Source organism: Apis laboriosa, unplaced genomic scaffold, assembly GCF_014066325.1.
Source record: "Apis laboriosa isolate Shangri-la unplaced genomic scaffold, ASM1406632v1 scaffold53_cov140, whole genome shotgun sequence".
Taxonomy (NCBI): domain Eukaryota; kingdom Metazoa; phylum Arthropoda; class Insecta; order Hymenoptera; family Apidae; genus Apis; species Apis laboriosa.
Genome location: NW_025223656.1, coordinates 349,275 through 403,351, shown reverse-complemented (window position 1 = coordinate 403,351; position 54,077 = coordinate 349,275). Strand labels below are relative to the sequence as shown.

At 32.8% G+C, this 54,077-nt stretch overlaps 7 protein-coding genes across 8 annotated transcripts; 3 read left to right on the top strand and 4 right to left on the bottom strand.

Moving 5' to 3' along the window:
* Positions 1–2,276: 2,276 nt before the first annotated feature.
* Positions 2,277–14,886, top strand: LOC122717592. The gene is made up of 3 exons (XM_043941814.1): positions 2,277–3,846; positions 12,721–12,884; positions 14,644–14,886. Exons 1-3 carry the CDS (start codon positions 2,277–2,279, stop codon positions 14,884–14,886), a joined length of 1,977 nt encoding a protein of 658 aa, XP_043797749.1.
* A 6,514-nt stretch (positions 14,887–21,400) lies between these two features.
* Positions 21,401–24,116, top strand: LOC122717625 (caspase Dronc). The gene is made up of 7 exons (XM_043941864.1): positions 21,401–21,513; positions 21,668–21,844; positions 21,943–22,187; positions 22,286–22,568; positions 22,644–22,903; positions 23,522–23,789; positions 23,865–24,116. Exons 2-7 carry the CDS (start codon positions 21,704–21,706, stop codon positions 23,982–23,984), a joined length of 1,317 nt encoding a protein of 438 aa, XP_043797799.1. The 5' UTR covers positions 21,401–21,513; positions 21,668–21,703; the 3' UTR covers positions 23,985–24,116.
* Positions 24,117–25,036: 920 nt separating this feature from the next.
* LOC122717627 (proteasome activator complex subunit 3) lies at positions 25,037–26,980 on the bottom strand. Its single transcript, XM_043941866.1, has 5 exons — positions 26,875–26,980; positions 26,271–26,303; positions 25,861–26,181; positions 25,624–25,760; positions 25,037–25,525 (listed from the first exon to the last, which is right to left on the bottom strand). Exons 1-5 carry the CDS (start codon positions 26,908–26,910, stop codon positions 25,303–25,305), a joined length of 750 nt encoding a protein of 249 aa, XP_043797801.1. The 5' UTR covers positions 26,911–26,980; the 3' UTR covers positions 25,037–25,302.
* Positions 26,981–27,453: 473 nt separating this feature from the next.
* Positions 27,454–29,658, bottom strand: LOC122717626 (26S proteasome non-ATPase regulatory subunit 11). Its single transcript, XM_043941865.1, has 4 exons — positions 29,084–29,658; positions 28,622–29,016; positions 28,223–28,547; positions 27,454–28,149 (listed from the first exon to the last, which is right to left on the bottom strand). Exons 1-4 carry the CDS (start codon positions 29,402–29,404, stop codon positions 27,919–27,921), a joined length of 1,272 nt encoding a protein of 423 aa, XP_043797800.1. The 5' UTR covers positions 29,405–29,658; the 3' UTR covers positions 27,454–27,918.
* A 414-nt stretch (positions 29,659–30,072) lies between these two features.
* On the top strand, positions 30,073–32,125 carry LOC122717629 (transmembrane protein 17B-like). Of its 2 annotated transcripts, none has more exons than XM_043941870.1 (4): positions 30,073–30,209; positions 30,299–30,402; positions 30,484–30,597; positions 31,978–32,125. In XM_043941870.1, exons 1-4 carry the CDS (start codon positions 30,146–30,148, stop codon positions 31,990–31,992), a joined length of 297 nt encoding a protein of 98 aa, XP_043797805.1. In that variant the 5' UTR covers positions 30,073–30,145; the 3' UTR covers positions 31,993–32,125. The 2 variants fall into 2 exon arrangements, with proteins under 2 accessions (XP_043797805.1, XP_043797804.1); XM_043941869.1 differs by lacking the exon at positions 31,978–32,125 and adding an exon at positions 30,666–31,042.
* Positions 30,851–32,411, bottom strand: LOC122717628 (glycolipid transfer protein). Its single transcript, XM_043941867.1, has 5 exons — positions 32,021–32,411; positions 31,880–31,935; positions 31,672–31,793; positions 31,388–31,538; positions 30,851–31,236 (listed from the first exon to the last, which is right to left on the bottom strand). The coding sequence occupies exons 1-5, from the start codon at positions 32,163–32,165 to the stop codon at positions 31,066–31,068; spliced, it is 645 nt and encodes a 214-aa protein (XP_043797802.1). The 5' UTR covers positions 32,166–32,411; the 3' UTR covers positions 30,851–31,065.
* Positions 32,412–33,076: 665 nt separating this feature from the next.
* LOC122717624 lies at positions 33,077–36,857 on the bottom strand. Its single transcript, XM_043941863.1, has 3 exons — positions 36,464–36,857; positions 33,997–35,528; positions 33,077–33,803 (listed from the first exon to the last, which is right to left on the bottom strand). Exons 1-3 carry the CDS (start codon positions 36,650–36,652, stop codon positions 33,590–33,592), a joined length of 1,935 nt encoding a protein of 644 aa, XP_043797798.1. The 5' UTR covers positions 36,653–36,857; the 3' UTR covers positions 33,077–33,589.
* Between the last annotated feature and the right edge of the window lie 17,220 nt (positions 36,858–54,077).

Here is a 54,077-nt window from a genome sequence, read left to right as displayed (position 1 = left end):
TAAGTCTAATAGGTAAGTATATAAGAATTAAAATCAATCGGTCTTGATAAGAGGACGATATTTGAGAAAACTGGATACGTTAAACTAGAGACGGTGAAAACGAATAGATTTTTTATCAGTAGGATAAGCAAATGCGCCGTTAGGACCCACGTAAAATATCGCACGAGAACCGATAACAGGCTGATTACTCGAAAACTGGGTGTGATACCTATTATACCGCTATTAGTTGCTCAATAAAACGGCAGATATCACCTATATTTCTTTGAAAAGAATTGTGAACAAATGCAATAAACAGAAAATGATGAATTTGATAGGTAAGATATACAATTATACTTATACAATATCCTATTTAAAGAAAAAAAAATGAAGTTTAAACAATCTTTGTTAAGATACAAATAATATCATGTTCTTCTATACCAGTTATTATGCATTGTAGAAAAAAGTATAAAAATTCCTATATTAATAACATTATTAACATTAATTATTATTTACACACATTATTCTATTACATAGATATAGATGATTAAATATATATGTATATTATGTATAGATATAAAAAAAAATTATTCGTTTTTTCCTTCTCATTTAAAGAAATCGCATAGCAAGCACTGCATACCGATTCTTCTTAACAGGCTGTATTCAGTCGTTGGGCGAAAATCTCGTTTCGTAAGTGAGAATTCTCTCCGTCTTTCCTTACTCTAATTTTCTTTCTTTCTTTCCTATAGACTTCTCGTCGCCAGTTGGAACCGTCTTTCTCTTCTTTCCTTATCACTTTTATCCGTTTATATCCTTTTCTATTCCTTCCTATTCCTGATAACACCTTTTCCAATTACTCTTTTAACCTGTTTCGTCTTGTCTTTCTTCTCATGCCTCTTTACTTTTCGTAATACATAGGTTCAATGACTCGAAATACATACCTACGAATTATCTTTAATGTCAAACGTACGTTTGTTTTATATTAGAAATCCACTAAACAGACGAGGTATTAATCTAGTCTCATACTAGAAATTCATACTAAACAGAGAGGCTTAGAGTTGATCAAAAATTCGTAATTTAGAATGCGAAAACGTTAAAATTTGGTTATATTTCTTTTAAAATCCGCTAGATGGACACTATGCGAATATTATTGAGAATACTATTCCAAATTGCTATTCTCAATAATATCCACTAACAACGAATTAACTTTCGATAATTTCACTCTCAAATGTATTCAAGATTTTCAAGAATTATTTTTCGTTAATCGATATTATTCCATGGCAATTATCATTCTCAATAACGTGCTCCACGAATAAATAAATTTCAAGAGTTTCACTCTCGAAATATACCTTTATGATATCTCCGTTCGTTGAACGGTGACGAATCTGGAATCGAGAATGATGAATCGTGAATCGTGGAGTCGAGAATCGGAAATCAGAAATTGTGAATCGGAACTCGGTTTCTCGAGGGGAGAGTGGGGAGGGAGGGATGGATGGAGGGAGAGAGAGTGTGGGGGAGAGGGGATGGGGGTGATGGTGGTGTCGAGACTGTGGAATCGGGACTCGAGATTCGGGACTCGAGGTTACGAACCTATGGGACGGGGTAGGCGAGGATGGAGGGGGAGGAAGGGGATGGTGTAGGCGTGGCAGAATCGCGAGGTTTGGCCGCGGATAGGCGTGGCAGAATGGAGTGACCGCGGAAACTCGGTAGCAGAGGGGAGCGGTTTTCCCGTTACGGACACGCGGTTCCTCGCAACGTCACTTTGTGGTGCGGCGTCGAGTTAATCGCTCGTATTGCCGCGAAATCAAAACCGTTCCGTTCATCGTAGGCGCACACGTTCGTTCGTCGTTACGGTCGGTTAACACATTAGCACGGTTACAACGGTTTTTCAATGCGATCGAAGACACGTAAGAGATTTCGTTCACCGTAATCCACCGTCTCGAAATTCATTTTTCAAATTATACGATCGTCGTATTCAAGTGGCCGATCGGTTGTGCGGTCGTTCGATCGATCGATCGAGTCCCGTACGCCGATCGGAAGTCCATCGTTTCATCGATCACCGATTTTGTCTCGAACTGGAACAGAGTATCTATATCCCAGTGGAGTAGACCCCAGCCGCGAAATCGAAGTGAAAAAAGGGACGGGAAGGAAATTCCCGTGTGAAGTATACCGATTAATTTCGACAAAAATAAAACAGTGCTCGTGAAAGGGGGGGAGGGGGAGAGGATTGGAATGAAGCGAGGAATTATCATGTGGTAATGATCGAGAGGCATTTAGGCATCGTCGTTTAGGGATCAGGTATGCATTACAACGGCCAAGGGATTTTGGAAGACTCGTATCTGCGGCAACGACAACAGCAAGAACATCATCATCATCATCATCATCATCATCATCATCAGCAACAGCAACAGCAGCAGCGGCAACAACACACCATTTACGAGATTCGACGGAAGGTTCGCGATCGAAGTTGTTCACCGAGTTGTTCGGATGAAGTGCGGTCACCTGGTTCCGAAGTGAGGGGAGGAGAGACTGTCGGATCACCGGAAAATATACGCTTGATCGAAAACGGCTCTCCCCCGGAGCTCGAAGACGAATCGCGAATGTCGAGGTATCGCGAGGAAAATGAGGCGAAAAAACCTTCGTTCTCGAAGCAGGAAAACGAGCAACCGGCCAGTTTTTTTCGGGACCCGAGCGAAGAAACGAGTGTGAAGTGTTTCACGGAGGAGATGGTGTCCGCGGCTCGTTACGGGGAGTCGGATAACTCGCCGGGGAGGATCTCCCCGCAAGAGTACGCGGTTCACCCGACCGAGAGCAGACGTCACAGCTCGTTCGGTAAGACATCTTTCTGCATCGACGCGCTCCTCGGCCGCGCGAGCGGGAAGCAGCAGGAGAATCTCGATCACGAACGATCGGAACGGAATCAAAGATTGTTATTCGGTACGAGGAATTCCGTCATCGACGCGAATTCTTGCCTGGCCAACTCGATAATCGGTGCCCACGACCGGGAATCCTCCTCTTCCGCTCTCGGCGGTATAAGTGGTGGCACAGTTGGTGGTGGGATCGCGGGTAATCGTGGTGCAGGTGGTGAGATCGAAACTGGAACTGGAGTTGGAATAGGGGTCGGAGTTGGGATTGGAAACGGAACCACGCTTATCGGTACACCAAGAACGGATGATCAAAGGGCATCGTCCCTCGGCAATCTTTTGAACAATCCGTTCGACAGATCCGTCGTGCAGCACGATCTTTCCTCGCCATCCAACCTGCAAGTTATTCGCGAGGGGAGTAGCGACAGACAAGATATTCGTGAACGATCCGGCCATCTATCCTCCTCCGGTATCCGCGTCGAGTCCGTGGAAGAGACGAAGCCAGCTTTTAAAGGGGAGAGCGCGGGGATCGGAGGGAACGGAGGATTTCGCGTCGATCGTTTCGAGAACATCGAGGACGAGGCCTCGATCGAGGTTGATCCGACGAGAACGGGAAGCGCGAGTTCAGGGGGGAGTAACGCGAGCCACAGTCCTGTCTCGAGCCCGCCGATCTCGCCAGGATCGGAGGAACCGAGTGGCAACGCTATCCCTGGTAATCCGAATTTACCGAGCGGTCATTATGGCGCGCTTGGCAGCAGTACAGGGGTAACTCGACAGAATCAAGCGCTTCTCTTACATCCGAGTGGTCCCCTCATACATCCCGGAGGATTATATTATCATCCTGCGGGCGGTAGCGCGTTTCATTCGATACACAAGGAAGGACAACCCGTCGGACATTCGCAGAGTGCCGGTGCTCATCCTCAGCAGCATCACATCCATCCACTCCAACTCGAGTGGCTTGCTAGGACTGGAATGTTATATCCCAGATTACCCGCCGATTTAGCCGGTGAGTTGGTGCGGTAATCTTAATTTTTCTGCTCCATCCGATAATTTAACTTTCGTTTGTGTACGGAAACAATTTTCTTTCTTTTTATCCATAACCATGGAATTATTGATATGGGTCATATGGGTACATTTGAAAAGAAAAAGCATTAATTGACGGGTTTGCAAAAATACTTTTTCTTTTGGAATATAATGTGCTTCTCTTGAAACAATTCAAAAGAATAACAAAATATTCGCTTTTTCTTGCAAAATTATTGTATATATTTTCTTGCAAGAATTTTTAATAATTCCAATCGAATATCATGAATTTCGAATATTTTTACTTTATGTAAGAAATGTAAGATTACTTTTTGTGTATTCTTCACTGATGAAGATCGTCGTAGTTCAAAAATTTATAATAAATACAATATGTTCGTATTAAAAATTAATAATAAATGTAGAAATAAAAAATATTGTAATTTGAAAAAGCGAATTTGCATTTAGAGAGAATTAATTTTTTATTTTTCATAATTTTTTGTACTAATAATTTTGTATTAATAATGAGCTTGAGAAAAGCTATTTTATTATTAAATATTTCATTAAGAATTGTTATTTAATTTAAATAATAAGTATTGTTAACTTAATTTCATAGTACGAAACATACATTGCAATAAAAAAGATATTAAAAATATTTTTGCGAATTCTTTAATTAATACTTTCTTTTTTTAAATATATATATCAATATAAAAATAATTTTGTGACTCATCGTATATATTTTTATGCACATAAATTTATCTTTCAAATTATATCTATATTCCAATCGTTAATAACGATGATTTTCAACAATTATCACGAAGGATAAAAATTTTTCTGCATGTGAAAAATTGAACCAATTGCTTCGATATAATAAGCAATTATTCGTTTATCTCAAAATATATTTTCTTATATTTTCTTATAATATTCCTTTTCGTTTGATCTTTTTTCCATTTCATCTTTTCAATAAACTACCAAACGTAAACGATTGCCAGAGAAAATAATACACAATCAATCAACAGAGAAAATGTAATTAGATAATCATCTATTTTATTGAATAAAAAATTCAAGTAGACTCGATTACGCGCAAACGAACGAACGAATAAACGAACGAATGATAGAAAATTTTGAATTTAATTTCGATTCGTATTCATCATGATATTAATCGCGATAACTGTAAATTAAACTGTTTTTTTCTCGATATCTTGAAATACTTATAAATAGTTAAACGAACGATTAATGAACATATAATATGATTATTTGTACTTTGTAATACCTATAGATAATGAGGAAGGAAAAAATATTTCTATAATGATATCTACTTTTTTGAAATGATCGATAAACGATTGAAATACTTATTACAGTGGGTATATCTGTACTAATAATTGGATATTAGTACTCTGACTTAAAATTGATATAACAATAGATAAAGTGTCATTTTTCCTAGACATTAATGTTTAAAGTTACCTTGACACAAGAGCAACGTCATAAAATAGATCGACATATTGCTTATACAATAGGCAGATAGCGAATGTTTACATGCTTAATGTAACACTTTACTATATTGACTGGCTACTCAAATTTTTAGGTCGGTTGTCAAACGATAATATATAGGGAATAAGTTTTGCGGCATATTGTTAAAAATCCGTATCACGATTGTATTTAAAGTAGCATTATTTATTTCAAAATTCTTTTTTCTTTTTCCTTTTTTTTAAATATTCCATGATTGATAACATTGAGAAACTTTTATGATTTTCACATTTTACATTACATTATCTTTTCAACAAGATTTCAACCGACAAAATAATAAACGTTACGAATCTTTAGAAAATATTCCCAAATAAATGATAAAAATATTAGATTAATCGGAACCGAAAGTCTAAACTTTTTTGGAAGATGATAACAAAAATGAAGATGATATTTATTTTTAAAAAAAGAAAAAAAAAATCACAATTTTTCAAAGTTATATTAATTCTCTACGAAGGCCTGTTTTGAATCTACTTTTTTTCATCGGATTGAATGCGGATGAAATAACGCTAAAAAAAAAAAGGACAATAAAACAGGGGGAAAAAAGGGGGAAAGAATCTCGAAGAAATCAATCAAAAAGTACACACGCACATAACCAACTAAGCGATATGATATTTACTTAGACATTCGGTGGAAAAGCACGAGAGGAAAAAAAGGAGATGATTCCGGTTACTACTACTACGGTAAATTTCACGCTTAGAAAAAAGAGCGTGGTCGCGTTGTCCGGCCAATCAGTCGAAAGCTTTTATCGAACAAATTGGTCGGTGAACGTAGCAGACCAGGATGCCGAGATGGACCGAATCCGAATAAACGGGGAACGAGAAAGAGAGTGCGGAACGGGAGAGAGAGAAAAATGGGTGGAGAGGCGGGAGTAAACGGAACGCGATTGTGTGTGTATGTGCGTTTCAGCGAGAGAGAGAGAGAGAGAGAGAGAGAGAGAGAGAGAGAGAGAGAGAGAGAGAGAGAGCGGTGTTTGAAACGAAGTGCGGGGTACTTTCTGTCAGATGATCCTGATTGGTAGTTGCCGAGCAATCCAACGTCGACGAAAAAGGCGAAAACCCGATAGCGTAAAACGAGCAACGGGTACAAAAAAAAAAAAAAAAAAAGGTTCTCGCGGAATAAAATAAAACGGTTGCATTCGCCCCACCTGAAGCGGCCGTTATCGCGTCGGTAGGGAACACGAACACGACTTGTTAAAAAATTGCTGGATGGGAGTATCGTCCCGTTCAGCCCTTTCTCCTCCCCTCCTTCCATTTCCTCCTCCTCTTCCTCCTCCATTTTCTCTCTGTCTTTCTCTCAACAGTAGTCTCGCATTCTCGTATGCTCTCGACGTTATGTAAATAACGATGAGTACGCGACTCAGCGGCTCGGCACGGTGAGCTGACACGAGGAAGGGAGAGATAGGGTGGAGGCAAGAGATGTGAGCTTTTATTTGTGGAATATTTGTCGCGCGTTACACCAACGGGAGGATGTATCCCGACGACAACAGACGATCGTGTTTCATCTATTTCGAGTCGAGCTTTACGGTATTGAAATTTAACTAGAGCGAAACGTATCTCGCCATCTTCTATATCCTCGGTTCTGTATCCCAAATCCCGATATCTCTGCCTCGTGTACACTAAAAACTGTTTCTCGTATCACCGCGTGTCCATTCACGCGATACCAGTTTGCATTCGGATTAATAGAAATCGACCGAAACAACTTTTCAACCTGTATGACAGTTATCTAATTTTTTTAGGAACGCGGCAACATTTTCAATGTTAATGTTCGTCTTCCTTCGATTCGACCGACAACTTTCGATGAGTTAACTGTTATTCGTTTAATTTAATATCGTATAATGTATATATATATATATATATATATATTTAAATAGATAGTTTAGATAAATAATTAATATTAAATGTTTTTTTTTACAAAACTTTAGGTTTATCGTATTTAATTTTGGATTCTTGTTTTTGTACGTATTTATATATAAAACTATATATTTTCTTTTTCCACTTGGTTATTAGAGAGAAAGTATAAGTATTTAAAAAATTAACTAACTAACATTATTTAACTAATATTCGTAAATAAAACCTTTTATTTTTTTAATGACATTTGTGAACAAACCATAATTTTGATTGATTTTTTGATCAAAACTTTACAGTCATTCTATTTATTTGTATATTATAATTTCAAAAGATTATAAAATGTGAAATTTTAAACTTTAATATCACTTCATATCGCTTCATATTGCATACAATTTAAATATCGAAGATGAACGTAATTTGTAATACTGTAAAATCTAAGAAATTAAGAAAGTTATTATATGATTCCCCACAACGTGAATTAACAATTACGAAAAACAAAAAAAAAAAAAAAAAGAAAAACAGTGTGAATGCAACAATTTCATTTATTTCTCATCTTTGTTATTTTCACACACGTTGCGTCGGATATATCTATTATTTCAATTTGAACTATCTTCAAATTTTTGTCCTTCGCTGTACGATATGAAGTGATTCGCTTTTACAAGATACGGTGAAAAAAATAATGGCGGAAGATGTCGAAGAGATGGTAGGAGGTCTGCCAACAAAAGGGGATGATACCCGAGAGATGAAGCACGCGAAGGGTTGGTGGATGATTTAATTAGTTAATTGTGCGTCATTCATCCGTCTATTCATCCCCTTCGCCCTTCTCTCCACGATAGTACAACGCCGACGCAGACGTTCTAAGGTTACCATGGAAACTCCACGGACTTACATAGACCGTTCCAACAGCTAATTTCGTCCATATTTAAAACAATCCAAGAACGTAAATCGGTTTCATTCGTTTTTCTCGAATGTTTTGTCAGTTCACGGACATTGCTTCGTCAATTTCTTCGGCAAAATGAGGAAGAAAAAAAAAAGAAAAAAAAGAGGAAACTCTTGATAACGATTTCTTCAAAATCTCTGATTAAATCTTTTCGTAGAAATTAGATTATCATCTGTACACGGATAGTTGTACAAACTTATTAACAATTAGGAGGAAGATGTGAAGCATCCAATAATTCAGAATTTATTCCATAGGTGTTAACTTGATCGTATCTACGAGTCTCTTTTATTATAACAATTAAAAAGAAATTATCTAGATTGGATTTTCTGCATCTTTGCAAAATTCGTTAAAAGATTTGCATATGGTGAATAAAAAGTATTAGAGAATTTTTATTTCCAATGTTTGATTCTAAATGGCCTCAATAAATTCTTTATACCAAAAATATAAAAATAAAGAATAGTTTAGTTTTTCTTAATTCAACAATTATTCGTTTTCGTTAATGTATTAATAGGTTTGTCTCAAGCTCCCCACTTATTGTTACTTATTTTTGTAATTATTTAAAAAAACGATGCATGATTTCGATAAATCTTTAAATATAATAGTAAAAATAAAAATTTCCTATATATTATTAGCCATTTCCTTAGATATATTATATTCTTGAATTTCAGCTTAATCTATATCCACGGTTCAATAGAAATTTGTGAATATTAAATTTCTTATAAAAAATTTTTATAATTCCTCTAATCACCTTACGTGTATAACCGTACACACACGTATATCTAGAGTTACACTTAGGGTTGGATCTAGTCGCGATTACCATTACACGATATTGTACACGATATCGTCGATGACAGTCGAGGAATGAGAATTAATTGCACACGTATACGCATACAGGAAAGATGGTAATGTACTCAAACAGGAGTACGTGCACGCTACGCACATACGTACGGTTGAAATCGGAAACACACGCAGGGTTACCCAATGTATGGAAACGTTAGTACTGGCAACACGTTGGAAACGTCTAGTGGCGTTACCAGTAGCGGTCGCGTCAGTCTACCTGTCTATAGGCATGTAGGCGGTAATGGTGTTTCTGAATTAGCTGCCAGCTAGTTTGGCCGCCCGCAAGCAAACAGATCTTGGTTACCCGATGTGTAACGTTCCACGTTCGCCCAAACCATCCTATATCTCTATGATCTGGCCTGATCGCGCTGTAGCCACATGGGCGCGTGCAAATGGTGACGGTTTGCGGACACGTATGCGAGTATATTACGAATTACGCCTTATTACATTCGAGATTCAACGAAGAATAACCACTTTTATTCCTTTTGTTGGAGTAAAATTTGAGAATTTGACAAAAAAATTCTCGAGAATTAGAATTTCGAAAGTATTTTTTTTTGTTACCCGAGAGGAAAAGTAACTTTCACTCCGTGAAAAATTCTATTCTACAAATATATTCACGCTCTAAAGAGCGTGTATACACACAGTATCGCGACGAAACGATTTTCATTTCGAATATTATTACTTATAAGTTTTATAATTAAAGGGGGGGGAGGGGAGAGAAGAATGGTAATGGCTGGTAAAAATCATCGATCGCACGATTGATGATTAGATACCTACCGTATCGTTTAACGGGAGAAGAGGGGAGGGAGGGAGGGAGGGACTATTCCAATTCGTAATCCGATGATAAAAGTAAATGGCAGCATTCTGGATGTTTATGACGTGATTCGTGGTGAGTTCACGGACCGAGTTTGAAATTAAATCCAACCATTTTGGGGGTAGGGAAAATAATCTCTGACAAAAGTTGGCCAACTTTTTTCCTCTCCTTGGTATTCATCTCGCCCTCGCCACTGGCTTCCACGGATCTCCAATCGTATGGCGCAAAAGGAAGAGGAGTCGATGACGTCTCGCGATCAAGGGTGTAGAGGGATGGTGGATACCGCCGACGTTACCCTCGCCCGTCTTCGTTCACCTCTGATACGAGGGGTTGAGAATTTGGGGGCGGGTCGTATCGAGCACTCAGGGCTGCAGGCGGAGCTTCCACCGCTATACGAGACAAGGAGAGGGAGCAAGATCTGGTACAAACGCGCGCGCGCGCGCTACCACGCGACGCACGCACGCACGCACGCACGAACGCACGCAACGGCTGTTCACACCCATCAAGGGATACCAAGAAAGGATAGGAACCAGAAGAAAACAAGAATCGAGCAAGAATACGAAACATGGGAGAAATGAAATCAATCAAAAGAGGTGGAAAATTGTATAGGAACGAGGACGAGCTACGTGGTGCATTAAACTAAAGCCAAACTTATCTATCATTGAATCGTAAAAATAGTAATTGAGGCGATTTATTTATTTTACTGTAGATACGTATGCAGAAATATGCAATTTTTCGAATGATCACGAATTTTTTTGAAGACTTATGAAATCAATTGATCGTATCTTAGGCATACAATACGATACAATTAATGATTTTTGAAAGCAAATCTCTCTCAAATTACACGAGAAAAGAAATGATGCTGTTGCGAAAGGAATTGCAAAATGTGTAGTTGGCGTAAGAGGTTGAAGCAAGTGGGGGTGGTTCAAAAAAGGAGAGAAGGGTGAATATGAGGAATAGAGGGATAGAATCGCGTTAAGTACAGATAATGGCTGGTGTTTACCGGTATGGTGATCAGCATGATTTAAGAGCCGGCCTGGCGTGAAGCGGCTAATAGGACCCCAAATAAATTAAATTATCATGATAAAAGTGTAGCGGGGTGAGAACGACGTTAACCTTAACGACACCCCACTGCTTCACCCTGCACAGAGGAGCACGAAAATGGTGATTGTCCACTCGATGGTGCCGCCCTTCTTGTTTACCGACATCTGTCATAACTCGCACCATTTCTCCCTAGCACCTTCGCATTCGCGCAATTTCAGTGGCTTCCCAACACAATTCGTCGATGCTTTTGCTTTCCGATTCTATTCGGCTGTATAAAAATTAATCTAGAAGACCGTATAGAAATCTAGAAGACCGTATCCCTTAATCGTTGATATAAATTTCATGTTATGTATACATAATCGATAATTATAGTGGACTTAATTTTACCAAATTCGAAAATAATTCAATTCTTCGATCGAATGAAAAAAATATAAAAATTTCAAATCAAATAACGATACAAAGAGTCTCTAAGAGTCGACGAAGGATTTAGAATCGATCTGTTCTAGATCTGTCTAATTGTCGAGGTGGAAAATCGTTAAAATCGGACCATATGTGCTCAGTGGGTGGCAAACCATTCTTTGGAGGGACGATTAATATATTTATATACACAAGTACGAGCGACATAAATAACGAATACCCGTTAAGGGTTTTCGTTTATGTTTGAAACTCGCAATACTTTGGTATAGCAATATGTTATAGATACATTGAGTATAATATTTGATGCGACAATTTTTTTCAACTCGTAAAGAATAAGAAAAGGGATAAATAAAGATTATTTCTTTTTTTTTTTTTTGTAGCTAGAAAAATATGTTTGTCGCATTTCGCGTGGATTATGGAGAGATGGAGCTGCGTGTTGTCGCAGCGATTTATTCCAAGGCGGAAAAAGCGAAAATAGGCCCACGGTATTGAATGTTTGACTAAGCGGCTGATTAAGAGTGACATAAGGGTATCGCACGTTCCAGATTAATCCGACAATGTGTGTACGCGCGACTAAACACTGCCATGTGTACAAACATTGACAGCCGGTCACGCACTTGCTGTGTAGTTAAATTGGTAGGACAATTCGTAAGCTGAAAGCATTTAAGAGGGAAGAGTGTGCGAGGTGAACCACATTGAAATCTTACGATGGCATACTTAACGTATATTATCTCTTGCATATGGATCCATATTTTATATTTGTATATAATTTATACATGATGTATGATCGAGTATATCTCGTTCTCGTTTGTTGCAATAATTAAAAAGAAATCACGATTTTTATTAAATGTTCCCTGTAAGATTCTCGTATAGAAATATCAAAATTAAAAAATGGACCATTTTTTAAATGTATATATATATACTTGTATATACGGATGAAAAATGTAAGATATTTTTTTCTGTGCCGCATATTTTGAACCTGATTCGATATTGAGAATCATCGGTCCAATTCCATCGCTTTACAAAGATAGCCAAATTTCGATGTGATTTATCACGTGTAGAAAGTCAGAGAGGAGAGAAGATCGGGTCTGGCCAAGAACCGTTCATAGGGCTAATCGTTAGGGCGGTCACCCTCGTCTCTTCCCTCTCCAATTTGCCCCCTTCCTATTTTCAACCCCAAATCATAGTATTGCAACCTAGAGGGGAACTTACGCTCGTGGTAATTGCATTAGCATTCGATGATTTTTATTGGCTTCGATTAATATTAATTCAAACGAGCATTGTATCAATAACAAGTAAAGGATATACCGATTTCCTTTTATCTTTTTTTTTTTTTTTTTTGAGGCAAATAAATGGAATCGCAGAATTTATACATTCTTGTGTTAAAAGTGTTAAACAAATGGTAGTAGTTAAACGTGTAATTATTGTCGATAGGTTGCGCAGCCCAACATGCTCTCCTTGGAAAAACCAGAAGGCCGAGGACCGCTTTCACGTCGCAACAGTTACTTGAATTGGAAAAACAATTTAGACAGAACAAGTACCTAAGCAGACCGAAGAGATTTGAAGTGGCCACCTCGTTAATGCTTACGGAAACACAGGTGAGCAGTAAGCATTTTACGAATCAAATTAAATATTATAAGAAAATACACGCAAAAATCTTCGTACGTTACGTTACAAAGAAATTCATCTGTCATAGAAAATTATAGATAGAGTAATTTATTTTTCGAGTGAAAAATCTCTTTGAATGAGTGAAATCGACTCTCAAATTATTCGTTTATTTTTTCATATTTGTTTCACATGAATATTTTGAAAAATTATATTAAAAAGAAAATAATAGCAAAACTTAGAAAGTTGTTTTCACCTCTTTCAAGTAATATTGGACTAATAAAAAGATCGTTCCATGTATATTCCGTTATAATCTACATACTAACAATGTTTCATATAAAATTATCATTGATTTTTGATGATAATTGATACAACTTATTAATTGAATTTGCATAAAATGTATGAAGATTTCTGTGACTAACCGATAAGAGAATGTGAAGAACCGATAAAGAATATATATTATTGCAATATGTTTTATACACGATCTCTTTACTTTTCTTTTTCATTTACTTTCTCTTTGTTTTTTCTTTCCTTTTCGTTTTTTCTTCTCTCTCCTTTTTAAGGCGATACTTGAAGATTACACGATAAAGAAACCTAAATGAAGGGTGAATGAGCGAGCGAGCGAGCGAGAGAGAGAAAACGAGACGAAGAGAGAATGAAGAAAGGGAAAAAGCCTCTAGAGAAATCGGTGAAATAATCCAGGGACCCTTCCTTTCCTTTACGAAGAACGAACGTGAACGAGCGAATCTCTTGCATAGTTTAACAACTTAAACATAACTTTGAAGCTTACGTGCTCTGACGGATCGCTCAGCAAATAGCAACGAAAGTCTGAATTATGGGAGACTGAGTCCCTGATTTGTTTCGATATTCAACTGATTCAAGCTCCGAGCATTTTACCTTTCAAATTGTACGAACGTTGCATACATACTTGCATACTTTCTTATATTTTCTTTCAGCATCCACAAAAGGGAGAAAATTCAGTTAACTGCTCTCGTCGATCATCGATCATTGATTCTATTAGATAAATATTAATAACCAAAACGTGATTGATTTAAAGATATTACAAAAGAGATATATTGCAAAGATTTTTCAAATATCATCAACTCTAGCTGTTATTATACGGATAGATATATCGCGAAAAGTTTAAACGAATAAGTTAATTTTTTGTATTTTGCTCTTCGTCTAATTATCTAATCGATTGAATTAATTGAATAATAATCGAGAAATGGAATGTCGAAATCCGAATCATTTCCTCTTTAAACTGATCTCTTATATAAACCTACTTGCTTTTTTCTTTTCTTTTAAAATTCGATCGTTTTGTAAATATTATCCGATATTGCAAATATATATTTATTAGAGAAGAAAGCGTGTTCCTTTCTCTCAAGGGTGAAATATAGTAGGGCTGGAAATGAGACGGCAGATCTGTTCAAGTACGTGATATGTTGTCCAAAGGATTTATACATCGTTCTCTTGCGGGATTAGGAAAAGAAATATTGAGTTTATGGTATACTTGCAGCGATTCGAAGGGGTTGATTAATAGGTATATACGATTTAATATCGTACAAGAAAAATTCAACCTACGTTCTTCTATTCTCTGTTACTTTACTGCATTACAGCCCATCTCCTCCTTCCTTCTCGAGTATTCATTCTCAAGTGTCATTTTTAATTGATAATTAACATTGTGTTTGATTCTTATAGATAATATTAAGATCTTGTATCAACAATCGTGTGTATATGTGTGTTGGAATTTAGGTGAAAATCTGGTTTCAAAATCGTCGAATGAAATGGAAAAGAAGTAAAAAGGCGCAACAAGAGGCACGGGCGAACAATAAGGTGGAAGATGGTGGGAATGTGAGAAGCGGCGAGAGAGAAACAGGGAATGATCCGAATCCAAATTCGCCGAGTCCACAGGAGGATACCAAAGGAACGTTACAAGAAACGCAAAGAAGCACGACCGAACTTCAAGAGCCACTTTATCGACCGTACGTGGTATAAAACATTGACGAAATAATAATTGACGTAATGATGTGCCAAATAAGAACTAAAGAAAGAACCGTGAGTTGCCATTTTCGCGTCATTTTCATCGTCGATCAAAACACCGTCGGTCGATAACACACCTTTGAATACTTCGTGTGATACCAATCTTGTTCTTCTTGGGATCGAAATGTTTTTTTTTTTTTTTTTTTTTTTTTTTTTTCTTTGGAAAAGAATTTTTAATACTACTTCGCCCAACCTTTTGACGAGGGAGGGACAAAGAGGTGTTGTACGTGGGAAACGATTGATCAGATTTTCGAAGAAAAGATCGTAAGAATGGAATCGCGTGCATGATGTATATATATATAGTATACAAGAAGTATCGATCAAGTACGTAATACTGCTGTAACATTGGAAAATTTGTATGTAAATATAGGGAACAAAACTATATAATAATAAATTATAGACGCATATTTATACACGCATAGGTATATACACGCGTTCCCTCGTGTCCATGCCCGTGCTTGCACGCGATCGCTGTTATCAAAAGCGATAAAGTTAGAAAATTAATTTGAATTTTACTCTTCTACCGTTCTTTACCCTTCGATTATTTCGTAATGTTTCGAACTTACCGAAGGTTGGTAAAAAAAAGTGCGTTTTTATCCGGTATCACAAAAAAAAAAAAAAGAAAAAAAATATGGCTTATATTAATAAATCGAGAGGACGAGCGACGAATCGCAGCAATAGTTGTATAAAATACAATCGATTAGAGTAAGTGCGAGGGGCTAGAAGATTTTTTGATCGTAACACTCTTCTCCAACGTTGCTCTAGATCCACTCTAGACACTCGAAGACACGTACCTATCTATTTATGATAAATTACATAACTGTAAATAATATTCGTATACGTTTAGGGTAGAAAGTGCGATGCGAGGATAACGTCATATTATGTCGCAACAAGTTCCTAAAATAAATCACAAATAGAAGAATAAAACGTATGGACTTTGTTTATTCCTTGTTCATTTTTCAAAATCTCGTTCGATGCATCGCAAAACAAAATGAATCGCATTGAAAATTAATTTCATTATTTACGTAATTAATACAATATTTTCAAAAATTATGCTTTTAGGTGTATCGTGTCTCTACCCGTCGTTAAATTCTATATACGTGCATTATGTATTTTATATGTGTTTTACATAAGCGAATCTTTATTTCTGTAAAAGAAGAAGAAGAAAAAAAAAAACTTGAAAATATGTACTACCCATTCAAAGAAGACACGATCATATGTTTCCCACTACAGTTCCCGCACGTAAACGAAGAATCATCAGTATTTATGATATGCTAATTTCCCGTTACAAATTCCGCGATGTTTCGCGGATGACTGCTCTTACCGGCTACAGCCAGTGGAAAAACCATCCGTTTGGAAAACCAGTCGTCAACGAAGGAATGGAAAGGAGCAAGAGAGAAGAGAAACTTGGCTAGATATAGGTATCGTTTTTAAATAAAATAGAGATCGGTTTCATGACAGCATTTTCAGAAATCGGCGTTAAACGTAAATGGGAATTACTGTTGATTCGAAAATTGAGAAAATTTGATGATAGATATTTAAGTAAGTACATATCCATATACGCAGTACATATACATATACGTGGTTATGTAGGTATGTGGTATGGTATATGTATTGTGTGATAACACTAAAGATCGTTTCTTCTTCGTATTCTTTTTTACAAAATGTAGAGATATATCTAAAAGAAGTAAAGAAAAATTTGAAGGATTAGAATAAAAAGTTTTAGTATGTACAATTTCCTATTTCCTTATTATTTTTTTTTTCACACAGCTTTAGATTCACCGATTCTCTCAAGACATACATCTAAATGTGACAAAAAAATATCGAAGGAAAGATGGATTTGTGCCAAGATACTTTAAAATCTGCTAACTAACTGAATTCTCTGGCAGAAACAGCAATGTCTTGAATCTATTACGGTTAAGTATTATAAAAAGTTAATATTTAATAATAAATATTTTTATTTGCACTTTTTCTTCCTCTTCTCTGTCTTCCTCTTTCTCTCTCATTTTGTTATTCAATACAAAATTTACGTAAAGGAAATGCGTAAGTATTTGTACATTTTGTAAGATTTTTATATAATATATATATATATAAAATATATATACATATATACATACATGTACGTATTGTTATTATCAGATCCAATAGCGCGTTAGAGAATCGTAGACGATGAAAATCTTACTCTATCCAAGTTAAGGATTACGACGGTCGCGGGGTGTTTGGTGGGACTAACTAGAGGGTGGCGCAAGAGTGGAGCGTGCAGACGAGAGCAGAGGCGGGGCACTCATGTTTATATGCATTGTATTGCTAAAACCCTTTTAACCGAATTACATTTAGCGATTCTAGTGCCGCTTTCCCGGCTCTCCTTCTCCCGAGTCTACCGGTGGTCGTCGTCACCCCTTATGCGCTTTTCACTCTCCTCTCCCAACCTTCGATTCTCTATTCTATCCTTTTTCTTTTCGTGGCGCATAATCCATTGGCGCGACGAAGACAGCGAACAACGACGAGGACGACGACGACGACATTGCGCTAGCTCTGGAATAGTGGGGAGTCGTGGTGGGGTTGGAAAACCAATGGGGCAAGATTCCGAGACTTGGAACGGCATCCCTGAATTCTTGATTCTCTTGGTAAACAAGTGCTTAGGTGATTCACTGCTTGTTCGCTCCTATCGGCCGTCGTCTGTTTCTAGACGCCATTGTGTTTTGCGATTCCACCTCGTTTTCCGGTCTAATGGCTTTCCGTGACTAACGGTGGATAAGATTGCTCTGGAAACTCTTATTCCTGTTTCTATTTATCTTTTATTTTCTTCTCTTCCTTTTTCTGTTTTTTTTCTGTCGTTTTTTTTTTTTTTTTTTTTTTTAATACACATGTGCATATACTGATGTATATCTTTCGGTTTCATTCGTCATCGATATTTATCGAGTGATGATATAAATAATATTGCACATTGTTCGCAATTATTATTATTAGAGGATTAATCGAAATTATGATAATACATTCGAGAAATATATTAATTTAGAAAATATTTTTTTAGATGTATATATATGTAAGAAAATAATCGTAAAGTAATGATATGCTTGCGAAACAATCGCGAGAACGATGTCTAAATATCCGAATTGTTTCATTCGCGGATCTCGCGTAGGAGTCCATCATTAGCGCTAACAAGGTTGGCCCGAGGCTACAAAGGGGACTTCACCCTTCGTCGAGCTAACCTCTAGGTATACATGTACACGCTTACAACGCGTGCAAACACGTGCAGAAATAGACACGAATAGAGAGTATATGAGCGCATATATATCGCTGTAGTTTGGTCCCTTTTAGAAACAAGAGGGGATAATAAGATCTACGACAATCAAGTAAAGATGTCGAGAGAGAAAGAGAGAGTATTGCGAGATGCGGCTTATCGGATGAACTTTGGCGTGATATTCGTCATATTATATTCACATGTTATATATTCTCTGTTTATTATTTCATAATTAAAGTTCATTATTTATTAATCAATTTGTATTTTTTTTTATACGTAATGCTTGTACATATGATATTTTCTTTAAAAAAATTTTTTTAAATTTTCTTCTCTTTATTTATCGATTTATTCGTGATTTTTTTTTCACGTTATTAATAGCAAACATTTCTAAATAATGAAATACTATTTGCTACAATATTGACAATATTATATATATACTACATATATACATATAAGTACTTTATATGTACTTATTTATTTACATAATCTTTAGAATTTATATATTAACAGAAAATATTTGTAATGATAAATGAAAAAAAGATAAAAAGAAAACAAAAAATAAAAGCAGTAAATTGTGAATGAAACAATCAAATATTAAAAAAAGATAACTACAAAGAGACTAAGTTTTGAACAAAAATAATATGATAGAAAAATAAAAGGAACTACATTATATTCGACATAAAATGGTACCAGAAGTACAAACGAAGAAATATATAATATATAAAAAAAAGATAAAAGATAAAAGATAAAAGAAATATATTAAAAAATATAAATATATAAAAAAAAATATAAATACAAATATAAATATATTTAAAAAAATGAAAATAATATTATTATTGAAAATATATTATTATTTATTATTAAATTTCTATTCATAATAATTATAATAATTTCATAATATTCATAATAATTCATAATAATTAATCACTAAATAATTTTTCAACTTAATGAAGTTTTTTTCTATTTTCGTAAATTAAAAAGATTTTAACTTAATCTTTTTTTTATTTAAAGAAACAAATTCTATGTTACATATAGATATGTATTAATGCTAAATATATATATATTGTATATGATACAATAAAAAAATGAATGACTATTATATGATGAAATTATACAAAAGTCAAATTTTTTTTATAATTTTTAGAGATTTACAGAAATCTATATATATTAAATTCATATATTTATATATATAAATAATTAAATATATAAATAATATTATATATATTATAAATAAAATATTATAAATAATATTATATATATAAATAATTAAATCAAATTAAATTAAATATGCAATCTGAAACAAATTTTAATTTAAATTTAAATTCAACTAAATTCAGTCAACCAAACTTACAAATAACAGATTTTGCAAAATTATTATTCGTAAAAAAAAGTGAAAATTTAATACAAGATCTATTTATCATATATATATTAATATCTGTTAGCAAAAGAGAAATATAACAAAATTTGTGAAAATAAATAAATTGATAGTAGAAACCGAATAGATAACATAACCTATTGTCAGATTGAAGACGAAAAGAATTTACACATAGAATCTGATGTTAAAAAGGCAAAAATTAAAAAATTGCAAAATTTTGCAATTTCATTTAAATTTTAAAAAAGCTCATTAGCATTTAAAATCTATTAATTTTTTCCAAAATATGATCGTTAGAGCGTAATAAGAATCACTATATGAATTTAGTGTTTTCATTTCCTTTTATAAAATAAAATCTAATGTCATCAATGAAATAGAAAAAGAATTAATATTAATGCAAATAATGTTTGTTTCATTTCGTTTATATTACATTTATTATAAATATTTTTTAAATTATTGATAAATATAATATATATTACAATATATATTTATAATATATATAAAAATGTTTTTTTTATTAAAGAGAAATGTTTTATGTTATGAAAATAATGTGAAATTCCATTTTCCAAGAAAAGTATTTTTAGGACTCTTTATAACCCACTTTCATGATTCATCTGTTTCTTTTTTTTCTTGTAGTAATATTTGCAAATTATAAATATTGTATAAAATATATTATATTGTAAAAAATTTTAGAAATTTCGCTTTATTATCACAAAAGCACTACGGTAAACTGAATATAGGGAATTTGATGTTGATAAATTTATTACTAACATTTATAATATTTTTAAGAAATATTTATTCAGAAATATTTTGATTTATAAAGATTGAAAATCCGTAAATAATTCAATTTTTTATTCAAATAAATAATTACTTATAATGTTAATTATTAATTTGTTTACATTAAATTCCCTATTTAGCTTGCAGCTTTTTGTTTGCTTGGCTTGACTCAAGCAAATAGCCAATCAGAAGTAAGAATAAATCAGTAGTTAAGAGAACAGTGTATTATACAACGAAAGTGTTAGTTTTTATCAAATCATATTTTCTATAATAATCGAATTTATGTAATTAGTTACATATGTAATAAATAAAATAGAAAAATTTTTCTTTACGAAGAAAATTTATAAAGTACTTATATTTCATTTTATCGGAAGCATTTAGATTTGTATATTTTTCACTTAATTTATTAACTATTCTAGCATTTTTATATATTTTAAATTCTATAAAATATTGCAATAAGACTACACACAGAAGATTATTATTAATGAAGAAATTATTATTAATTTAATTTTTTTCATTATTAATTAGAATTTTAATAAATTACAATTATTATTATTGATTAGTATTTTAATAAATTACAATCTTTATATTCTTAAATAAGTGTAAATAATCAAAAATAAATCTGAAGAGCATATATATATCTGTAACTTTTTTTTTAAATTTCAATTTCTATTATAATATATATTAAAATAATTTATTTAAAATAAATAACTTATGAATAACATAAAAATAATAGTAGGACATTAGAACTTTATAAATAAGAAATAAAAAGATATATTGGATATGTTTCTTAATGTTTATACCTCGTCTGTTTTGTATTTATTAATATAGAATATCTTTATGTATTATGGTTATTTATGTAACTCCTTCTATTATTAAATAAGTACATTTGTTCTTGGAGGTTAGACAAAAATATATTGAAATTTTCATATTCGATTAATCGATTAGTTTCTTATATTGCTTAATCTATCGATTCTTAAACTCGAAATATGTTAATTAAATATTTTTTTATATATTACTAATTTAAACTTCCGTTTAATTTTTTTTTTAGATAGAACGTTATATTATAAAAAATTAGTATTTTATAATATTATTTTAAACATATTTAACAATATTATTTTTAATAAGATTTGACTAATACAAATGTATCGAAATATATGAATCAAACTGTGATATGTGAATATTTCAAGTATGTGATTCATTTTATGACTTTTTTCATAATTAATCATTTTTGATATCAATATTGATTTATATTAGGAAAAATAAAGTAAAATGATATTTATGAATGAAAATAAAATCAAAATAATTAAATAAGTTAGTAATAATTTCTAAATAAATGACAGATTTTATTAATAGTATAATATTATTATCATTATTTAATGATGGATCAAAAACATCGGGAAACGATAGATTTATATTGTAAGGATATTGTACCTAGAATAAATATAATTAAACTATGGCCAAAGCTTATCGATAACCAAATTTTTAATAGAGATGATGTGAATATTTCACGTTGGAAGGTAAGAATATATTTATTTAAAATATTTTAGTAATAATAATAATTTTGAAATTGCAAATTACATAATAATTTGTATATATTTATAATATTTTTATATAGAAAAATCTCACAGATAAAGCAATTGTACAAGATATATATTTAACAATAAAAACACGGGGACCTTTTGCATTTTATCGTTTTGTAACAAGTTTAAGACAAAGTGATCATGATGATTTAGCAGATATTTTAGAAGGAAAAAAAATATTTTCTAATGATAATATACAAAAAAATGTTAATTATGAAACTACGAAGGATAACAATATATATGAAACAGCTTTTCCAGAAACAGTTCCAGTTATAGAAGAGTAATGTTTAAAATTATATCAATGAATTTTGACTTATTTTTATATTTAAGTTTTATTATTTAATTACCATAACCATTATATTTTTTTTTTTATAAAAGAATACAAGATGACTTTTATCGTAATATACAAGTATCTGAAGTACCTCTACAAATTCAAGTACGAAAAGCCACAAAATTTTTAGATGAACCTGTATATGAAAATGTTCAAACATATCCAATGCGTAGAAATCCTCGTGGATTGGTTTTAATAATAACAAATATTGATTATAAACATTCAGACAAAGAACCTAGAAGTTCAGCAAAACATGATGAATCAAATTTAAAACAATTATTTGATCAAATGGGTTTTCATGTTATTTCTTATTGTAATTTAACTGGAGAGGTAAACATAATAGTTTTGATTATTAGAAAACAATTAGAAAATTTTAAATTATAAAGCATTTCATTTCTTTTTAAGGAATTATTGGATAAAATAAAAAAATTTTCTCAATATAAAGAATTACGTAATGTTGATTCTTGTTTTATTATCATTAGCAGTCATGGTAATATTCATCCCCAATATGAAATCACAGAAATAGTGGGTGTAAATCGTAATGAAGAAAATGAAATGCAGAATTGCAAGACTGTTTTATGTACAGATATTTTGGATTATTTTACTGCAGAAAGTTGTCCTCATCTTGCAGGGAAACCAAAGATTTTCATTTTTCAACTATGTAGGTAAGTACTGAAACTATCATAGAAATTTTTTTCAAAAATACATATAAAATATAGCAAAAAATTATATACAAAAGAGTACAAAATAGTTTTTTATGAAAAATGAGAAAAAATATGAAATAAAATAAAATTTAAAATAAAATTTTTTTTATTGAAAACTTAATTTTTGAATTTATTTTATTTATATATAATTAAAAATTATATTATCGTATCTAATCAATTATTATGGATATAGAATTATTTTCAATTATTCTTCTGATACATTATCAATGTTTTAAAACTTATATATTAAAGTTAAAAAAAGATTATTATGATTTTTGTTTTTCAATCAAGAATATATGCATGTATAATTACAATGCAAATAATAATAGATAATTTATAATCATATAATACTAGGATTATTTAAAATCACTTGAAAAAGATTTATAACTAATAAAATTTAGTCATAATTCTGTATATGCAGCAGATTTTGAAATTAGATTTTTTAAAAAAATATGTTTTCAATAAAAAAACATTATCCTATATTTTTTTATATTCTATTATCTTGTATCCATTTATATTATGATTTCATATCTTGTGTAAATATATATAATAACTTATCAATATAAAATAATTTTATAGAGGAGACAAAAAACAAAAATCAGTAAAAAAACCCAGACATACAACAGATACATCTAATTTACATACTTCTGAGGAAAAGATAAGTTTTAAAACAAATAGTAATAAGGAAACAATGAGAAATTATGAAGACATGCTTATTGCACATGCTACTCTTCCAGGATATGTTGCTTTTCGAGATAATATAACTGGTAGTTGGTTTATACAAATTTTGTGTGAAGTATTTATGAAATATGCTCATAATACTCATGTTCAGGATTTACTAAATATGGTGAATAAATTCTTTTAATATATATTAATATTATTTTATACATTAGTTACAATATTATTATTTGATGTTTCACAGGTTGATGAAAGATTAAAAATACAAAGAACGACTAGAGAAGAATGTCAAACATTAATGGTGACATCGATAGGATTTAATAAACATTGTTATCTCAATCCTGGTCTTTTTGAAGAACCATGATTTAGAATACTTGCCATCAAATAAAACGCGCAATGTATATAACAATTATTTTTTGTATATGTATTGTCTATCATGAACTATTAAAGAAATCAGACATATTTTATTTATGAAATAAATTTGTGTTGTATTACATTTTCATTACATTTTATAAAATATATCAAGAAATATATATAAATTTTTATTTTTTTTCTATACATATAATGTATCTATATATGTCGCATAAAATATTTTAAATCTGTGTTAAAATAATAATCGTGGGTATTGTAACGATACGCACGACAAGAAAAAATAATATAATAAACAAATCAAGCTTTTGTAAAAACAAAAACAATAAAAGACATATTAGAAAAAATAATGATTACGATGACGAAAAACGGACTAACATCCAATTAATACTTACATTTGTATAAATACAATAATAACTTCAATATTTGCATCATTCGCATACAACGAAATTTATTCGTAATAAAATATAGTATGTGTAATAACGATACGTATTTTTAAATGAACAGTTATGTACACACACATTTACATTATTTGATATTATATAAAATAAAAACAATAAAAACAAAAGAAGAATGCAATTCCGAATAATATAATTTATGACTAAAAATAAAATCTGGGTCAGGTTTTCATATTGTAAATCACAATTAAAAGAAAAAATGGTTTTTAAGTTAATATGATTTACCAAAAAATTTGTCATATTTCAATTTATGTTCTAACAATCTTACAACTGTAAATTACAAATTACATGCTTAACTATATTCTAAATTCAAGTATGTAAGTGAAAAGATAAATGTTTCAACACTTTTCTATTTTTCATAAGTACGTCACACCGTGCAGTTAAATAGAATTTACGAAAATTTAAAAAAACGAAAATTGATAATAGAAATTCACATTATTCACATGAAATTCACAGAGGAAGGAAATAGGAAAATTGAAATTATGAGAAATTTTGTAATAATTAAACAGTTAAGATTCAAAGTTATTTTAACTTTTTGTTAGTGGAAAATGCAATTATAGTTGAATTTGCTTAAATGATACTCAATGTATTTTCCTTTCATATATATATTTTTTGCTAAAGTGTGCAGAATCATTATCATTGTAACTTATAATGCCGATTTAGATTGCTTTGGATATGGCTCAAGTGAATGACAATGAGTCAACGTCACGGCGACCGAATAAAAAAAAATAATTTGAATTTTCTATTGAAAAATCAAGAATAACACTCTCTCCGGCGTGCAGATTTTTTTTCTTTTTGTTTCTTTTTTCCATTACAATCCTGTACATTATTCAATAGAAATAGCATATATAGCATTTAATACAAAGATTGCGCGTTGGAAGAGCGAGGTTTTTTTATCTTCTCCAAGTTCTTGATTACCAAATCGTGCAAAGAACAATAACGATTACGGACCTCGCACATAACTAGCCATAAGCTTACATATTCTTTTTCATCTAATTCTTGAACTGCTCTTCTATAATCGCTGATGTGTGGATATTTTGCAACTTTACTAACAATCTTTCCTCTAGAGATAAAATACCTAACAAAATACCTTTGTGTGACTTTCATCGAAATAGAAAACTTTGTTAACTATTTCATTGAAATAGAAAATTTCAATATTATTATAATTCATATTACCTAGATATTTGATCGAAAAATGCAGCAGCTTCACTTTCAACTGACTGTATTTCAGCAAGTGTATCTTCTTGTACTGACACACCAAAATTATTACCATCTTCAATTTTTGGAATCAAAAATGAAATCCACATTTTCAACTGGAAATTCAAAATTTAACATTTTTCATTTAAATTCAAAATTTTCATTTAACTAGCACAAATATTAAAATTTGCATAATTTGCATCATAGATTATATACCAAATTAGAATCTTCCAATAGTTGTCGAATATAAGGTTTGACTATGTGAATAAGATCACACAAGGGCTTGTTACAAGGTACAGGTCCATTTGGTAAAACCATCACTTTGGTTCCACTGGTATCATCTATACTATTATCTACTTTTCGTTTTTTTGTAGTAGAATCATTTTCGGAATGATTAAGAATAATAGGATCTGGAATGGGTACATTTAAATCTTGATGAACATCTGATAATTTTCTATTGCAAAAACCAGGGGTTTCCAATAATTCATTCAATTTAACAATCTTTTCTGGAAATCCTTTTAATAATAGTTGTTCAGCCTAAATGAAATAGATATGTATATAATGTACTTTGAAACAAAAATAGATCACTTATAATTATATGAATAAAGATAATAGCATTTGCTTACTTTTGTTTTTAAGGAATCCTTGTATTCTTGAACCTGCAAAATAAACTTGAAAGGTAAATATATTAAGGAAGATGGTCACATTCAATTGAAAGTTGATATTTTGTTTTAATTATAAACATACGAAAATACATATATATATTTTTCAAATATAATGAAATTATAAGTATTTTACTTACAAATTTATGTATTTATCTCAAAAATAAAATATTTTAAACAAATTTTTAAATTATTCTAAAAATTAATGTATTAATTAGAACATTAAACGAACATAAAAAATCACATAAGAAAATCGAGAATTCTATTGTCGATATAATAATACAGGTATAGTTTTGCGTAAGCAATGAGATAATGTAAGTGATCAAGGCCAATTACTAAAAATGTAAAAAAAATGAAAGAATTAATATATTTAAATACTGAAGAAATGCATTTTTTAAAAAATATTAAGGACAAAATAAAAGATATTATTTTGAACATAATGATGCCGGTGAGTTAAACGTTACATTAACCTAAGCGTTCTTACTTGTAATATACCAAATGTATTTTATAGATTACTTAATTTGATCCTTGTTCTCTGTAATTTAAACTATAATATAAAATATTTTACCTTCTGTGCTGTAGTATCCGCCATTATACACTCCATGAAAAAAAAAAGTTTATAAAATATAACCACACTGTCCCTTTGTTGTAACGTACAACTTCAAACAGGAAGTAGTGGTGAATATTCTTACTACGCCATCAAATCAGAATCTATATTGTTAATAATTATGATATTCTTTTCAGAATTTGAAATGTTATTTGAAATTATTTTCTGTTCAAACTCGAAATGCTATGAAACTAATATAATTGTGATAATATGCATGTTAAGATTGAGAGATATACAATAGAATGATAATATTTTCATTCTTTTACTTTCTTAAAAATTCTTTTTAATTCTAATTAAATTGTTTTTATTATAATCTATAATCAAATATACAATTAAGAAAATATAATTCTATCTTGTTACAATTGATAGGCATAGAATATTTATTCAAAATGATAAAGTTTTAATTTTAGTTATATCAAAAATAAAATCAATAATCAAATATAATGATATATGATAATATGAAACATAGAAATAAAAAATAGAAGGAGAAAAAGGATAATATGTAATTGAATACGTAATTTTATAGATATATTTTAAAAAATGTAATTCTTTTAAATCAAACAACATACAATTTTATGAATAATGAATATATTTTTTGATATTTCGGATAAAATTAAGTAAATTGATAAAAAAATGAATTATTTCATTCATTGTGTTCATATTTTGCACATCAAAAATCATCCTTTTAAATCAATAAAAGAAATCTGATATACATGATTATTCATCACGATTCGTGTATCTATGATGTAATTATTGTTAATGTATTTTTACGCATACGCGTAAGAAATGATATTTTCATTTGAACTATAGGTTCAAAATTTTACATTTTTAACTTAATAAGAATCAGTACCAAGTGTAATGCTAAGATAGGAGCAAAATTTATATTACACAATAAACGGACATATTGGAAAACAAAAATTAATTTGATTTTCAATGACACGAAATGATAGTTGATGATAATAATTACAACTGCTGTTGCTGTTTAGAAATATATATTAAATAAGGCTAAGTAAGTTTCTTTGCTTTTTGATAAAGTGTATCAACGACTTTCCCCATGCTATGTATAGTATCTAATGCAATCTCATAAGTTTTATCGCGAGGAGTGTCTTCAAAAACAATTAAAACACCTTCGCCCTGATCAAGAACACCTCTTAATTTTTTATCCAATATCATTTGTGAAAGCTTCTTCTCCACTTGTGTAAGTGGCAGTGATATACAGGTCGCAATATGACTGACCTACATGAAAAAATAGAATAAAAAACGAATTTTAAATGATCAATCTATAATATTATAAGGTAAATTATTATACCTGTACACGTGAATAAGGTTCAACCAAACGGCATAAATTTTGTTCAAGCATTGCATCATAAAGGGAACCGAGGTGAGCACGTACAATTACATCATCTTCTAGTTCTTCACGATATTTTTTCACAGCAGTTTGAAAATCTGCTAATGATCGTCGGTGGCTAGCTTCGGCAACTGCCCGCATTGCATCTAAATCCTTTCCTGCATACTTAACAGCTAATTTTCCTGACATAATTGATTGAACATCTTCAGGTGTACGTAACATAATTTTTGAAAGTAGCATATATTTTAAAGCTGTTAAAGCTTTTGGACTTTCTACACTATCATATCTGAAAAGAATAATAATTACAATGAAAAACAAAAAGTTCCCAAATACAATATATTATTGAAAGAAACAATTTACCCTTCAAATGCTTCATAAAAGTAAGAATATGCAGTTTTAAAATCTCGTTCATCGGCAGCATGTAAAATTCCTGATTGTAAATCTAAAGCAGCTTGCATTTTAGGTGGACAATAAATTGCATTAGCAGTTGTTCTAGCACTGGTAAGAGCTGCTCTTGCTTTTGCTAAATTACTTAATGCATGATAGGTTTTACTTTCTAATAACTGTACTTCAACCAAGAGTTGTTTATCATCCAATTTTTTAAGTTCTTTAAGTAAAGCTGATCCCAATTGTAACGCTTCACTGTACATACCAGTATCAAAATATAATGCTATTAAACGCGCTTCTAATGATTGCCTTAAAAATGTCCTACGTTCTTCTTTTGCCCATTCTATACATTCTTTGCATAGTTGAACCTGTTAATAAAAGAAAAATTGATGCTGAACTATATATGAAAATTATAAAAAATATATATGAAAATACCTCGATGCCAATACCAGCTTCTAAATCCAAAAAAAAATCTACTAAGGATCGTACAAGTTTAGCAGCTTTTGCTTTGCTAATCAAGCTAAGAAATGGTCTGGTAGCTTTAATTAATTCTGCCAGTTCTTTTGCCTTGCCTTCTTTCTTGTAAAGTTCACCGAGATGTAAAATACCTTGTTCTTTCACACGAATGTTATCCTCGTCATCTTCCGTAACACCAATACTTGGATCGGAGACGATTTCATTTAAAAGTGAAATACCTTCACTACGATTCGTCATTGAAACTGCTTGTGCACGTTCGAATAACATTGCACCGGCCATTTCAAAAATTTTCACTGCTTTATGAAGATGAAAACGAAATAGGATAACCTTCTTTCAAAAATGATTAATGTTATTTTTTGAATAAACGATCAAATTTGTTAAACAATTTTTATGTTTTACTGACAGTTTTATCTAATGTTCTTTAATATTTTGAATGTCGCATGCGCTTTTATGCACAGCTACACAAATTTTATAAACGTCTACCGTTTGTCACTTTATTCGCAATCCGCTCCAGTCTCAGAGCTACAAAACACATGTCACGCTACTACGTGAAACAAATTAAATGTGCATTAAATGTGAAGAATTGTAAGATTGATATGAATTTTTTTTCCTTTAAATTGTTATTATTATTAATTTTTAATAAATTTAATAATATTATTATATTTTTTTTGCATTTAAAATTTATATATATTTGCATTTTTCTAAACAATTTTATTATAAATAAGCAAATAAGAGATAGAAATTATAAGTACAGGAAAAGAAAAAATATATAAGTAATAGGATAATATTATACTAAGAAAATTCCAGATCAAGATTATATATATATGTTTATATAGATATATTCTGTTATCAAATAAAATATAGTGGTATATGTATATAAACGTACAAAAACTGAATAAATGTAAATTCAAAGTAGTATAAATATATAAAACGATTATAAATATTTTTTTATATATGATATTATTTTTGTTATGATTATTTTTAAACTGTTATAACTATGTTAAAAAATTAGTTTTAAAAATGGTGAAATTTACCGAAACAAATATTATTAATGAAACATCTTCCAACTTAAAGTATTATGATTGTAAGTTGAAATTTATATGAATACAACATTTCTTCTTTAAAAAAGAATTTATTAAAATATATATATATATGTATACAAATATGTTCCAGATAATAAAACAAGATCTAACCTACCGTTTCAAATAGCTTTATATTTGAATTTATGGCTTTTTCCAATTTGGCTGATAATTAGTATAATAAACTTGGATGCAAAAGTAAATATTATTTTTTAATAAAGTTACAGAATCATTATTTAATAAAGTTATGTATATTAATTTTCTTTATTGTTCTTATAGTACAATAATTTAACAAATATTTATAAATTGATAGCTGTAACAATATTTTTGATACTTTCAATTTTTGAAAGTTTAAAATTATATTTGGGATATGCAGGAAATCTTATTGGAAAGGTAATTTATCTAATTTATTTATCATAGAATTTGGTTTTTAGTATTTTATAATATAAAAAAATTATCAGATTCCAGAATTAACTAGTTGTTGGTTAATTTCAATATTGATACAACTTCCTCTAGAGATGTATCTTTTATTTGATTATTGGATTTTATTTCATTATAGTGAAATATTGGTCAATTCCTTTATGGTTTGCCTTCTTTTTATTGAAATTATTACAGGTATGATTGCTTTAAAAAATTTGGCAAATCATCATGCTAAAGTATTTTATTTAATGCATTTATACGGTGTACGTACAAATGATGGACGGTAATTTATCTTCTAAAATAATTTTATAACTATATAGAACAAGTACATTTACAAGTAATTTTTATATTAAAATACAAATGTTTGATTTTTTGTTTGGTAAAAATTTCTAATCAATGCAATACCTAATACTATTTAATTAATTATGTCTTATATCATGATTAGCTATCAAGATTATGAGTTCTATAAAATAACTGTATTACTGATACATTTTTTCGTAAACGTATTAAATATGTTTCTATATTGTTGATAACAATATCATTTTCAATATTTTGTTTATTGGTAAGTGCTTGTAAAAGTTGTAAACGTGTAGGAACCATACGTGAAAGTAGCTGTTAAAAAAATAAAAAATTAGTATAATTAACAAAAATAGATAGAAAAAAATGATAAAAACGATAATTGAATAATAATTTATAACTTATTATTGTTCAAAAAATTATCAATAATAAGAATATGTTATATATGTTTTGAATGAATGTTTACATCAAAAAGTTGTTGTGCCATCCAACCATGATATGGTTCTAAAGCTTCTTTATAAGATTTTTTTAAAAATGCAACTAGATCTTCTGTTGGTGTAGCTGTTTTAGCATCTTCTACAATTTTCTCGAAAAAAAGTAAAATCATATGTAACGCTCTGTAATTGTTAAATTGAAATTTCGATTCAATCAATAAACATAGTAAATAAAAAAAAAAATGTATAAATTGAATTAAATTGAATGAAATAGATAATTATATATGTCTATACATTATAGGAAACTTGCACGAACCTTGTTAACCACAGTAAAGCATCCGTTGCGATTAAATTAGTCTCGGTAGCTTTTTCAATTAAAATCATGTCTTGTAGAATTACATTTCTTTCTTTATTCGTTGCATATCTTGTTTCGAGTTTCTAGAATTATACTTGAATACTATGAATGAATTGTATATTATAATATATGATTACATTTTATTATGTACATAAATATATATACTTACGTCAATGTTTCCATTAATATCATATTTAACTGGTGCGAATACTTTGCCAAGTTTTTCTGAAATATTTGTTTAATTTTTTATTTTTGTTCTTTATATAGGTTATATGGCATTGACTATAAATATATGTAAACACATACATACCAACAATTCGCACAATGCCTCGTGCTGCATTCAAAAATTCATCCGTTTTTATTTTATCGTCCTCTGGATCGATTTCTGGAAATAAAATTTCAATTTCATTAACAAGCACATCGTTGTCATCATTAGCACTCGAAAAATGTGCCATAATTTTACGATGATGATAAATTTCACATATAATTAAAAAACAATATATATATATATATATATATATATATACATATATATATATAGATATTTTTGTTTTGAAACGTTTTAATAGTGTTCTTTTATGCTTTATCGTTTATTTACTACGTTTTATCGATCGGTAGTTTGCAGCAATATTTTTGGTAAGTACATATGTTACTTTTTACGAATACGATATGTGATACTATACATATACAATTTAAACACGATTTTGATATACTAAAATTTCAAAGAGTAATCAACAGCTTTTAAATATTCTATGAAATAGATAATATAATATTTTTTAATTTTTTGATAAAATTATAGATTTTAGAATAATTGCGAAAATTTTTTTTATTTTTTTTATTAGATAATTGAATTAAATAAATAAAATATATATTATCATTGAATTTTTATGATTTATCAATTTTTTTTAATTTCAATGATATATCATTGTTATCAATATCTATCAATATCAATTATTTTCATATTATAATTATTTATAGTTATTGTTAAAACATTTAATGACGATAAATTTTTGATTCATTTTATTAATTAAAATTATTATAAAACTAAATTTATATTTATGAAACTGTATATATATATATGCACATACAGCAGTTTAATAATAATGTTATCTCATTTTCTTAAACCGTTAAAAATAAATAATTTTTATTTTATAGCGTTCTTTTCTATAATTGTACATGTATTTACATATATATTCATCACATAAATGTATATAATCATTAGCGCGCAATGTATTTTTTATTAAGTATAATAGTATAATAATTATTATGCCACAAATCCACATTTAGAATAATATATATAATAATATATATATATATATATATATATACAAAAGGTACTACTGAAATTATTGAAACCAAACAGCAATGTATGAAATTTTTATTTTTTCTTCTCTCATTTAAATACAAGCATATACATCTCTTTCTTTCTCTCTCACATACATACATTCATTTACTTACTCTTATCATTTTACTATTAGAGATTTATTATAGAGATAATAATCTCTATAATAGAGATATAATAGAGATCTCTATAAGAGATTATAAGATTTTTTAGTTTTGATTTAAAAAGCTTTACTATTGCAGTGATCATAAAAATTATCGTAATGGAAAAAATATGTCTTATAACATATAGCGTTTTAGATAAGCATATCTTAGACAAACATCGATAATAATTAAAAAGCAAATATATATTGAGATTGAATTTTGTTCAAATTATTTTTAGCGACCAAGCATTATCGTTAATTATATTAAATCGTGCTTATTGATTCTAAGAAAATTATAAAAGAACATATGACTTTTTGGCAATTTGAATTGGTTGTATTGTCGCTATTAAAATATAAAATTTGTAGTAAAGCGTATCAATATAATGCTGCAAATTTCAAAATGCCGTTGGAAGAGGATATTTAAGAATATTGCCAGTCGAATCTTCAGCAATGAGAGTCAATGCGGCAATAATATGTGGTGGAGCTAGTGGAACTAACGCCTCCAAGGGTGGCCGAGAGCCTGGAAATTGTCGAGAACCAACCACCATTCCACCAGATGTTTCTCTAAGTTCTATTACTCGTACTCCAAAACGCGATCTTATAACATTCCTGTGATCAAAGATAAAAATACATATGATTATCATATTTGGAAGAGAAGTAATAGGAAAAAGTAAAGAAAAGAATGTATGAAAGGAGGTGGAACAAAAAAAGAAAGATGGAAGAATATGTGTATGGATCAGGTGGGTGTTCAGTGTGTTTGTGTTAATGGATCAGGATCGACGGATCAGGCATTTGATTATACCTTTTCCCATCATATTCGATGTCGTGGAAAGGTCGAGTAAAAACGTTGTCCATCTCGCTGTTGAACCATCGATGATAGGCGAGAAATGCTGCGCAAGACGGCGACCAAAATGTTCGATCAGTTTGTGAATTAGGAGTTTGTTCCAATGCAGGTTGAGTTTGTAAGAGACTCTTGGAAAAGGATCTGTTGAGTTCTGGACTAGCGGGTGCGGATAGCCTGCCGAGTAATCGTGAAGGATTTTGAGAAGACGAAGGGCGGGACGATTCGGAAAGCAGACGATTTCTTCGAGGGCTTGCTAACAGAGCATACGGTTCTTGTATTGTGACCGTCACGCTGAGTGGCCTACTTAATGCGATCGTTGTATGTTGAGGATCTCTTCGTAGTACAGGGTTGCGATTGAAATCGATTCCAGCTGCTCCGACAAATACACGATCAACGTAATCGAATCCGCGGCCCATTATGCCTTCACGAGTATGGCCAAGATCGAAAGTGTGCCCTAATTCATGGAGAACTGCGCCAAGAGTTGTGGCGAAACAGCCACCATGTGTGCCGCGATAATTACTATCATCCATTAATTGTTCTGTATCGATGATTGTGGCGTCAAGAAATCTAGATAATATTTGAGCCATGCAGGTGGGCCATGTATGAAGACAAGCTGAACCAAATAACGCTAATCCACCGCCACCGAGCGCGGCATGTCCTTGAGTTCTCGCAAGAGTGTCTTCGTGAGTGCGTGGATTTGGTGCACCTCGATATCTGGTACACGAAAGAAATGCAAGATACTTGCGATCTTTCGATGCCAAAGGACCGGTCATTAATTCACGCGCGATTAATTCCCAAAGTTCCCGTTGATTCATCGCACGTGCTCGATCGACATCAAGCATGCTATGCATAACCAAACACTCTGCACCATCCAAGTCTCGTTCCAGTTGAAACGTTTTCCTTCCGTAACCTGCCTCCCTTAACTTTTCGGCGGTGAGAGTTTGTAAAAGTCGGGCACCAAGACCTATTCTTGTCGCAGCGCTTTCCGGCGACCGATCTTCTCCTCGTGGACCTTGGAAATATCCATCGTGCCCAGAGCAAATCACATAGACGGGAGTTACGCGTAATCTTGTTGTCCTTGGTTCGTGAATTAAAACAAGTCCTTTTCTTTGACCTGCTGTTTCGAATTCCAACTTATTTGGACCTCGTGTTAGTTCTACTATCGCACGAAATTCACCGGACACGATTGGCCATTCGGAACTTTGATTTTCTTGATTTCGTACAGTGATGAAGTTACACGCCATTGGTGCACGACCTCGTATCAGAGCTAAGCTATAACATAAGCTCTCTCCATCCACTAAATTCGTCACACATATTTCTTCTGGATTCCCATTTGTTGTAGATTTATATTGCTGATTCTCTCCTTCTAATGGAAATCCTCTGTTACCTTCGTAATAACATTTTCGTTGACATCGTTGTTGTTCTTGTTGTCGTTCTTGTTGTTGTTGCTGCTCACGAAGAAGATTTGCCAAATTTGTGTCTGCAAGTACCTGTGGGGGTTGTGTGTTTTTACGTATAATTTTAGGATGCATTGTAAAATGATAACAAAGATTAGAGAGACTAGAATGATGAGAAATACAACGACGGCGATGGCGACGGCAACGATGATAACGATGACGACGACGATAACGACGACGACGACAACGACAACGATGACGACAACGACGATGATGACGAAGACGACAGTAAAGATAATAACGGTAGTAATTGATGATGATAGCGACGGTAAGGATGAGGACGATGATAATAATTATTGTTTCGTTTAAAAAAGATCGTATTGTATTTATATAAAATTAGAAAAGCAAAGATATAATTTTATTCTATCTTTATTTTTTTACAACTTTAATTATTTGATGAATGAATAACAATAATAATTTCACAAAAAAGTGACCACACCGACATAAAATGACAATTCCAAGAGAAGTGCTGCGATCTTGTGGTGAATTATAAAAGCTTTGTATGGAGTAGAATCTTTCAAGTTTTTCCCACTTCAATTTTCGCTCTTCAGATTGTACCGACATGTATCAAGTAAAATGTCGAAAGAAATAAGACAAATCGATTCATTGATTTTCTTTGAATAGCAATTGAAAGTTTTGTCCAAATTACATAAGATACTGGATTTTATTAAGAAAAAGTTCTTTCCGAAGAAATATAAATATGAGCAATCACCGGTAGGATTGTGATAAATAACGAAATAATATGTCCATTGTACTTCCACCAGAAAGGAATTTGGTAGTTAACATTGGGTAATTTGATACAGAAGAAGGATAAAGAGTTTCGAATTGAAATAACAAAATATGTCGATAAAGAATTATTCGAATTCACGTTTAATTGTCAAGAATACACGTGTATTTAACAAATTGAATCCAAATGTTTGAAGCTATAACAAGATTTACGGCTTTTCAATTTCAAATATTTCACTTACCATTGTATAAGAAGTGTGTCGAAATAGCAGGCAGTACACGTTAAAAAGGAAAGGAAGGGAAGTACGTGCTGAACGATCAGCTTCAGCCGGCTCCGTACATACGGAGAGATAGACTGTGGCGCCGAGACAATGACGAACGGCGGGTTGCGGTACTATGGCGCAGCGGCGCATGCAGTCGCGCACCCGCATTCGCGTTTCTCTTCGTTCTTTGTTTCTCTTTCTTACTTTCTTCCTTTTTTCACATATTACATTAACATCCCCTTCGTCGTATTTTCTTCTCTTTATTTATTAAGAGATCTCACTCCTTTCCTATGAAAGCATCCTTCAATTTCCTATATTTCGCGTTGTCATTTTTGTGTAACAATCTATACTGTATATATGTATAGATATGTATCGGATATTAATACATTTATGAGATATTTTTGGAGATACTTTTTGATTCTAGAAATACAAAAGTTGATATACAAAAATATCAATTGAGATTTATTTATTAAGTTATGAATAATTATGTTTAATAATAAATGTTGCAAAGCAAGACGAAGATAGAACGAGATAATTCTATCTCTATCACAGTGTCTCGATCTATCTCCATTTCTCTTTATTTAATGCAAATAAATTATATATAATTTAATAAATAAATTGTAATCGATATTTTTATATAGCAATTTTTGCATTTGTTTATCCTCTAAAATTGATTTTTTAGATATATCACGAATATTATTTCTTTTTTTTTTTATTTAAAATATAAAATGGAATGTGGAAAATTTTGAATAATTATTATTTTAAAATAATAATCAATTAATTTGAATTTTTAATTTCGTAATTAAAATGTTATTGAATTCATAATTCCTGAATGATTCGATTCAATTCGATTGAAATCAAATACACACACACACACACACAGAGATTGTTTTGTTTGAAAAAACAATTTCTTCATCGAAAAGCAGTATTTCAAATTCAATATTATTAAGATAAAGTCTGATAATTTTTATATACGCGAAGGAGAAAGATATAGATCGCAATTTTTCTAAATAAACCATGCATTTATGTTTCGAATAGTTTATTTTAATGATAGTAATCAGGCAAATTGTGATCGATACCTCGTCAGTCAGTAAATAGTATACTTTATGATATAGTGCTTTATTTGCAAAGATGAGTTCAATTGTGACGTTACAACGTTCGATCGACTAATTGCATATGCGCATGATCACGAATAGAGTAGATTCGTAAACGATGTCAAGGATGTTAGTAACAACTAACATCATTTTAACAAGATGTTTTCTATTCACGATTTCAATTCATTTCACTCCCAATACTCTATTCTCTGCCATATTTAGATATATAAGATGATAATCACGATTAGATTTTTCGCCCACTTTTTTCATCCTTTGTACTTACATATGTTTCGATGAAAAAAAAAAAAAAAAAAGGTAGAATGATATTTTAACAACCAGAGCGAGAGAAAGGTAGAAGTTATAAAATATATATACATATATAAAATTACACAGACAGATACATAGGCGAAACGCAAATAAATTTTGAACGTCTAACATATTTTATTCGCGAACATAGTACATATGTATTACTCTCATTCTACCATACGTATCTTTCATCCATCGGCTGTATACGTAGGTATAAATACAAGAGGATACGTAGGTATATAATACAAGAGGATGCAAAATATATGGCAAGTGTCGTTGTCGTGGGGTTAGCGACCGTGAAAGTGCTCCCATGTAAAAGTAGAACGACAGTTTTTCAAAATCGTTGCGACGATTGCGTGCGCCCACAACCGACCTACTTGACGATCGGTCGTTGCACCGCACCTCAGTTTCCTTCGTTGTTGTGGACCATTGGTTGTTCTCGAAATACGAAATACATATGTATACGTACTCTGATACCCGCGTACACTGTAAAAGAAAGTGTGACTTTATTCTAATAAAGCTTTCGAAAAAAAAAAAAAAAAAAAAACTATCCTTTTTACCTTACCACGATACAATATACGTATATACGTATGATACGCATACATGTAGAATAGATATACATATATATATATATATATACACGTATACGCATATTTTCGACGAGGAAAGAGAGGGCGCCGCGCAACACATGTGTAAAAAATTAAAGAAAACGGAAGTGAGGGGAACGTAAAGATGGAAGAGAAAATTGTGCGCTCTTGGATGCACATTTGTACACGACGTATGTAATATCGATATTCAATCGATATTTGTATCATCCGTTCCTATCATATCATAATCGTGTTCACACGATTTGCGTTGTGCGGCACTTGAAACGGGAATGTACAAGAAATGGACGACTTTTCCTACCGAAAACTGGGTCGCGTCGAAAAAGCGAGCCTTCCTTTCTTATCATTATTGTGATCTGATCGTGATCGTGATACTCGCGATTGTTATCGATTGCCCATAATGTTACGCTTTTTTTAATGCAAGTGGAGATACTCTGAATATTATTATTTTTTATTCTCTCATCGGTTAACATCTATATAACGTCTACGAATATCTATATACGCGTATGAGTATTTATTAACTCTTTTTTTCCTCTCGATCCCCTTGCACACCTTGTTTATTTCTTTCCGTTATACTTTATACACGGGCGTCAAGATGGTGGTCTTGTCGCAACCGTTCGTCAACAAATGTTTAATTGGACGGGCAAGATTTTTTCGCGATCATAGAAACAACGTGTGCAACGTTCGATGATAAGACGAAAGCATACGAAAGAAAGCGAGACTATGAAGGTAAGCCGGGGAGAACGAACTATACTGGAGAGAGTAGGCCAATGCCAGTGTCAGCGGCACGGCTAGTAAGTGTCTGACGGTAAACCTGATCGTGAAAACAGAGAAACAAGTTGCACCGATTACGTTTGTCTCCCCATGATTTGTTTCGATTCGATTCCCTATGCTGCATGCACGGAGGATTTTATATCTGTTCCGTGCGATCGATTTTACAATTTTTAAAACCGATATAACGTTTTTCTTCTCTTCTTAAACACGTTCCCCCTTTCCTATATCCACAACTCAAATTATCTTACATTTCCCTGATTTCAGATTTTTCTTTTTTAATTCTATTCTTGTAAGTATATAAAGTAAGTATATAAAGTAAGTATATAAAGTAAGTACTCTAAGTATATTCTTTATATGTAACGTATATATATATAAGAAGAGAAATACGAGAAATGAAATCATTATTGCGTTATAATTCGAGATAGAGATTCTTAGGCCACGTGTAAAAAAAAATAAAATCGATCAAATTTGACAGAATGGAATTATTGTATTATTTTGTTATTTTTTACGATTAGGTTCTTAATTCTTCTTCGTTGCATATGTACAATATATTTCATAGTAAGTATATTATTAGTATTATCGATGACAAAGTATATAGTAAAAGGAAGAAAATCAATTCACATGCGACGACATCATGTACGGAATTCAAGATCAAGCAGTTACACGAATTACAACACTCGAACAAATGGTTTTGAAACGATTTTGGCATTGAATCACACGACACGTAGATACGGTGAAGAAACAGAAGAAGCTTATTCATAAAGGGATTCGATGAGAGCACGGACAAAATTTTTTTTTATACAGAAGGGAATCCGATCGAAAGGTTCATCGAACTTGTTTATACGCATAATCGATACGTACGTGTTTGTTTCGATGAAAAAAAAAAGAAAACAATAATTGTTCGTTCGTTCAGTTCGATTTTGATTTTTATTTGGATCGTTTGAATATGATAAGAAAGTGGAGAAAAAGTGCATAAACTATACTTTTATCTTTCTTTTTCATCTCTCCTTCTTCTTATTATCAATTTTTCCACAAATATATATATTTCTGTGATTTTATTATATCAAAGGAAGTGTGTGATATTTCAATCATGAATTGCATGCTTTATAAAAAAAATATGAACATACAAAATAGAAAAATAGAAATCGAAAGAGACTTTGCTTGGATCGAAATAATTATTAAAAAAATTGAATCACGGAAGTATGAAGAAAAATAATAAATTTTAATTTCAATATTTATCAAGTTTACTTGAAGATAATTCGACCGAGTTTTACAAGACCGACAAGTTTGACATGTTCTTTAATTAATTATATTAATAACTCGTTACATAGCAAATGAATGAGCGTGTTAACGATTATCACATTTACTTACAAGAAGTGATGACTTTTATAATATATATTTTTTCTTAAAGATAATTTCTCTTTTCATATAACGAAATAAGAAGACCGCATTCGAATAGAGAGAAGGAAAAGAGAAATAAATTTTTTTTCGTGGGAGGAACGAAGTTGATGCGATGGAGGATGAGGAGAAATAAAATTTCGAATGATCGTAAAAAAAAAAAAAAAAATAAAAAAAGAAAATATCTAAATATATATATATATATATACAATCAATTCGTAGATCAATAATATATTCGATCAAAAATTTCCAGTCACGTTGCCTCTAAATAGCTTGGGTGTTTCACTTTCGACGCCTGAAGAGTAAAATTCATTCGAGTACTCGAGACGATGACGATGACGGCGTGTTCGCTTCGTGTCAAGGACAACGCGTCTATCGTCGTGTACTTTCCTGAGAGCCAAGAAAATCTCCACTTCTGGCATATACGATACGACTGTTCCACGAGACAACGGTAACGAGATAACGATCACGATGATGATGAAGGCGACGATAACGATCGCATTACGGTGACGAACAATTTGATCACGATGAACGTTTTTCCTCGTCGATATCAAATCATACCACTTTAGTTTTCTAAATTAAAACGCTTTGTTCGCTCTCTCACCTTTCTTTTTTTTTTCGAAAACTCGTGCAACAATCGATTCGCGCAAGATTTTCAATCGATATTTCGTTCGACCCGATGCGTTTCATCGCTCGTTTCACAACTTCGATAAGTTCGCGATAAATCGAATCGGTGTTTCCCCAACCCGTCGAAATTTCCGTTTTCACGTTCGAATTGGGGGGGAAAAAAAAAGAAAAATAAATAAATAAAAATAAAAGGGAGAAAATATCGAACGTTGGCGAGATTTTTAATGTCCGCACGTTCTGGCAACGATCTTGTGGAATTAGGCCGACAGGGTCTGTCGCCGATGTCCTTGACACGCTGAAAGTAAGACCAAGCCTGCGCGCGCTAACTTTAATGTCTTACGCAATCGGTCGTAGGTGTATCATTGCGAGCGTCAAAACTCGCATCAACCGATAGTACCGGCATTTTCCACCGATTAAATCGCCGTTTTCCATTAACATGGATATTTCTCGTATTTCGATATCGACGTTATTAATCGTCGATAATATCGTGGACATTTGGCTGGGTAGGGTTTCCTTGTTAGATAATAATGGATAAAACACCATAAGTGGAACAAACTTTTACCAAACATGATCGTCTATCATATACGTGTTTCATATTGCAATAATTTAAAATTATTCGTACAAGTATATGAGTCGAGACTTGTGGTAAATATTATTGATAGAAATTAAAAAAAAAGAAAAAAAGAGAAGTAATTAAAAGAATGAGTTTAGATTTCGAAAATTTGGATGGAATAAAATAGGATTTTATCTGGCAGTTTGCCCACGTTTTTCAGGATACGAGTCAGATGGATGCAGTACACATTATCTATAGTTGAAGCGTTCGATACGTAGGCGCCAGATGTCTTAACGCTAGTGATGCAGATATTTTCATACTGCTGTATTCTGTATACTTTTTAACGGAAAATTGTTCTATCGATTTATGTCAGTAATACATATAATATATATGTATATAAAATATACTTGATTAATATTTGATATTAGTAATAGACATGTATAATGTATAACTAGCGTTTTCATTAATATTTTTGCTATATAAAAGTACCAATTTTTTATCAGATTATCTAATGCAAGTATCGTGAGTCATTTAATATACAGGGAGTTAATATTTTCATGGAACAATTTGCAGAATTGATTTTAGAACTGAAACATAAAAATTGGTATAGAAAAATATAGATTAATTTATTTATAAAGTTACAAGCAATTGAAATGAGACATCTCTTTGTCTTCGTTACATTTTTGTCTCTTTTAGTTTAACGTGAATTTAAATTGCTTATAATTTAATAAATAAACTTCAATCGACATTTATCAGTTTTTATATTTATCTTGATTTCTGTAATCGATTTCTCAAAGATGTTTCACGAATATATTAATAATCTGTACATATATTATATTTTCTATTAGATGGCAATAATCATAAAAATCTACATGTAAAGTTTTAACAATCGAAAAGTTAATAACTGTGTGGTTAAATATATTTTAAATATTATGTACCGTCGAGTAAAAAATATTTAAAATACATTTTACATTATAGCAATGTTTAAATGAATATTTAATAAAATATACTATACTCAATAACTTCTATTTATACTATTTATATACGTGTATTAATCTTGCAATATTTAATGTTTATAAGAGATACATATTTTAATACGAATATGATAATCGTACAAAAATTTGTTATTAAATAATAAATAATAATGTCAATTCAAATAGATAAAAAAAGATAATATCATGAAATTTATGCCTACTTAAATTCGGTTGTTAACTTAAGTTTTTACTAATTGGTTTAGCAATTATAATAAATAATCGAAATTTCCTTCTTCTGGATGGAATGCTTACATTCATCGAATATTTATTCGATTTTCGAATTCTTTCGAATATTCTTGCTTTTATAGAAATAATAATAAATGCATTTTAGGCGTCGTGTTGTTAACAACTGTCAATGAAAATTATTTATATCTCTCTATTTATGATTCTATATAACGAGTTTTGAAAATCACTTCCCTCCAAATCTTATTACTTTTAAAATTATTTTCGAATTTAAATTTGTATAAACTTTTTACTCTTTTTTAATTTCATTAATACACAATATAAATTTAGTCCCAATCTTTTCAAACACCTTGTATATACATCAAACGAAAGCTTCATCGAATTCCGTTACATTAGATAAGAATTCTCGCAATCCACACGTTAAGCGTATGCTTCCGAATTATGTAGTTTCTTGGTTCGTGGTAACGAATTATGACTATTGGATTTGGCGGATGACGAAAAGAAGCCGGCGGGCGTGAAAGCGAACTCTCTAGATGCCGATTAGTTAGATTTTTGGTAAAATTCTTGGATTTTTCGTAATTGAAAAAGAACGGTCTACGTATATTAAATTATTTTATCAAAAAAAAAAATAATATAAATAATGTAATACATATATCGATGAACATAGAAAATAATAAATCGATAATGTCGATCGGAGAACTGGTAACGGTTAAATATTTATATATATATATATACACGTATTCATCTATTTACATTCGTCGGTTTGCGATGAAAAAAAAATGGAAAAGATGATAAATTAGTGAGGAAGCTTCCGTACTTATATAGTAAGCAACGATTCGAAAATACGGTCGAGGAAAGGGAAAGTGGTTTGTCGAGGTTGATCGTCGAGAGTAACGTCTTACCTTTCTTCCCTCATTGTCCGTCGGACATTACCCATCTTTCTCGGAAGTCCGTCTCGATTAGATCGAAACAGGATCGATTTAAAACGATGGAAATATAACAGAATGGAAATAATCGAGGAAAAAGATTGGATCGGTCGATAAATCGGTCGACTGGATGTAAAGAGAAATCGTCGATGGTGAAAAATGAAAAATCGATGGTTAAATTCGTAAAAATTATTTTCTTTTTTTTTTTTTTTTTNTTTTTTTTTTTTTTTTTTGGCTAAATGTATTGCAAAATTTGGAATCAAATCTAAAATAATTAATTAAACTGAACTTAAATTTAACGCTCGGTGAACGGATATGACGGTAATTTGACATTGGAATGAAGACGCGTAAAGATGCGTATTGCAAGATGCGTGACCTCTGTTTTATCGGTCGGTGGTGCGTGTCTGCCGCGTCTACCTACCTCACATTGCATACTTTTGCCTCTATCAGTTTGCCATTACGAGAGAGGAAAAGACGTTTCATGTGTCGATTAAACTTGAGCTTTTTGATGATTTTTAAAATAACTTTCGTAGCCTGTGTCACCATTTATGCATAAAGATAATATTGTGCTTTACATTTCTTAACGTTTCTTTCTCTTTCCTCATTTTTTTTTTTTCTCGGATTGTATCAAGTTTTCCCATGATCGTTTAAATTTATCTCCATCTTATTCTTAAACGGAAGATGAAAATAAAGTGAAACATTTTTAAATTTCGTTATTATTTATTTTTCTTTTTTTTTTCTTTTTTTTTTTTTGAAGATACAAAAATACCTTATATAAAATCGTATCCAAAAAATGTACAGACATAGTATATCGAGTTATTGTAACATTTATACGTTGAGAAAATTTCGAACGAAAAGCGATCGAAAATGTTTAATTCTTCTAATATTGAGATAACAAATCGAAATCGGTGTGACGTATTAATGGCCGTGGTTTTATATGAGCTGGACAGGGATAACTATATTTACGTAGGCAACAAGATTTCCATCCTCTTACTGGGGGAAAAGCGGGAACTAGACAAATATATGGAGGTGATCTCGGTGGACATGCGATCCCATGCCCACTGCAGTACTGGTTGGAGTTACCATTGCTGCAGCTATTGTTGTTTGATTTCCACATAGTCTTTTCGATTGTTAATGGGATTAAAGATTATCGAATATCCAGTTACGGTGCATCCAGTTGGTATCAGTTGATGCGTTTCATGTTAACTGGAAAACAGAATTAACGAAACAGAAGTGATGCAAGTAATTATTATATTTATTATTATTATTATTATATAATACACACATATGATATTACCTTTTTTATTAAGAATTTTGTTTAAGAAGAAAAGAGGTTAGATAAGGATTGAACAAATTTGATCGTCAGAATAATGTGTGCTATGTATTACCAACTATTGAGAAAAAAGTCGAGCAAATACATTTTATTAAACAAAAAAGAATGAGAAAATTGAATTTCTAGAGCCAAATCGTGTCGATCCATTGTTTTCTTCTTTTCTTTTAATCTATTCTCCTTCTCTCTTCCTTTCGCAACAAACGTCAATCTCGATTGATACGATCTTTTAGAAATTATTTACGTCTTCTCTCTTCTTTCTACTCGTTTTACTCTTACTCTTGATTCGTTTTATATGTATTTTTATCTGCCTTGAAAAAAATATTACAATATTATGATATTTTTGGTAATTTAGCGAAAGAAAGATTAAATTGGCATTAGGTTGGAAAGAAACGCGAAAGTTGCGCAAACGAACGAAGCAATAGATTTCGAAAGCATAGAATTATGTAAATAATACTACGCATAGATTCAAATCTCTTAAATCATCGCGAGAGGGAGAGATAGAAGAAACGTAAGATTTTGCGAGTTTTTTGGGTTTGGATCGAGGAGATAATTGCAGAGAGGAGAAGCTCAGTAACATCGAACCTGAAATCTCGGATTAATGCTATTTGTAATTCGTGGTTCGTGGTTCAACGGTCGGCACCGTATTCCATACTCTCGAAATGAGGTTATAACCAAGGTTACCAAACGGAGACTACCCAAATACCCAGATACATACGATTATGACGGTCCTCTTCATTTTATATATATATATATATATATATATATATATTATATATATATATATTTTATTTGATACTGTACTTGGTAAACTCTTGGAACGATCCCCCGCGACTTATTTTCCTCTCTCTCTCTCTCTCTCTACGGGGATGAATGCGAATGATGAAGAAGCACTTTTGTGAACAATGATTCGATTTGAATTTATCGATGATTGGCGTTGAATGTAGAAAAATAACAAACATTAAATGAACGTATATGATAATACAGAGAGTAGAATAAATCTCTTTCATCTTGCGAAATTTTTTTTTTTTTTTTTTAAGAAAATGATGTAAGTTTAATGAATCGAAAGGAACGCGTGAAGTTTGCTCGATGGATATTAATAATTATGCATACACACGTATCGTTATTACACATATAACTATATACAACTATAACGTACGTTGCAGACATTTTTCGACGTAGATATCGAGCCTCCGCGATAAAAAAAAAAAAAAAATAATAATTTCCAAGAATGCAAAAGAAAATTGAGTTCCACGAGAGAGAGAGAGAGAGAGAGAGAGAGAGAGAGAGAGAGAGAGGGAAAAAGCGCCAGAGCGTGTAGCGAAATATAAAAAGAAATGATGAGGGACTATGACCTGCGTTTATATGTATTTTACCGAAAGTGACAGTGATTCTATATCTGTCGCTACGATGACGTAATTACGATTGGCCTCTCAGGGTCGTCAGACGTGGTATTTCTCTCGCAAGGAATTCGATTCAAATTTATCGAACGATCGTCTTTCTTCGACGAAGTATGAATTCTTTTTTTTTTTTTTTTAAGATTTTTCAAAAGAATATACACATATATATATATATATAAAAATCCGATCTAGTCGAATGTGATACGGTGATTAATTTTTTTTTCTTCTTTCCTCCCTCCCTCTCTCTCTCTCTCTCTCTCTCTCTCTCTGAGAAAAGAAAAGATCGATGGAATGTACACTGTGTAGGAGAGACGACATAAAAAAAAAAGAAAGAAAAAAAAAAAAAAAAGAAAAAAACGCCCGAAGCGAATTTATTATTCGCTTTTGGCATTCCTGCCGTGTCCGCCGAAGGGAATGCTATTTTACGCAAAGCGTGCAGGATAGTAGTGTAACGTTATGGCGTTAATTTTCAGCTTATTAATTCGAAGCGTTATAAGGATCTAACGACATGACTGGTATAATCTCGTATTCAGCTGACTTAGGAGCGCAGAAAGACGGCGAGGATGCATCGATTGCGTCTTTTAGCGCGGGTGTTGGACAGTGCAGACGGCCGCTTATATATTTCTCCGTTTCCTATTCGCTTCGGATTACGTTTCTTTGACATTTTTTCTTTTTCTTTTTTTTTTTTTTCCTATCCCTTATGTTTTTGTTTCGATTTTGTTTTTCGCGCGTCCGAGGGAAAACCTGTGAGAAAGATCATATCATATCTCTCTCTCTCTCTCTCTCTCTCTTTTTCTCTCTTTGTCTATCTATCTATCTATCTCTTTTTCTCTCTTTTGTCAGACAATTCCTTTCGATATATACGAGTTGAAACACGGTTTGCGTCAAGTATACGTGTATACATATATATATATATGTGTGTGTGTGTGCACGCAACATGTGCTCTTACGCCTAGCTGCGTAAGTGTTTGATACACTTGCTACACTCTTGATACAACACCGGTCAACGTCCTTTCGAAGGTTTGGATCATGCGATCCGAAAGGTAAGAGCGAGTGCGCAGCACGTCGCATACCGATCGATCGTTGTAAACGACTGGTCACAGGAACGGATCAACAGAGGTTCGAGATCGATCAACTATTGTACCACATACCACATGTACGTTTTTAAGGGAAAGAAAAAAAGAGGAACGCGTAAATGTATGGGGATGCATACGTACGTGCACGTCTTGCGTGTGTGGGAAAAATATTGCAACCGATAATCGTAAATGCACATTCATGAATACGTATATACCGACCGCGTAATACACATGAATATATATATATATATATATACATATATACATATATATATATTACAGGCGTGTTTAAAAAGAAAAAGTAATGAGATTGATGTTGTGAAAATGTAAATATTCATGAAAAATATATATATATATATATACATATATATGCATATTATCTCCTTTACAGAAATGTAATAGTTTCCTTGATATACACCATGATATACCGATAGGAGGCGTCTTGTTCTCAGTCAGTGGTTAACAATGTTGAAACACTTCTTTCACCGAAACCGCTTTTTTAGTTAAACGATTATCGAACTTTCTGGACGTTGTCCGTTCATCTTCTTCTTCGAAAGAGGATGGCTCGTGAGGATGATTTTTGATTTTTTTTTTTCGGGAAAAAAAAAATGACGCGAATTTGAATTGGGAAAGTATGGAAGCTCGAGGAAAAAAATATGGCATAATTTAATTGTTTAAAAAATTTGCTAACGATGTCACCGTTTTTATTCTTCTCAACGAAAAGCAACTCTTGCTCAATCAATAATCGTTCGTATTATACCAATCGAATTAATATTGGAAGCAGAGTTGAAATTTACATTTTAAAATAGGAAAATGGCGTTTCCATAATGTTTGCATAATTGCCGAGAATCGGGATCACTCTTGTTAATATATTTACATCTATATACGTATATAGATGTATATATATATATATTTGTCGCGTGATTAGGGAATCCTTTGGGTGGGCACGATAGAAAGTAAGCATTTAAATGAGTACTACTTTACTCTCTTTCGCTTATATGCGGGTGGTGTTCGTGTTTCGAGCGACGCGATGCACATAAATTCAGATGAACGAGAAGATCGGGGGGGGAGAGGATATAGTTTTTAAATGATAAAAAAATGATCTCTTTTCTTTCTCTCTCTCTCTCTCTCTCTCTCTCTCTCTCTCTCTCTCTCTCTCTCTCTCTCTGTAATTGTCAACGCGTGATACGCCCCTGATTCGGAGAACACGAATGATTTTCTTCGAGAGAGAGATACCGACGAGGTTTCCTGTTTAAGAGGCTTGTGTTGATATTTCGATCTCGTTTGGAGTCAATCACCCCGCGATCACATTTACAATCCTTCTCGTAGTCTCGTTTCCTATATGTACGGTCACTTACCAATTATGTACCACGACCTAAGACTTTTTCGAGCACCGGCTTAACAAATCCGCCGGCTAGAAACTCCGTCACAGCGAAGCGAGCTCTCCAAGATGTTGGCAGCCAGATAATAGCAGCCATTTCTCCTTCCTTCGATAAATCAAAAAGTTGTTGATTTTGAAACGAGCGATAGATTAGCACGAAGGCTAATGAACTTCGAATAGATCATTTTGATAAGGCGCGGGGCAAGAATCGAGAAATCAAGTTCCGCGGCCGACTTGGACGAGAAGTCAAGCCGTTTGTCACTTTTACTGTTGTTGAGGTCAGTCGAGCATTGACCGCTCGTCGATTTAATTGCCGTGTACTTATACAAATTGAAATTTATTCTCTTCGCCTCTTCCCTCCCTTATTTTCTTTCCCCTCCCCCCTGTTCCTCTTTTCTCTTTTCTCTTCCTCCCATTTTTGCCTCGCCCTGTCTCTCTTTCTCATATATATATATATATATAACAAAGTCACGTACAAAAGAAAAATTTGAAATCTAACGATCGATCATTTTTCTCTTCTCTCTAAATTCAAATAATTTCGAACGATTTGGAATGGCGACTCGATCGATATCCCTTCTTGCCCGTCCATCCCATAGATGTTTCGTTCGCGTTGTTATCGAATGTCCACCAATTTTTCAATCGGCCGGCACCTTATAATTTTTAAGCAACGCGAAAGGTTCCCCGAAAGTAGGATCGAACAGAATGCTATCGTTACAAGTTGGAACACGGTTCGTACACGGCACTTATGCCACTTTACCGCGGTCGTTCACCTCGAGGTTCTCCTTCGAGCCTCCGAGTCAGAGGTATTAGCGTCATTCGATTCGTGCTGCTTTGCGTTGTTATCGTTTTAATTATTGCAATATCGCGCCATACACGTTACGTTACACGTTGCGCCGATTATGTTACGTTAAAAATATATATATATATATATATATATATATATATATATACACATATACACATATATATCCGGATCTTCGAATCTCTGGATACGTATTCCTGGATATTCACGCCGGTGCGGGGGACGAAAAGGAAAAATGAGAAAGAAGAAAGAAGGGACGACCGCTCGGCGGCGGCGATGGCGGCGACGGTTCGATTTTGTTACCCAGTTCCTTGGCCGCGTTACGAAATCCGTCGCGGGGGAACATTTTGAATGAATTTTGCAACAATGTTTCGACGCTCAAAGCGTTTTGCAACGTTGGCTGGCGTTGGTCACCCTATTCGGTTAAGGTGGAAGGCGCGCGAGACGACGTGCCCATAAGAATGCGGGCAAACGCGAACCGAGAAATCCGTACGCGGTCAGCAATCGTTTGGAGGAAGATCCGCATAACTTTAATCGATTCCCACTTTTCGTCTTTCGGCCACGGTTGTAACACCACGGTTGTTGCGCCACCAGCCAATTGTTCGACAACAGCGACATATGGTTTTTTTCTCGCCTTCTTACGTAACAGGATTTATTACGTTCGAGTCGAATGTGCAGAAAAAAGAAGAAGAAGAAGAAAAAAGAGTTAATTCGACCAACGATGTCTTTTCGACAACCGCACGTTCCTTGTACAGCGGAGCGCAGAAGAGAAGGAAGAGAGGAGAGAAAGAGAAGGAAGGAGGGGGGAGAGACGGTTCGATTCGATACGAGTTGAAATAATCCGGGCGCGAATTGGGCACGAATCGTGGCACCCCCGTGGCACGCCACGAGGATGAGAAGGATGAGAAGAGAGCGAGAAGTATAATCGGCGAGGCGCGTTCCATATTTCGTGTATCACCGACGCGCTAGAACGAGCAGCTCGAAAATTTCGGCTGCGAAAGAGGTCTCGGGTTATCGACCCATTGGCAGTGGTCAGTGATGGTAACGGGCGAGCAAGCGAGCAAGCGAGCAATCGAGCAATCGAGCAATCGAGCAACCGAGCACACGACCAACCGGACAACCAGTTCATCCATCCGATGCACGGTTCGGTCCTTCACCCGGCATTATCCCGAGTGTTACGTACTCGCACGTATATTACACGTGCTCGCAATATGTACGACGTCCTTTTTTGCGAATCGCAATTAGCCGAGGCACGAGTTGCGAGCGGCGGCGATTATTCACTTGCAGTTGTCTTCCTCCTTCGATTGAAAAATCGAATCGTTTTTTTTTTCCTCTGGAATCCGAGGGACTCCAGTTGTATATAAAACGAAACGAATATATTTTCGGCGGCGAAAGACGAGGGAGAGAGAGAGAGAGGAGAGAGAGGGAGGAGAGAGAGAGAGAGAGAGAGAGAGAGAGAGAGAGAGAGAGAGAGAGAGAGAGAGAGAGAGAGAGAGAGAGAGAGAGAGGGTGGAGGTTGCGCCATGCGCCATGGAAGGGTGGCCGGCGGGATTCGGTTAGGAATGGAAAAGCGAGCGGGGAGGCGAGCCCGTAGCGGTGACATTCGGCCGCCGAGAATTAAATACTCGGCCGCGTGGCCGAGACTCCGCTATGGTTTCTAACGGATCAAGCCAAGGTCCCACGGGGGGCTTCCACGCAAGATTCGGGAGAAGAGGCTCGAAGAAGGAATAACGGGCGGTCAAAAACCGCGTTCTCGGTACCGAACCGGAGTCCACGGCCCGTTATTAGCCGTTAGAAAGGAAACCCGTTCAGAGGTGGATTGTGCGGGCGTGGATATCGCTAAAAATTATCCGACACGACTCGTTTTCCGCCTCGTTCTCCCTTTTCGTTTCTTATGTACGTGCATTATATACATACGTGCATTATGTATATATATGTACATACATACATACAGTTGCGGACAAAAGTACAAGTCTGTCCTTTGAAACGGAATAGCTTTCTTGAAATTTCGACCAAGCGTGTTGGAAGAATTACGATGGGAAAAAATTTTTTGAAGAAGATTAGTAAGTTGGAATAATGAAAATTAAAAATAATCGATCGATTTTCTTTTACGCATCATTCAATTAATTCTTTTTTTAACTTTGGAAGAAAAGTTATTCGAAAAACTTGTTCTTTCCTTCGCTGTTGTATGCTTTCTAATATCTTGTAATTATTAATGTGTACGTAGGAACGATGAATCAAGATCAAGAGACTTAGATCTCGATTACATCGAGGGAAGGACGCGACTCGATCGAACGCGTATGGATCGATAACTTTAAACGCCTCTCGTTTATCCATTCTCTCGTACATATGATATATGATATTATGATATATCATAATCGAACCTATCAAAATCCGACGAATCTCTCTTACGTTTCGTTTGATATTCTCGAGATATTAAAAAATATTCGAACGAATATACCATCGAATTTGCGGCATCCAATTTTTTTTTTCAACTCGCCCGATAGCAACGATAATATCCGCCGTTGGAATTTCTAATGGGTAATAAGCTCGATTTCGTGGTGCTCGTACGAAAGGCAAAGAGAAATCGTGAACGCGACGAAAGAGGAATCGTATTGGAACGTCGAGGGAACGAACACGTGACGCGTGGAAAGAAATGTATCGTATTCGTATTCGTATTATAGATGGCGTCAAATTGGCGCAAATTGGATGCGCGAATTCGATCGATGACGGGTACCCCTACCGTTCCCCTCCCCTCCCTCCCCCTAAACAATTAACAAGATTTGCTTTGGTTCGAAGGATTCGAAGCGGAGGTGGTAGAGGATTAATTAATCGTATCGCCTCGATTGCTAATACGCCTCTCGCGGCTCGCTCGCCCGTAAGCGGGAGTGCGCGAATGCGAATGGATCGTGTACTACACGTTCGTGTTGTACACGTTGTGGGTTCCTTGGAAGCAGCGGTAGGAGGTTGGAATCGCGAGGTGGCAAAGGAGGGAGTGGTAACACACCTGGAATGTACGTAAGGTAAACGGCATCCGGGCAATGCCCTCGCATGTAAACAATCAGAAATTGCAGGCTTGATTACGATTACGTTGTTTCTCGCGTATGCGTGCACACATTCGAAGAATCGATCACGTTCGCGTGCACGCGTGTTCACAGCCGTGTAACAATGCTATAGTATAGCAGTAGTAAGTAGTGGTAGTAGTAGCACGAGGTATATGGTGGCGTACTAGTTCTCCCCTTTTCACCTGTTCCCTCTCCTTCTCGTATCTAAAAGTCGTATCGGTGTTTTAATTCACCGATTCTAGATAAAATCTAGTCTGATGAAATCAAACGAATCGTTGGATCTTCGAGCATATACAGCGACGGGAGTCGGAGTTGGATCGATGATGGATATTGGTTTCGAAACAAGATTATATAAAATATTATCTTTTTTTTTCTTTTTCTCTTCCTCTTCCCTCCCCTCCTTCTCCTTCTTTCTTCCATTTCAACTTCTGAAAAAATGTAATCTGTCCAGCAGACATTAAATGGATTCATTAAATTCAATAATAATTCTGCGAAGATTTTGTTGCAAGGTGAGACGACAAGTTCTCGACAAAAAAAAAAAAAAAGACTTATCCTATGAATCTTCTCTCTCTGAGAAAAACAGAGAACGAATATTCTTTTTTTTAATAAGATAATAAGATTATATATGTATATATATATATGTATGTAAATATTTGAAGCGAAGTGTACAATTACGTGTACAGATGTACACGTGTAAGGAGGAGGAAACGAGCGGTCATCCGATGCACGTCAAAGTTTTTTGAAGGTCGAGCTATTTATCTCGAGACACGCGTAACGTTTCTGGCCGGTATCAATATTCCGGCAAAACTCGATTAAAACTCGATTTTTTTTTTTTTTTTTTTTTTTTTCTTTTTTCTTCTTTTTTTCTTTTATTTCAGCGAATTAGTATCTATGTTATTGGCCTGCCGTGAATCATTTTCCTTTCGTCCCGCGATCGGAGTTCGATGTACGCTTTCGATAGTCGTCGGGCTCGTCGCTTCGTTAATCGCAGTTAATTACGCTCCTTGTGTTACGCTCCTCTCACGAATCCTCTTATCAAT

Excerpts from the sequence above, each read along its gene's own strand:
- LOC122717624 (XM_043941863.1), bottom strand. The coding sequence starts at position 36,652 with ATGCGGGTGCGCGACTGCATGCGCCGCTGCGCCATAGTACCGCAACCC. Across the intron at positions 35,529-36,463 it reads GACACACTTCTTATACAATG|GTACTTGCAGACACAAATTT; the intron begins GTAAGTGAAATA and ends CAACCCCCACAG. Across the intron at positions 33,804-33,996 it reads ATCGAATATGATGGGAAAAG|GAATGTTATAAGATCGCGTT; the intron begins GTATAATCAAAT and ends CTTTGATCACAG.
- LOC122717592 (XM_043941814.1), top strand. The coding sequence starts at position 2,277 with ATGCATTACAACGGCCAAGGGATTTTGGAAGACTCGTATCTGCGGCAA. Across the intron at positions 3,847-12,720 it reads ATTACCCGCCGATTTAGCCG|GTTGCGCAGCCCAACATGCT; the intron begins GTGAGTTGGTGC and ends TATTGTCGATAG. Across the intron at positions 12,885-14,643 it reads TAATGCTTACGGAAACACAG|GTGAAAATCTGGTTTCAAAA; the intron begins GTGAGCAGTAAG and ends GTTGGAATTTAG.
- LOC122717628 (XM_043941867.1), bottom strand. The coding sequence starts at position 32,165 with ATGGCACATTTTTCGAGTGCTAATGATGACAACGATGTGCTTGTTAAT. Across the intron at positions 31,936-32,020 it reads AGGCATTGTGCGAATTGTTG|AAAAACTTGGCAAAGTATTC; the intron begins GTATGTATGTGT and ends CAAATATTTCAG. Across the intron at positions 31,539-31,671 it reads GCTTTACTGTGGTTAACAAG|AGCGTTACATATGATTTTAC; the intron begins GTTCGTGCAAGT and ends TAACAATTACAG.
- LOC122717625 (XM_043941864.1), top strand. The coding sequence starts at position 21,704 with ATGATGGATCAAAAACATCGGGAAACGATAGATTTATATTGTAAGGAT. Across the intron at positions 21,845-21,942 it reads TGAATATTTCACGTTGGAAG|AAAAATCTCACAGATAAAGC; the intron begins GTAAGAATATAT and ends ATTTTTATATAG. Across the intron at positions 22,904-23,521 it reads TTCATTTTTCAACTATGTAG|AGGAGACAAAAAACAAAAAT; the intron begins GTAAGTACTGAA and ends ATAATTTTATAG.
- LOC122717627 (XM_043941866.1), bottom strand. The coding sequence starts at position 26,910 with ATGGAGTGTATAATGGCGGATACTACAGCACAGAAG. Across the intron at positions 26,304-26,874 it reads CGGATACTACAGCACAGAAG|GTTCAAGAATACAAGGATTC; the intron begins GTAAAATATTTT and ends TTTATTTTGCAG. Across the intron at positions 26,182-26,270 it reads AGGATTCCTTAAAAACAAAA|GCTGAACAACTATTATTAAA; the intron begins GTAAGCAAATGC and ends TATTTCATTTAG.
- LOC122717629 (XM_043941869.1), top strand. The coding sequence starts at position 30,146 with ATGGTGAAATTTACCGAAACAAATATTATTAATGAAACATCTTCCAAC. Across the intron at positions 30,210-30,298 it reads CAACTTAAAGTATTATGATT|ATAATAAAACAAGATCTAAC; the intron begins GTAAGTTGAAAT and ends AATATGTTCCAG. Across the intron at positions 30,598-30,665 it reads CAGGAAATCTTATTGGAAAG|ATTCCAGAATTAACTAGTTG; the intron begins GTAATTTATCTA and ends AAAAATTATCAG.
- LOC122717626 (XM_043941865.1), bottom strand. The coding sequence starts at position 29,404 with ATGGCCGGTGCAATGTTATTCGAACGTGCACAAGCAGTTTCAATGACG. Across the intron at positions 29,017-29,083 it reads AAGCTGGTATTGGCATCGAG|GTTCAACTATGCAAAGAATG; the intron begins GTATTTTCATAT and ends TTTTATTAACAG. Across the intron at positions 28,150-28,222 it reads AACCTTATTCACGTGTACAG|GTCAGTCATATTGCGACCTG; the intron begins GTATAATAATTT and ends TTTTTCATGTAG.